Source organism: Impatiens glandulifera, chromosome 1 (genome assembly GCF_907164915.1).
Source record: "Impatiens glandulifera chromosome 1, dImpGla2.1, whole genome shotgun sequence".
In the NCBI taxonomy this organism is placed as follows: domain Eukaryota; kingdom Viridiplantae; phylum Streptophyta; class Magnoliopsida; order Ericales; family Balsaminaceae; genus Impatiens; species Impatiens glandulifera.
Window position 1 is genome coordinate 152,389,827 of NC_061862.1, and position 72,089 is coordinate 152,461,915.

The window sequence follows — 72,089 nt, forward strand, 5'->3', positions numbered from 1 at the left end:
AAAAATTATATTTCTATAATTAAATTAATTTCAAATCTATTTAATTATTTCCTTATAAGTATTATATATATATAATATATATATATATATATTAACTTATAAATACTATTTCGATAATTCGGTATATCTCCATATACCAAAATTTTAAAAATCTCAGACATTTATCGTACCAATAATTACGGTATCGGTATCATACCTTACCTTTTTTTCGGTATACCTTAAAAGTCGATATTTTCGATATATTACGGTACGGTATTTTCGATATACCTTTAATATCGGTAATTTTCCCCAGCCCTATTTACAATAGTTTCATTTGATTCGGCGTTTATAAGCCGCGTATAAGCGTTTGCGTAATAAGCTGCTATAATAACTTTGCGTAATAAGCTCACGCAACAAATTAAGATCAAACACATTTTGCGTTTAAACCAAATTTTCTCTTTATCTCCGTCCTCATCGTTTATGATTATAATCTCAGCATTTTTATATCTAATCATTTTTAAATATTTTTTTTTTATTTTCTTTCTCAATTATTTCATTTATTTCTAATTATTTTATTCATTTTCTCTTATCTATTTAATCTCTTTCTAATTACTTTATTAACTCTTTCATTTATTTCATCTATTTATAATATATTTATATACTTATATAAAATTATTATAATAAAAAAATACATTTAAATATATTTTTATTTATTGTTTATAATATGTGTATCTCAATATATAAAATAGTTAAGAAAAATATAAAATATAAATGTATTGTGATTTTTTTTTATTTTAATTATAGTTTCAGAAATGAAACTAGTCTTAATTAATTATTTAAAAGTACCTATTAGAATTGAGACGAAGAAATGAATGATAATACAAACAGGGAGAGAACCCAAAAATAAATTGACAGTTAAAAGATTACGTTAGAGGGAGAGAGTTGATAGGTGAAAAATATATATAATAATAATAAATTGTTTTCTTTATTCTATCATTTATTTTAAAATATATTATTTTTTAATCTAAGTCATTTATTAATATTTAAAATTATATATTAATAAAATTCATAAAAATTAATATATTAATATAATTTATTTTTAAATATATACTACTTTTTAATTTAAATCATTTATTAATATTTAAAATTAAATTAATAAATTTATATAAATAACATTATATATATTTAATATTAATTATTAGATAATATTATAAATATAAAAAGTAAATAAACTGGGCTTATAATCTAATAAAACGTACCCAAGTTTAACGATTAAATAAGTTGAGATCATATCAAACTTACTGAAAATAAGCGGCCGACATCAATAAACTAAGAATAAAATGAATCATTTTTTCTTTCTATAATATAATATAATATAATATAATATAATATAATATAATAATATATATATATTTTAATAATATAATACATATGATTTTTTTTTTTTCTTTTGTATCACACACACTAAATTAGGCTTGCCCAATTCCACCTATTAATTGTTGATTGATCTTGATTTAGGAAAGGAAAATTGCATTACAAACATTTATTTTTAATTATGAAAATCTCAAATTTAGAAGCTAGAACAATGCAGACAAGTCATCATCTCTTGCCGAAAAATCCAACCAACCGTTGATATCACCGAAGATACTGGTGCTGGCTGCGGTGTCTGCGGCGGTGGCTGCGTCGGTGGATTTATCTTCAAGAGGCTGCGGGAAAGGAATTGCTTCGGGGATGGAAACAAGCTGGTTAGTTTGGCTCCCGCCCAACCAGAACTGATCATTCAATGCAGAGAACCCAACAGAGTCACCGGGATATGTGTTTCCGGCGCCGACGTTTGACCTCGGTGGTGAAATGCCAGCAAACGGTAAACGTTGAGGCGACATCTGACCAAAAAAATTCGAAAGCATATTTGACCATACCTCGTCATCATCGATATTATTTAAGGTTAGGGTTGATGAACTTAAACAGTTGGATTGGACCACATCCTTAGCTACTGGCTCCTGATCATTATTAGTATTGTTTTCTGTCTGCATTACAACTTTTTTCTTGATGTGAGTGTTCCACATGTTTTTTATTTCGTTATCTGTCCTTCCGGGCAAATGTGATGCAATGGCCGACCATCTTAAAAAAAGTAAAACATGAATCTAGTGATGAATCGCGATTGTAACATATAAGAAATCGAGGTAAATTTTAATGACATGCGGACGAACCGATTTCCCAAGGTCTTTTGGAGTCTGATGATGGTTTCTATTTCTTCCTGGCTAAGATTTCCTCGTTTAACATCCGGTCGCAAATAGTTTCTCCATCTTAGTCTGCAACTCTTTCCACACCTTAGAAGACCTAGAATCATCGAAAAAATTCGAAAATTGTGAGAAATTTAGATGAATGAAAATTAATTCGACCAATCGTACCGGCTTGTTTGGGAACCGCAGGCCAATTGCTATAGCCATGTTTGTCGATATGATTAATGAGAAGTTCATCTTCATCAGGAGTCCAAGGGCCTTTTCTTAACCCTATTTTGGCACAACAAGGAGCTCTCACCATTGATAATTTCTCTCATGCAAACATAGGGATTGCAATACCAAGAAGGGGTATATATAATCCTAATTGGTTGAATCATGGAAAAATAGTAGTCAATTAGTCTTATTTCCAATACAGGTGTATTTATTCTATTGGTAGACTTTTATTTAATGCAAAATGCTTTCTTGTAAGTAGATAAATATAAATTATATGTTTTCACAGAATCTTAATATTGTAGAGAAAGTAATATTAAATAGATTGTGTATATTGACTTTTAGGGTAATATTAAATTTAAGGTGTATTTTGAATGAAAAAAAAAATGGAACATTTAATCCTAAGTGTTGATATAATTTTTAATGTCACTAAATTTAGTTTTTAAATGGGATTTTATTATAATTTTGTTTTTTTATATTGATTGTGATTTTTAAAATATATTATATATGTTAGTTAGAAATGACAAGATTTAGAAAATAATTTAATTAATGATCCAGAAAAGTTCTTTATATCAAATAAAATTATAAAATATTACAATATAATTTAAATAATCTTTTTAAAATAATCAATATACTAAAATGAATAAAAAAGTTCACACTGTAATCTAGATAAGATTTAGAAAATAATATTTGAATATTCAGAAAATTCTCACACCAATAAGAATAAAAGAAAAAATAAATTAATTTCAATTTTATTGTTACAACCGTGACACGTAACGATTAGATAGATATAAAGTCTTGTTACTTTTAATTATTTATAAAAATATAATTTTTATGGTGTACTTTTTTAATAATGCAAGTTATCAAGTGTAATAGTCATTTTATCATTTCCTTTAAAGATGTTTAAATATATAGTGTGTAATTTTAATAATTAGTATAAGAAATTGGAAAGTATTTTGAGGATGGTTCATTTATTGGTTATTGGAATTATTTCTATAAGACTATAACCCATTTTCCTACAATGTTATTATTTGGTAAAAAAAAAAGAGCAGTGTAAATATAATGAAAATATTTTATCTTTTTAATATATATATATATATATATATATATATATATATATATATATATATATATATATAATTTTATTATGTTTTAATTGACGATTTAAGGGATTTATTTGATAATAAAATATTAAATAATAGAATGTTTTTAGTACTTTAATTAATTATTTAAATAATATCATAAGAAGTAATAATTATTTGATTTTAAACAAATTATCATTTATTGATTTATAACATTATCAATTATATTATTTACATAATTAATAAAATTATCATTACTTTTTATAACATTTTAGAATATAAAATAATTCAACTATCTCAAATAATTTACTTTTATTGTTTTCTTAAAATCAAATTATTTAAGAAAAATTGCATCAAATTAACCAGCTTTAACTTCTTAATAAGTAAAAAATAATGTTAAAATAGATATATTTTAAAATCAATCTATATATAAATTACAAACTTAAAATTAAAATAACTAGGAAGATTTTCTTGCGATAACAAATTAAATAAAATAATAATAATAATATGTATTTAATGTTTAAAATTCTTAATAAATCATGAATACTATATTACAATAAAAATAGAGCACTCTCATTTATTCCCTTCGATAAAACAACTTATTTTCTCACATTTTTTTTTTCCGAATGAACCTCTCATCTCGTGACCTTACACTTTCACTTTGGTCAATCAAATATTTGATTCATATTTTTTTAACCACTTTCAATTAATATTGGCATATTATCTTTCGGCAAACCACATCACAATCACACTTGGTTAAAAGATTGTAATTGTATTGTTAGGTTGCAAGTTCGAAACATTCATATAACATTTTTAATTTTATTTTTAACCGTTTTAAGTTTATGGACGGGTCAACTCATAATCCGACTCAAGTATCTATTTAATCTCACATATATATATATATCCAAATTAACCACAATCGACAATCCGGACCCTTTAAAAATTAAGCATCATTATTTATATATATATATATTATAAAAGTAAGTCTAACATTTATTATCATGAATTAATTATGCAGATATGCATTTTCCACAAATTCTAAAAATCTAGAGGAAATTATATTTCATTTAATGCAGTACATGTGATTTCATGCCAATATTCCTTATAAGAAAAAAAATCTAATCCTATTTAATCAATGTATTAAATAAAAAAGCATCTTTGTAAAACTTTTAAAGATTTCCTAAAATTGCCAAAATTGTCAAAATTTAAATATTTTTTAAAATGGTAGTTATTTGAGACTTTATAAGTTATTTGGCATTTTAAACTATAAATTTAGATTTTCATAACTAGTTTTAATTTTATTTTAGGGTTTGGAAATTTATGTTATTGAATATTGAGAATTATGATTCAATTTATAAGTTAAATATATATATATATATCTATATATATATATATATATATATATATATATATATATATATATATATATTAGTTGTTATCACAAATTTTAGAGTAAATTAAAATTCAAGTTTTTTTTTTTGTGTGTAAAGAGTGTTATTTAGGAATATAAGTTATGATTGGGTTTGAAAAAAATTTAGATTAGACTTTATAAAAATGAAAATTTGACATGCCTTCATTTAAAATTAATATTATTAATTTATAATAATAATAAAATTATATTTTAAAATTTTAAATTCAAAATAACTCAAAAAAGAGATTTAAAATTAAATTAGAATTAATTATTGTGTTAATTAAACACTAATTAAAAAATTAAATAAAAATTCAAGGATAATTTGAAGTTAAAATATTATACTTATTTTATTCAAATTAAACCCTAAAAAGATTAAAATTATTTAATTATAATTTTAAACATAAATTATGTATAATTTATGGATTAAAACAATTAAATAAATATCTAAAAATGTCCACAAATAAAATAAATGATCATAATTTTTATTATGTTGTCAAAATTATTTTTGTGTATTAGTTTGATAAAGAAAAATAAAAGAACAAGGTTAAAATTAGCTTTCAAATAACTCTTTTAATAATAATAAAAACTGTTAATAGAGTAAAACCGAAAATAAAGAAATCATATGACGCCGAATTCATATCCATTGGATTAGTGTGAATTTTCATCCAGAGTTAGGAAAACATCATATAGCTAAGCGCGTGGGTGATTCAATATGGATATTCTCTAATTTTTAAAGGAAACTAAACTTAAAAGGATATTCAATTATATATATATATATATATATATATATATATATATATATATATATATATATATATATATATATATATATATATATATTAACTTACTAAAATATTTAAATATATCTTATAAATTAAAAATTATGTATTCAAGTTTTACTTTACATAAAACTTCAATATACCTGGTTTTCTTACTTAATTTTATCATAATTAAAGTATAGGACAATAATATATGTCGGAATTTGATAATTATTATTCATAATGTTATTATTATGAAGCTTTTTAAGGTTCATTTCCCCGAAAAATTAGTACAATTTGTTAGTTAGTGAGTTAACTGTTCTTCTAGATTACTTACTAGCTTAATAATTTATTTATTTATTTTTTATTTTTCATATTATATGTTTTGTCGTTACATACTTAAATGATTTTATCATTTTTAATGTATATACCAATCCAAAAATATAAACGGATCTATTAATAACGGATCGGCCAGCTGGATACCCGTGATTCGATTTTTTTATATTTTTTTTTTTTCAAATACTTGAAAATATAAACTGTTCTATTAAGAATCTCAGTTAATTCAACTCATATAAAAAATATAATTCAAATACTAGGTCTTGTTTGATAATTAATTAGTTTGAAAAAACAGATAATTATTTTAATGGATAATTATTTTAATGGACGTAAGTTATTTATTGAAAATTGTCAAAATACTATTTCGGACAAATAATAAAAATAGACTAACTATTGTTTAGGCCTAAAATTGTAATTTTTATAAATATGTTATTTTTAAAAAAAAGTTTAAAACTCACCAGATAGTCTTCGGGTATCTGAATTTTTTTTTGCCCGATTTGTATCCGATTTAGAAATTCGGTAAAAATATCGGATCGATATCTGAATTTGATTCATCGGATTCGAATTTTTTCGAATCAAATCGGTCGGATCAACGGATCGAGTCTTTTGGATCGGATTTTTTGTCACTCCTAAAGGTAACATTATACCTTAATTTTTTCAATTTATTTTATTTTTTATTTTCATAAAAATGGTAAAATACTTATTTATTCATTCGTTTTCTCCATTTTTTTTCTTTATTTTCTTAAATCAAGTGAATTTCTTTTAACTCAAACCAAATCTAATTATTGGATAGGTCCCTAAATATATTCCTACTTTTTATAATATTATTTTTTATTGTTTTAATCTAAAATAATCTTTATATTTTTATTAAATAGATAAATTCAATGCAAATTAACCTAATTTTAAGATATTTTTACTTGATTGGTGCGCCACCAAATCATCCACTGTACGTAACAAGATATTTTTTTAAATTTAAAGGTGAGACAATCAACTTAAAAACAAAAGCTCCAAGTAATTCACAACCTGATCCATATATATATATATCCATATATATATATATATCCATATATATATATATATATATATATCCATATATATATATATATATATATATATATATATATATATATATATATATATATATATATATATATAAATGATTAGGTGAGGGAATTTGGTGAGGAAATTTGGTGAGGGAATGACTTGGCATAATCTTATTCGTTGAAAAAATCAAATAATTTTTCTCTTTTCTCTCTTTCCTCTCACTTTTACATTTTCCAACCAATGAAAGTGATGCCAAATCCTTCCCTCACCAAATCCTTCCCTCACCAAATTCCCTTACTAAATTCTCTCTCTATCACTCTTTTTATATATATATATATATATATATATTTATGATAGGTGAATTATCTAATATCTTAATCCATTTTGTTATGCCTATTAATTGTTCAATAAAACTAATATTAATAATATATATTAAATCCAGTTTTATACAGAAAAATTAACATGTTTTGGTATATGTGAGTATCTTGAGATTTTTTTTATAATATCTGGATTATTTTAAATTATATCAATAAAATTATTTTAACTATCTTTTTAAAAGTTAATATTAATAAACTTAGATAAATTTTGAATGATAATACGTCTTTATTTAAATACATATATTCTATATAAGCATTAGTCTAGCTCAGTTGGTAGAGTGCGAGATTCTTAATTTTGTGGAGTTGTGGTCATGGATTCGAGCCCCATTGCGGGCGTTTGTTTAATTCTTTTTTAATATATTTTTTACAACTAAAAGTTCTGCATGAAGTTCATGGAAGTTTCGTTCGTTCGTTATTGGCAGCTGATGAAAATGAATTCTTCTAATAAGTCAGCTTAGTCCTCCTCTTCCTCTAAACACGTGCCCAACTTTACTATAATAATAAATATGCATTTTGCTTCTTATTCTTCAACAAATATTTCTCTATCTATCTTTTAAGTAAAAAAACACATGCCAAAAGGAGGCGGAGGAGGTGAGACCAAGTACCGGGGCATTAGGCGCCGTCCATGGGGTAAGTTTGCAGCCGAGATTCGCGATTCCTCGAGGGGTGGTGCCCGCATTTGGCTCGGGACTTTTGAGACAGCTGAAGAGGCGGCACGAGCATATGATCGTGCCGCCTTTCAATTGAGGGGAAGACAAGCTATGCTTAACTTCCCCAACGAGTTTCATTCGAGTACTAATGGTTTTGAGGCTTCCTCCGCCTCCCAGTCAGGGCATTCTGCGGCGACAGTTTCGGGTGGAGAAGAGGAAGTTATTGAGTTGGAGTGTTTGGATAATAAGCTCTTGGAGGATCTTCTTGCACCGCAGAAAGATGATGGCCAAGGGAGTAAAAGTGGACACAATTTACTTTAGAAAACCAACCAATGTAAGAACATGTCTCCATTTTCTTCCACCATTAATTTGTATTTTTTGAAAAAAAAGTATATGGGTTTAACATACTTTTGTGTATGTACAAGTAACCTGGTTTGTACACTGGAAGTCAATATAGAAAAAAAAAAACTTTGAATTTCGGTTATTTGATTGGTAAGAAAATCGTTTGAACAATTTTATTTGTTTGTAAAGTAGACTCCTTAAATAATCAATTGCTATTTGAGGTTCTTACTTAAGTCAGTTTTATTAAATGGATCCTTAAACTCAAACTATCACATGGACACAATGTTTGTCTTTTTAATATAACACATTATTTTTGTTTTCTCATTAAATTGTCATGTTTCGAAATGAGATGATATCTATAAATTTTTTGGAAGAATTTTTTTTTCTGAAATTTATGCTTTTTGAATGGTTAAAATTGATTTGGGACTATAAGGCTTAGTTTGGTTTGAGTTATTTTAATAACTCAAATTAAAATACATCATTTCACTCTATTGATATTTTAATTCATTCTATCAATACTTTAATTCATTTATCAAAATATTAAAATACATTTATTATAATTTATTATTTTCTATTTTATCATTATATATTTATAATTTTTAAGTTATTTTACCCAAAAATATCTCCTTTCTCAAAATTACCATCAATAATTATTTTTCAAATAACTCAAGTTAACTCTTATCCGAAGAGACCTAAAATCTAAAGAAAAAATTATAAAATAAAGTAAAAATTTATTTGATATTTAATTTTCACATAACCTACAATCAAGACAAAATAATGTTTTAAACTGAATATTTTTCAAAATATGTACTCTAAAATGCATAATGCGATTTAAATATATATCTAAAAAAATATGTATTCTATAAGGATAGTTGGAGAATTGATATATTTTTTAAAATATAGTAAATCAATTATGAAATATAAAATAATATGTAAAAAAAGATCGCTATAATTGTAATAATTAGTGCCCAATAATACAATTCAAAATTCATCGATGAAAATGACCAAAGTTCAAGTTCTAATCACAAATAACAATGGGACAAAAATACAAAATAACAAAAACAATAATAATAATAAATTGCATATAAATTGGTGTGAGAGAGTTCACATCCTTTAAATATCTATATCTAAGGTTATATCTAAGGATCACTTATGTATCAGATTCAATTTCCTCAATAGTTAGGTTTTGTACAATTTGAAAATTGGATTTTATGAATTAAAAGAGACATGTACCAGAATAATTGAAGGTTTTTTTTTTCTTCACTTTTCTATGGTGGAGTGGAATCAATAATTGATATAATATTATTATTATGAACCATAGTTCCAATATTAATATATAACCAAACTTTAGTCACCAAATGTTTTAAAGTGTATACTATAGCAACAAAATTGATGAAAAATGATTTTTTTTTTATAAGTGGTGGAAACAAATGACAACATAAACATTCTTAAATAAGCAACCAATAGTTGAAAGTTTAAAAAATATTTTGCCAAAAAACCACCTCGAAGAACAATGTCAAACCGACTCGAAACTGACTTGATTCTCAATTCATCCGATTCCTTAAAGTTTCACTACTTCACCCCTGAAACCGAGTTACAATATTTAAGCGACGAAAAAATCACACTATTGATTCAACGCCCCCTTCTTCAGCTGTTCAAGAAATAAATTAGCTTCTTTTAGTTCATCATCCTCTGTACTCAAGCCATGTGTTTTCCAATCTTCAATAACCTGCTCTTGCAATTCAATTGCAAGAGAATAGCTGCACACACATACAAAAAAGAACAATTCCAGTCACTAGGAATGCTTATTTTGAAAATTTGAAATTCAAAGATATCGACTTTTACACACCTTTTCATAGCTTCATATGCTTTCACGAGATTTCGACAAGTTCCAATTGTATCTTCATGAACACGGCCAAGAGAAACCTCCATAATCTTCTTGGCTTGGATAAAGCTGTCTGCAGCTAATTGAGGCTTATCTAGATCCATATAAGCAGAGCCCAGATTATTGTAAACATATCCCACCCCAAAATGATTCGACCCGAAGTTAATCTTTAGCCTTTCAGTCGCGTTCTCTAAGTATACAACCGCTTTCTCAGCTTGACCAATTGATAGATGCAACCACCCAATTCGCGCTGAAATGCTTCCTTCTAAGTGCTGCAATTCAGGAAGGTTCACAATTAATTCCAGAGTTTTCTTAAGCAATAAAACAGAGGAATCTAACTCGCCCATCGTCTCGTATTGCATCGATATTTCCATATACGCTTCCACAGCTTCTTCAGAAGGGATCGCGTTTTTCTCGTCGAGGATTAATCGGGCTATCTCTAAACATTTCTTCGAATCGTCTAGTTTATCAAGATGAAACAATGCTTTCGCCATGGAAACGTATACAATCGCTCGATCATCGCTTTCCTTATCTGTACATTTGGCGACACTTTTCAGAGTATCGACAGCCTCCTGAAACCTACCCAATGCGATTAGAGTGTTTGCAGAAGCTATTTCAGCTCTCAGCATGTCAGAATCGAGACCCAAACTCTTTAGCAACAGTTTTGCCGATACAATCTCCTCCAATGCCTTTTCGTGTTGCTCCAATCCTGTATAAATCTCGCCCAACACCCGCCTGGCGTCTGCGACTTCAATTGAATCGTGACCAAACTGTGCCTTGTGAATATCCAATGCTTTTAGACAAAATGGAAGTGCTTCATCAAAGTTCAACACAGCATTGTATGCCTGGGCTAACTCCATATTGTCATCACCCAGTTCTTTATTGTCTTTCCCTAAAGCTGTTTCTTTAATCTCCAAACACTTTCTGAGATTGATAATAGCTTCTTCTCTCCTTCCCATGGCTGTCTTTGTCTTAGCAAGATCAACAAGTAAATTACAAAGAATAGGTCTAATTTCATCAAGACTAGATGAGTTTTCCTTCTCTAATTTAACCAACACATTCTCAGCTCTATGAAGATACACTAAACTATCATCAAACTTGTTTAAGTTATAAGAAACAGAACCAAGTAATTGAAGAGTCATGGCAAGATACAAAGATGGATTAGAATCTTTATCAAATACATCTAAAGCTCGACAAGCGTAAGGAAAAATCTTTTCTGGGTTCTCACCGTCTTGGTCAAGTTTGATTCCGACGTTGAGGCAAGCCAATCCTAGTTCTGTTTCGCCAAAACCGGCTTCCATGTTCTTGACTGATCTGAGCATGTCTTCCGCCGTCTTAATTGACTCGGAGGATTTCTCAGCTGGTGTGGAATTAGATGTAGCGGTGCTGAAAAGGTGAAGGATGTTGATCTTGGAAGAGAATAAAGCATGGTTGTTGTTGGTTTTGAAAAGGGGGGCGATTGAACGGTTTGTATTTGGTTCGATTGATGCAGTCGAAGCAATGAAATGGCGCGAGATAGAGAGGGATTTGGATGAAACCCTTCTCATCATCGGCAATAGATCTAGTGAAGCTCGGCCGACAGTGGTTATGATATTCTTCTGGATTCGGCGACCTCAATCGTTCAACTTAAACCCTTGTAGAACCCCTTTTTCGCTAGTAGCTACTTCTGTGAAATTTTTTATTATTCCAAAGGAAATGGGGAAAGTAAGTTAGGGTGAAAATTTGAATATAGGGCTGCAAATGAGTCCTTGAATTTGAGCTCGACTATATATATATATATATATTATCTAAATAGTTATCAAACTCATATCATATTTGTTTTAATATATATTAAATCAAATATATAATATATGTAATTTTTTTAGATGATATAATTAAATAAAAACTGGTTAATGACAACCATAAAAACATGTAATGAAAATTATAGTTTAAAATAATAATTTAATTAAATGGCTCGAATTATTTACATTGAATGATTAATTAAATACGTTAAATTTATAAAACTAATTAATAATAAAATAAAAAGTAAGACAATTAAAAGTTGAGAAATGATTAGGTGAGAGAATTTGGTGAGGGAATGACTTGACATAATCTTATTCGCTGAAAAAATCAAATAATTTTTCTTTTTTCTCTATTTTCTCCCACTTTTACATTTTCCAACCAATGAAAGGTGATGCCAAGTCATTCCCTCATTAAATTCTCTCTCTGTCACTCCTCTTAAAAGTTAGTGTCACTATAATTGTAGTAATCAAATACAAACATAAATATTTTAAACACCAGTTATTTAAAATAAAAATAAAAATGGAACATCGGATTAAGTAGATAACCCGCAAACACACTTTACCATTTCAACAGACACAGAATTGTTGTATGACGGGTTCAAACCCATTATCTTAGGGTGAGTATACACCTTTTATTGTCCTTTTATTATCGTTAAGTTAGAAAATGGATAACATCAATCATTTCTGTTAAACTTAAAAAAAAAACATTTTAAAATTAATAATCAAACTCATATGTTTTCAAAATTATTTAATGAATTTCAAACAAACTACTAATTAAATTGATAATCTGATATGAACATATTTAAGAACACTTAATTGTGTTTACACAAAAAAAAATGTAATTGAATTTTTTAATATATATAATTAAAGTATATTATACACCATCTTTTTATTTAAATCAATATTAAAATGAAATATTTAAAAAAAACAACATTTTTAATATAAAAAAATGTTGAATATCCTACAATTGTAACCTTAAAATAGATCTAAATATGAATAAATAATAAAACTTTTAGAACACCAAGATTAACATTTTGTTACATCCGACTACCTTCTACCATAACTTTAGGAATTTTTCTCTAATCAATTCAATATTAATTATTTTTTTAACAAATTATTTAGAATTTTTAATTAGAGAATAAGTTAAAATATTTTAAAATTTTAATATATAATTATATAGTATAAATAATTAATACAATTTAAATTATATATATATATATAATTATTTATTAAAAAACAATTAAGTGAAAATAAAATATAAGATTTAAATAAATTAAATTAAGAAAAAAGTTAAAATAATGAATTATCTAATAAATATGAAGAAAAGTAAAAAAATATTTTAACGTAAATAAAAAATATAAAAATAAACTAATATAAAAAGGAGATAAATAATTAAACAAATTAATTTATTTTTTATTTAAATATATATAATATATAAATTATAAATAATTAATACAAATAAATAATTAATATAAAAGACTTTGATCACTCACCAATAAAACTGAATTAATATAGTCTAAATCTACCCTTCTACTATTTAATATATAATTATATAGTATAAAATAATTAATACAAAATAATATATATATATATATATAAATATAATTATTTATTATAAAAATAAAAGTGAAAAAGTATAAGATTTAAAAAAAATAAATTAAATAAATTAAAAAAATTTAAAATAAAGAATATTTATCTAATAAATATAAAGAAAAATAAAAAAAATATTAAATTAAATAAATAATATGAAGAAAAAAAGTTTAATATAAAAAGGAGACAAATTAATTTATTTTTTATTTATATATATATATATATAATTATTATTACAAAATAAAATAATTAATATAAGAATAGAGTAGACTGTGTTTAATAAAACTGAAAATTAATATTTAAATACTTAATACTGGATCTTAAATACTTAATCACTTAAATATGAAGAGATTAAAAATTAAATTAACAAACATAAATATTTAAAATTTAAGTATTTAATATTTTAGTTTGATAATATCTAAAATTAATATCTAAATAAATAGATCTAAACTATTATACCATTATAGTTAGGTAATAAAAACTTAATATATTAAAAATTATAATTTGTTAAAAAATATATATTTCATTATGAAGAAGGAGGAAGTTTATTATTTATAATGAGAAAAAATTAAAATAATAATACATAGAATAATATCTTATTTTTTATTTTATAATTAGTTTAGATATAATCATATTTTTATTTTTTATTTGATGATGTTTAAAAATAATCTAGTAAAAAATAATTAAATAAATTACGATCAAAGAAAAGAAAAAAAATAGTTGTACTTATAAAAAAAAAACAATATGAATTTATATATAGTATTAAATATGAGTTAATAATATATATACATATATTTATTTATCTTGTTTTTTCATTTAATAATTAGTTTATATATAATCATATTTTTATTTTATAATATTTGAAAATAATCTTGTAAAAATAATTAAACAAATTATCATTAAAAAAAATAAAAAGAGAGAAAATAGAGAAGTAATACGACTTTATAATATACAGTAGTAATTTTATTAAATTTAAAAGGATAAAGTGATTTTTATTATGATTATTTTTAGAGTAGTGCGTTTATTTTTTTTTAATTTAAAAATAAACTTCATATTTTAGCTTATTATTTTTAACATGTTTATACTTAAATTTATAGTAATAAGTGATTATAAATATGTGCTTATTTAAAATAAATCCTTAATACATTCAATTAAGTGATAAATTGATAAGTCAAGTTTTTTTTTTTTTTTTGTTTTGTTTTGGGAAAACAGCTTAGTGTCATTTAATTAAAAAAACCCAAAAGAGGGAAAAAAATACAAAAGTTTAAGATCAGATCTAAACATTTTCTAGATTTGATAATGAAACAATAATTGAATTACACACAATAACAATAATCAATTAGAACCTACAACGTTTTTAATTTTATTCTACTTGTGACCATCTCAAACAAAATATCCCATATATGGCAGAACTTTCTATTCTCTTCATTCCTTTCGATTCCTCTCCAGGATTGAATGAGTGCATTTCCATCTGAAATTATATCTCTCCAAATATCTTCAGCGGTTCTACTTCTTCCACTGTGAGTTCTTGAATTTCGTTCTTTCCAAATATTGTAGATTACTGCTCCAAAATAGCATTTCAACATACTTACATAGAAGGATATTCCTTTTGCTTTATTCTTCATCAACTCTTGGATTTCTTCCCATATTCATAGAAAGTTGATGATGTTCATGTTTGCAGCATACATCCTCCATATTTGTATTACAAAAGAGCATTCCCCAAATAAATGGTTTATGCTTTCCTCAACTCCCGAACATATAACACAGTTGATATCAAGAATGTTTATGTATTTTCGAATTCTGTCTTTTGTTGTCAACCTTTTCCTGTATACCAGCCAGAGAATAAATTGGTGACGAAGAATAATCTTTGAAGACCATACCACATTATGCCAATCTACCTCATGTCCTCTTGTTCTAACCATTTCCCATGTCTTTCCTGTAATAAACTTCTCATTGCTTTCTATTTTCCAGCATATTTCATCATTACTTTCATTGAGTTGCTTCTGCCTCATTAGGTTTAGGATTCTATCACCTTCTGGAATACGTCTCAAAAGTGAATCACATTTACCTTCATAGACGTCTCTAAATGAGTACTTGATGTATTCTCTTCTAACTCTGTTTCCTTGCATTTCTTCTTTGAATATAATGAGAATATTATCCAGCCAAGGATCATGCCAGAATAGTATCCCTCTTCCATTTCTAATTGTGGTTTTCACCATTTGAAAGGCATCTTTTCTTGTTTTTAGGATTTTTTTCAATGACCATGCCAGTCAAGTTATTAGAGCATTTAACCACTTACTAATAAACTTAATAATATCATCTAAATATACATTTACTTACCACAATTACCTTTACTTTGAACATTTTGCACTAACCATAATTCTCTTCATTCCCTTAATCCTTTATTCGCTCATTTGGCCTAACCTACAATGTCATAGCTCCCTGTTCGTCAAGTTATCAACAACATTAACTATTGTGTCTTTACATTTTGACATATTTATAACGTTTCAGTTTTGTAACCTTGACAACAATTATTGCTCCTTTAGTCACCTTTCACGCACCATTTTTACAACTGAAACTGTGATTTTCGTCATCAAGTTGTGTAACAGAAATCAGATTACATATTAAACCTGGAATGTGTCTCACCTTATTAATCTTTAAAACATAACCGTTTGTCATCTTTAATTTGATGTCCTCCATGCCAAAAATATCTAGTGACTCACTATCTGTGAGATAAACTTTCTCATAGTTTTCAGCCACATAATTCTCCATTAATTTTTTTTGGATAGTGGTGAAGAAAAACGCTCACGAGTCCAAAACCATTAATCTATCGGACTATCAACTAACAAAAGCAACACATAAGTGATTGTTTTCGATAATTACGTTGGCGATATCATTTTTATCATCGGCGTTCTTTTTCGGTGTTTTATAGTCCCTCTTCAAGGGACTTTACTTACCACAATTCCAACAATCAAATGTTCGCTCATATTTGGACTAAATCCTCATATTCCTTGACATAGACCTACTCTTACATCGGTTGAAAAAATTTCTATTATTACCACTACCCTTATTTTCAACAATTAGGATAGAATCTTTGAACGTTTCACAATTATGAGCGGATTTTTTCAATTTGATCGTTGACCGGGGATAGGACAAGAATGATATTTGTGTCACATGTACCGATCTTACCCCGATTCTACCATACCTAAACACTAATAAACAACATTAATGTACTATCTAAATTTCTATACGTTGCACGGTCTAAAAATAAACATCTCAATATTACACAACTAATATAAATGCAATTATAATCATCAAATAAAATAAAATTTGACAGTGATCGATAACAAATTTTTAATAAGTCAATAAATAAAATTTTATAATCTAGGATATCAATTTTCTTAATAAATAAAAATGGAATAGATTTATAACTAATGAGAGAATAAATTATTTAGTCTTACTAGCAAATATCACAAAATCTATCCATTTTCTTTTTTTCACGATCCATCTAAAAATCACACAATTTTATTATATATATTAATATATATATCTCATTATCTATTATTACCTACCTATTTTAGTCCATGTTTAAATTTTTTAATTATTCTTGAATCTAAACTATATTCAATTTAAGTTGTATATCTCTCATTAGCCTAATAAACATCCTAATCCTAATTAATATGTCATTGTTATCCATATAACAGTAATTTATTTGTTATACTTACAACTCAAAATATTTTCACGTCAATATATTATTACAAATATCTTTTATGTATGCCATCTAGCATACCTAACCAAAATCCAAAATATTAATTTGGAAGTTAATTTGGGTTTAGTTAAATTCATGTTGGGTTTATATCAAGTTGGGTTAGAGTTACCCAAATTATTCAAATAAAATTAATTTAATTTAATTCTCTCTTATCAATGCAATACAAATTAATTATCTTTCAACTCCAATATATTCTCTTAATTTTTACCACGTTGATCTCCATAGTAATAAAAATATTTTTCGAAGACTTTAATTAAATTGCATTAACTAAAAATAATACAGTTAATGCCTTACTCATCGCATAATATACATAGGTAGCGTGTAGGGTGGTTTTTTCCTAAATTAGAAACATTCCTGCTTAATTAAATTATTTGTCATATCTCTACTACTTAAATAAGTTTATAATTAATTATATATATAAATTCGTATTGTGTCTGTGTCGACTCGTGACCGTGTTACGATTATATAAACTCATAATCTTGTTGTGATTGTGTCGTCTTGTGCTTGTGTCGTATCCAACCCACGACCGAATGAGATAATATTGTATCGTGTCGTTCCGTACTAATATTGTGTTGTATCGTGTCAGTTCGTATTGATCCAACCCATTGCCCAACACTCTCTAGAGCTGTGAACACGAATCATTTCCTGCTTTTAGAGAAAGAGAGAGAACTTACCTTCGGCGGTCGATCGATCGAAAGAGTAAGCCTCCATTGAGGTGGTTGATCGGTTGAAAGAGGAAGCTCAAAGAAAGAGAGAGAAAATAAGAACCCGCCGGAGTTAGGTTGGTCGATCGATTGAATGAGAGCACAGAGAGACAAAATTTTCTTCAATACCACTCTAGCGTGTATGGTGGTTTTTTCCTCTAAATTAGAAACATTCCTACTTAATTAAATTATTTGTCATATCTGTACTACTTAAATAAGTTTATAATTAATTATGTATATAAATAAACTCGTGTTGTGTCTGTGTCGACTCGTGACCGTGTTACGATCTTATAAACTCATAATCTGATCGTGTCGTCTCGTGCTTGTGTCGTGTCTAAACCACGACCCGAATGAGATAATATCGTATCGTTTCCTTGACAAAATATCCATAAAAAACCACAAAACAACATTCACAATAAGTGATAGAATTAAAGTGAAAGACATGAACTCGTTACGGTGATTTTGAATCACCTGTTTCTAATAATACAATAATAAAGGTTATTAACAAATATGTAAATTTAAACTATATTATGCACTTACAAATATTACCAATATAAGTAGGGGCGACAAAAAAAAATATGGAAGTGCTGGACCCTATCCACCCCACCATATAGATCTGATGGTAAAATTCTTGGACAAGAAGTTGTGTAAGCAAAACCATAAGTCCGTATGCTCCAAAACATCATAAAATAAATGTTACAGGCCTGACCTACAAAGATGGTAACAACATTGTTAGTAATAAAAACATGTTACAGGCCCGAATGAGATAATATCGTATCGTTTCCTTGGCAAAATATCCATAAAAAACTACAAAACAACATTCACAATAAGTGATAGAATTAAAGTGAAAGACATGAACTCGTTACGGTGATGTTGAATCACCTGTTTCTAATAATACAATAATAAAGGTTATTAAAAAATATGTAAATTTAAACTATATTATGCACTTATAAATATTACCAATATAAGTAGGGGCGACACAAAAAAAATATGGAAGTGCTGGACCCTATCCACCCCACCATATAGATCTGATGGTAAAATTCTTGGACAAGAAGTTGTGTAAGCAAAACCATAAGTCCGTATGCTCCAAAACATCATAAAATAAATGTTACAGGCCTGACCTACAAAGATGGTAACAACATTGTTAGTAATAAAAACATTTTACGAAGACTTTAATTAAATTCCATTAACTTAAATAATACAGTTAATACCTTCTCGTCGCATAATATACAGCGGTAACGTGTAAGGTGGTTTTTTCCCCTAAATTATAAACATTCCTACTTAATTAAATTATTTGAAATATCTCTACTACTTAAATAAGTTTACAATTATATATATATATATATAAACTTTTGTTGTGTCTGTGTCGACTCGTGACCGTGTTACGATCGTATAAACTCATAATCTTGTCGTAATCGTGTCGTCTCGTACTTGTGTCGTGTCCAATCCACGACCCGAATGAAATAATATTGTATCGTGTCCTTGACAAAGTATCCATAAAAAGCCACAAAACATCATTCATAGTAAGTGATATAATTAAAGTGATGGACATGAACTCGTTACTTTGGGTTTGAATCACCTACTTCTAAAAATACAATAATAAAGGTTATTAACAAATATTTAAATTTAAAAATATATTATGCACTTATAAATATTTACCAATATAAGTAGGGGCGACACAAAAAGAAATATGGAAGTGCTGAATTCTATCCACCCCACCATATAGATATGATAGTAAAGTTCTTGGACAAGATGTTGTGTAAGCAAAATCATAAGTCCGTATGCTCCAAAACATCCTAAAACAAATTATACAGGCCTGACCTACAAAGATGGTAACAACATTGTCAGTAATAAAAATATTTTATGAACAATTTAATTAAATTACATTAAATTAAATAATATAGTTAATACTATACTCGTCGCATAATATACACCGGTAGCGTGTAGGGTGGTTTTTCCCCCTAAATTAGAAATATTCCTACTTAATTAAATTATTGTCATATCTCTACTATTTAAATAAGTTTATAATTAATTATATATATAAACTCTTGTTGTGCCTGTGTCGACTCGTGACTGTGTTACGATCGTATAAACTCATAATCGCGATCGTGTCGACTCGTGCTTGTGTCGTATCCAACCAACGCCACGAATGAGATATTATTGTATCGTGTCATTAACAAAGTATCCATAAAATGACACGGAACAACATTAAAACTAAGTGATATAATTAAAGTTATAGACATGAACTCGTTAATGTGGGTTTGAATCACATGCGGAAATGTTGAACCCTATCCACTCCACCATATAGATCTTATAGTAAAGTTCTTGAACAAGAAGTTGTGTAAGCAAAATCATAAGTTCGTATGCTTAAAACATCCTAAAACAAATGTTACAGGCATGACCTACAAATATGGTAACAACATTGTAAGTAATAAAAACATTTTACGGAGACTTTAATTAAATTCCATTAACTTAAATAATATAGTTAATAACTTACTCGTCGCATAATATACACCGGTAGCATGTATGGTGTTTTTTCCCCTAAATTAGAAACATTTATAATTAATTAAATTATTTGTCATATCTACTACTTAAATAAGTTTATAATTTATCATATATATATTAAAGTTTATAATTTATCATATATATATATATATATATATATAAACTCGTGTTGTGTCTGTGTCGACTCGTGACCGTTTTACGATTATATAAACTCATAATCGTGTCGTGATCGTGTCATCTCGTGCTTTTGTCATGTCTAAATCACGACCCGAATGAGATAATATTGTATTGTGTCCTTGATAAAGTATCCATAAAAAGCCACAGAACATCATTCAAAGTAAGTGATAGAATTAAAGTGATCGACATGAACTCGTTACTGTGGGTTTGAATCACCTGCTTCTAGAAATACAATAATAAAAGTTATTAAAAATATGTAAATTAAAAACTATATTATGCACTTACAAATATTTACCAATATAAGTAGGGGCGACACGAAAAGAAATACGAAAGTGCTGAACCCTATCCACCCCACCATATAAATATGATAGTAAAGTTCTTGGACAATAAGTTGTGTAAGTAAAGCCATAAGTCTATATGCTCCCAAACATCATAAAACAAATGTTACAAGTCTGACCTACAAAGATGGTAACAACATTGTTAGTAATAAAAACATTTTACGAAGAATTTAGTTAAATTTCATTAACTTAAATAATATAGTTAATACCTTACTCGTCCCATAATATGCACTAGTAGCGTGTAGAGTATTTCCCCCCTAAATTAGAAACATTCCTACCTAATTAAATTATTTGTCATATCACTACTACTTAAATAAGTTTATAATTAATTATATATATATATATAAACTCTTGTTGTGCCTGAGTTGACTCGTGACCGTGTTACGATCGTATAAACTAATAATCGTGTCATGTCGACTCTACTTGTATCGTGTCTAACCCACAACCCGAATGAGATAATATTTTATCATGTCCTTGACAAAATATTCATAAAAAGCCACATAATAGCATTCAAAGTAAGTGATAGAATTAAAGTGATAGACATGAACTCATTAATGTGGGTTTGAATCACCTGCTTTTAAAAATACAATAATAAAGGTTATTAACAAATATGTAAATTTAAAATTATATTATGCACTTACAAATATTTACCAATATAAGTAGGGGCGACACGAAAAAAATACGGAATTGTTGAACCCTATCCACCCCACCATATAGATCTAATAGTAAAGTTGGACAAGAAGTTGTGTAAGAAAAACTATAATTCCGTATGCTCCAAAACATCCTAAAACAAATGTTACACGCCTTACCTACTAACAACATTGTTAGTAATAAAACATTTTACGAAGACTTTTAATTAAATTTCATTAACTTAAATAATACAGTTAATACCTTATTCGTCGCATAATATACACCGATAGCGTGTAGGGTGTTTTTTTTCTAGATTAGAAACATTCCTACTTAATTAAATTATTTGTCATATTTCTACTACTTAAATAAGTTTATAATTAATTATATATATATAAACTCGTGTTGTGTCTGTGTCGACTCGTGACTGTGTTACGATGTATAAACTTATAATCGTTTCGTGTCGTCTTGTGTTTGTGTTGTGTCCAACCCACGACTCGAATGAGATAATATCGCATCGTATCCTTGACAAATATCCATAAAAAACTATAGAACAACGATCACAGTAAGTGATAGAATTAAGATGATAGACATGAACTCGTTACTATGGGTTTGAATGACCTGCTTCTAGAAATACAATAATAAAGGTTATTAACAAATATATAAATTTAAAACAATAATATGCACTTACAAATATTTACCAATATAAGTAGGGGCGACACGAAAAGAATTACGGAAGTGTTGAACCCTATCTACCCCACCATATAGATCTGATAGTAATGTTCTTGGACAAGAAGTTGTGTAAGTAAAACCATAAATCTGTATGCTCCAAAACATTCTAAAACAGATTTTACAAGTCTGACCTACAACGATAGTAACAACATTGTTAGTAATAAAAATTTTTACGAAGACTTTTAATTAAATTCCATTAACTTAAATAATATAGTTAATACCTTACTAGTCGCATATAATACACTAGTTGCATGTAGGGTAGTTTTTTTCCCTAAATTAGAAATATTCATACTTAATTAAATTATTTTTCATATTATAAACTCATAAACGTGGCGTGATAGTGTCATCTCATTCTTGTGTCATGTCCAACCCACGACCCGTATAAGATTATATCATATCGTGTCCTTGACAAAGTATTCATAAAAATCCACAGAACATCATTCACAATAAGTGATAGAATTAAAGTGATAGACATGAACTCGTTAATGTGAGTTTGAATCACCTACTTCTAGAAATACAATAATAAAGGTTATTAACAAATATGTAAATTTAAAACTATATAATGCACTTACAAATATTTACCAATATAAGTAAGGGTGACACAAAAAGAAATACGGAAGTGCTGGACCTTATCCACCCCACCATATAGATGTGATAGTAAAATTTTTGGACAAGAAGTTGTGTAAGCAAAACTATAAGTCCGTATGTTTCAAAACATGCTATAACAAATGTTACAGGCCTGACCTACAAAGATGGTAAAACATTGTTAGCAATAAAAACATTTTACGAAGACTTTAATTAAATTCCATTAACTTAAATAATATAGTTAATATCTTACTCGTCGCATAATATACACCGATAGCGTGTATGGTGGTTTTTCCCTTAAATTATAGACTTTTCTACTTAATTAAATTATTTGTCATATCTCTACTACTTAAATAAGTTTATAATTATATATATATATATATATATAAACTCGTGTTGTGTCTGTGTCGACTCGTGACCGTGTTACGATCGTATAAACTCATAATTGTGTCATCTCGTGCTTGTGTCGTGTCCAACCCACGACACGAATGAGATAATATTGTTTCATGTCCTTGACAAAATATTCATAAAAATCCACAGAACATAATTCATTGAAAGTTATAGAATTAAAGTGATGAACATGAACTCGTTACTTTGGGTTTGAATCACTTGCTTCTAAAAATACAATAATAAAGGTTATTAAAAAATATTTAAATTTAAAACTATATTATGCACTTACAAATATTTACCAATATAAGTAGGGGCGACAAGAAAAGAAATATGGAAGTGCTGAATCTTATCCACCCCACTATATAGATCTGATAGTAAAGTTCTTGGACAAGAAGTTGTGTAAACAAAACCATAAGTCTGTATGCTCCAAAACATCCTAAAACAAATGATACAAGCCTGACCTACAAAGATGGTAACAACATTTTTAGTAATAAAAACATTTTATGAAGACTTTAATTAAATTACATTAACTTAAATAATACAGTTAATACCATACTCGTTGCATAATATACACCGATAACGTGTATGGTGGTTTTTCCCTAAATTAGAAACATTCCTACTTAATTAAATTATTTATCATATCTCTATTATTTAAATAAGTTTATAATTAATTATATATATAAACTCGTATTGTGCCTGTGTTGACTCGTGACCGTGTTACGATCGTATAAACTCATAATCGTGATCGCATCGACTCTTGCTTGTGTCGTGTTCAACCCACGACCCGAATGAGATATTATTTTATCGTGACATTGACAAAGTGTTCATAAAAAGCCACAAAACAACATTCAAAGTAAGTGATATAATTAAATTTATAGACATGGACTCATTAACGTGGGTTTGAATCACATGCGGAAGTGATGAACCCTATCCACCCCACCATATAGATCTGATAGTAAAGTTCTTGGACAAAAAGTTGTGTAAGAAAAAATATAAGTTCGTATGCTCCAAAACATCCTAAAACAAATGTTACGGGCTTGACCTACAAAGATGGTAAAACATTGTTAGTAATAAATTTTTTTACGAAGACTTTAATTCAAATCCATTAACTTAAATAATATAGTTATAACCTTATTCGTCGCTTAATATACACCGGTAGCGTGTAGTGTGTTTTTTCCCATAAATTAGAAACATTCCTGCTTAATTAAATTATTTGTCACATTTCTACTACTTAAATAAGTTTATAATTAATTATATATATATATATAAACTCATGTTGTGTCTGTGTCAACTCGTGATTGTGTTACGATGTATAAACTTATAATCGTGTCGTGATTGTGTCGTTTCCAATCCACGACCCAAATGAGATAATATCGTATCGTGTTCTTGACAAAGTTTCCATAAAAAGTCACAGAACAACATTCACAGTGAGTGATAGAATTAAAGTGATAGACATGAACACGTTGCTGTGGGTTTGAATCACTTGCTTCTAGAAATACAATAATAAAGGTTATTAAAAAATATATAAATTTAAAAGTATATTAATCACTTACAAATATTTATCAATATAGTAAAGTTCTTGGACAAGAAGTTGTGTAACTAAAACCATAATCCGTATGCTCCAAAACATTCTAAAACAAATGTTACAGGTTTGACCTACAAAGATGGTAACAACATTCTCAGTAATAATTTTTTTTACGAATACTTTAATTAAATTTCATTAACTTAAATAATACAATTAATACCTTACTAGTCACATAACATACACTAGTTGCGTGTAGGGTGGTTTTTTCCCCCTAAATTAGAAACATTCTTACTTAATTAAATTATTTTTCATATCTCTACTACTTAAATAAGTTTATTATTAATTATATATATATAAACTTGTGTTGTGTCTGTGTCTACTCGTGACCGTGTTACGATCGTATATACTCATAATCGTGATCGTGTCGTTTCGTGCTTGTGTCGTTGTTTAACCAACGACACGAATTAGATAATATTGTATCGTGTCCTTGACAAAGTATCCATAAAAAGGCACAGAAAAACATTCACAGTAAGTGATAGAATTAAAGTGATAGACATGAACTCGTTATTGTGGGTTTGAATCACCTACTTTTGGAAATACAATAATAAAGGTTATTAACAAATATGTAAATTTAAAACTATAATATGCACTTACAAATATTTATCAATATAAGTAGGGGCGACACAAATAGAAATATGGAAGTGCTGAACTCTATCCACCCCACCATATAGATCTGATAGTAAAATTCTTGGACAAGAAGTTGTGTAAGTAAAACCATAAGTCTGTATACTCCAAAACATCCCAAACAAATGTTACAGGCCTGACCTACAAAGATGGTAACAGCATTGTTAGTAATAAAAATGTTTTACGAAGACTTTAATTAAATTTTATTAAGTTAAATAATACAGTTAATACCTTACTCGTCGCATAATATACACGGGTAACGTGTAGGGTGGGTTTTTTTTCCTAAATTAGAAATATTACTATTTAATTAAATTATTTGTCATATCTCTAATACTTAAATAAGTTTATTATTAATTTATATATATATATATATATATATAAACTCATGTTGTGTCCGTGTCAACTCGTGGCCGTGTTACCATCGTATAAACTCATAATCGTGTCGTGATCGTGGTGTCTTGTAATTGTGTCGTGTTCAACCCACGACTCGAATGAGATAAGATTGTATCGTGTCGTTACGTACTAATATCGTGTTGTAATATATCGGTTCGTATTGATCCAACCCATTGTCCAACTCTCTCTAGGGTCGTGAACACATATCATTTCATGCTCATCGACTGTCTGAAGTAGGCGCGGGTCCTTCCGAATGCGCTGCTAGTGGTCAACGTGGTAGTTGATCGATCTCATCGACGTCTTCATCTTTAATGATTCCATTTCATATATATAAATTAATCTATTATTATTTTAAATAAACTTTTAATTTTTCAAACTTATATTTAAATGTTGTTTTTTCTGAAATTTAATACGTTTGGTTTCAATATTTCAATATTTTTGACATCTAGTTATTCACAATTATCTCACGTTTTTCTTATTCATATGTCAATATAATTTGTATATATTTGTATATTCATATCAGTTTTTTTGGATTAGAATATGGTATTTAATTTTTTTGTTATATATATATATACCATATTTTCTTATAAGGTTATATAAACACAACTTTATATAAAAATAAAGAACTACAGGTGAAATTTATAGTAGCTCTTAAACAAGTACAACAAAGTACATATTGTTACAACAACAATAATAAAGATACAATAATATTGCAGGATTAAACAAACTAGCTAGTTAGGACACATTAAGATGAATATAGACTTTATTGTTACAAAGTTATTTGATGCAAAAATAACATTAAAACAAACAAGTAGATCCAACCGGTAGGTTCCGAAAGCTTGAAATCGTGAAAAGTGACTTGAAGTTATGGTTTAGGCTTGAACAGGAACTTCCATGTTAGGCCTCATGTTTCCATCTATAGGGGTTGTCGTCTTCCATGGGGACGGATCAACTTTGATCTTCGCGATATCGATAACTTGGTGAGACAATTCCGGCGACTTGTAACCGTTTTTCTCTCCATAGCGATGATCATTTGGGCCTCAACCTTAGTACTGTCTTTGGGAAGCTTGTCCTTGTTTGAATCTTTGCATCACAAGTAGAGAAGCATTTGAAGAATACCAAATCCGAAGCCAAGAATATTGGGAAGCTGAAATTAGAAAAGCCAACAAAAAGAAAACACAAAAATGGTTAGTCCCTTTATTATAAATTTTGTCTCTTTAGATTTTTGGGAAACTAAACGCAATGTTAGGATCTCTTATATATGAGAAACCTGTTAAAGAACCACATAACGACATTAAAAGTAAGAGTAAGTGACAATGCAAATGGCATGTATTCCACATATTTTTTGTTCGAATCACTTGTTTTTGCAAATATAATTACAAGAGTTATAAACTTATAATTAAGAATTATTATATAATAATATTGTATATCAAAGAGAGACGAGTGAGCTGTATATACCAAGATTAAGAGAAGCTCTGCGAACACACAAATCGAGAATATCAAACATATCCATCCCACAATTTTCAGGCGAACCAAATGTCATGGACAAAAGAAGATTCATTCCATAAGTGCCTAGCATCCCCCATCAACAACTTTATTGTTGGAGCCTACATTGATAATATTCAAAACCATTTTGTTAATAAATATCACGTCAAAAGATTATTGAGACTTTTCGACGAATTAATTTATACCTTCTTGGGTGCGTATAAAATGTAAAGGCCAATATAATTAGATTCAATGAAACACCCAAAGGAGTTGATAATACAAGAGGAGCATGGCAGTAAATAGGGCAGCCACATAAGGGATGGACTGAAACCCTTCCGTGGACTTCCTCTTATATATGTTTTAGTTTATGTTTTGAAGTTATAAATAAGCACTAAGAATAATATGAAACAATTAAATTAACTCACACACAGGGGAGAGGAAAACAAAGAATGATATAATGTTACATACACAAAAACATGTCGTGTGTAGAAAAGACAACTAGAATTAGTGTCGATTAATTTGTTTGAATTCACAAAAATATTTAAGATAGCTAGGAGGCCGAATGTAAATGGCAGATGTTGTGTTGTGAAGAAATTCATTCATGTTTTTTTATCTTTCTTTTGTATGGTAAACTTGAAGTCTTCAAATGAAGAGAAGCTTATTGCTTTACTTCTGTCTTCTAAACACTCAAGCACATATTGTAATGATTGAGATCAATCCATATATAGAGAGAGGTAATGGGGGGCCAAGAAGGCACTAGTGGGTAAATAAGAAAAGATAGAGAAGGGCTTATGGGCATATAGTGATTTTGCCTTTATTTATTTTTTCCTAATACTCATATTTTTGCCATTTTTAAGAGATATATTGAAATTTGAAATATATATCTTTCATTCTCATATCTTACAACTAAGTCTGTTACATTCAATTGAAGAAAAAGTTCTCTGGATATTTTGAAACTTAAATGACGCGAAATCACAAAATTGTGATAAAATAAAATAAAGTGGACAATAATGAAAACAAAAGCGATAGATACTCCAAGTATAGAATATTTGTGAAACTACAATACTTTTTGATAATTATCAATAACTAAAAAGAAAAAGAAAAAATAGACACAAATGTTGTTATGATAATGAAAAAAAAAAGTAAGAAAATAGATTGAAAGTTAATTATCTATATGTGCATTAATAGTGTAACCTATTAAATATAATGATGGTTTTGAGGATATCGTATTGATTTAACCATTGAATGCTTTATATATATTTATTGAGAATCACCAATTAACATAATCATGCTCTTCCATGGATTGGATTGATGATCGATATGATAAAAGTGATTCCCATAAATGATGGATATGCTTTTATATATCCCTTTATTAATTTAAATGAATGATTTAATGGGATAATTTTAGAGCTTATCTTTAATACGGTGATATATATATATATGAGAAATGATACAGACAGCTACTGGGAGAGCGATTCTCCCAGCGACTGTCTACGTGGCCTGCCACGTAGGCCAGATAAAAAAAAAAAAAAAAAAAAAAATCTAAAAACCCAGAAGCCCGCCTTTCATCTTCCATTTGCCATTTTCATCTTCTCAAACATTAGGGTTTCTCTCTCTCTCAAGTTCATCTGCAATTCTAGCGATTTTCGTCCGTTCTCCGTCGAATACGATTTTCGACCTCTCTCCATTCTCATCTTCGGTTGTCCGCTCTCTAGCGCCTTCATTGTCTGCAATTTTCGTCCGATTTTTGACCTCCGTCCGTTCTCCATCGACTACGATTTCTGACCTCCCTCCATTCGGTTGTCCGCTCCCTATCTCCCGCTTCCAGTTTGTAACCCCTGAATGTAGAGAGGTTTGTCTAAGTATCATTATTAATTGTTCAAGAAAATATTGTAATGTCGTTATTTTCTCTGTTTTTAATAAGAGAACTGAACTGTATTTAGTTTTGTTCATAAACTATATATAACTGAAATGTCATGTTTTTTTAACTACAATGTCATGTTCTTTCAACTATAATGTTATGTTTTTAACACTACAATGTCATGTCATGTTTTGCACTAAAATAAAATGTCTATTAAACTGCAGTTCATTTAAAAAAAATTGAATGTCATGTTTATTATTTCAAAACACGACATTCAAGCTTAATACAACATTAAAATTGACAATTTTCATTTTTAATATTTTTCATTGAAAAATGATACAGACAGTTACATTACATTACACTTTCAACTGTAATGTCATGTTCTTTCAAATGCAATGTCATGTTCTTTCAATCGCAATGTTATGTTTTTAACACTGCAATGTCATGTCATGTTTTTAATACTGAAATTTCTCTCTTATTCTTCAGCTTCATGGGTGAACCATCATCATCCCCTCCCAATGTTCAAATCCCTATTGTTGGCATGACTTTTAATTCTGAAAATGAACTTCGTGAGTATTATAATGCTTACGCACAATCAAAGGGTTTTGGCATTTGTAAGTTAGGAGCAAGAAATGGGCAAGATGGAAAGCAAAAGTGGTTCTCCATTGCTTGTGCTAAAAATGGTGTATTTACTTCAAAAGGGAAAAATATTTTACAACTTAGACCTTCCATCAAGACGAATTGTAAGGCTAAGATTAACGTTGCTGTTAGGAATGAGTGTGAATTTGAGATTACTAGTGTCTACCTTGAGCACAACCATATATTGAGCCCGGGAAAGTCTAGACATATTAGATCTCACAAAGTTCTAGATTCAATTGCGAAGAGAAGATTGGAAGTAAACGACGTAGCTGGAATACCTTTGTCAAAAACATTTCAATCTATTGTGGTTGAAGCTGGAGGATATGAGAATTTGAACTTTGATGAGAGAAGTTGTAGAAATTTTATTTCGAAAGCTAGAAGGTTGAGGTTAGGAAATGGTGATGCCGAAGCTCTTTGTCAATATTTCAACCGAATGCAAAGTAGATGTTTAAATTTTTATTATCTTTATGATCTAGACGAGGAATCCCGAATAAAGAATGTATTTTGGGCTGATGGTAGATGTAGGGCTGCTTATGAGTATTTTTCGGATGTCATAACTTTTGACACAACATATTTGACAAACCGCTATGACATGCCTTTTGCTCCCTTTGTCGGGGTTAATCATCATGGACAATCTATTTTGCTCGGATGTGGCTTACTATCTAGTGAGGATTCTGAGTCATTTATTTGGCTTTTCAAAGCCTGGTTGTCATGTATGCACGGACGTGCTCCAAAGGCAATAATCACTGACCAATGTCGATCAATGGCCATTGCTATTGAAAAAGTATTTCCAAACACCAATCATCGTTTTTGTCTTTGGCATATCATGAAGAAACTCCCTACAAAGTTGGCTGCTCACGCTCAGTATAAAAGTATAAAAAAAGCATTGAAGAACATTGTCTATAACTCAATCACAATTGAGCAGTGTGAAAGGAATTGGATGAAAATGATAGAGGAGTTTGAATTGGAGGATAATGATTGGTTGAACTCTTTGCACGTACAACGATCTAAATGGATTCCTGTATATGTTAAATGTCACTTCTGGGCAGGCATGTCAACATCGCAAAGAAGTGAAAGTATGAATGCATTTTTTGATGACTTTGTTCATTCGAAAACATCCTTAAAACAGTTTGTTGAACAATATGATAGGGCACTGAAGAAAAATATAGAGAAGGAAAAGAAACTGGATTTTCAGTCTTTTAATTCCACCATTCCAATTGTTAGTGGTTATTCTTTGGAAAGACAATTTCAAAGTGTATATACTAACGACATTTTTAAGTTGTTTCAGAATGAAGTGACAGGATTGATGTTTTGTGACACATCCATAATTGAAGACGATGGGAGAACTACTATATTTGGAGTAGTGGAGTCAATTTTGGGTACTAATGGAGAACATTTGAGGGATGTTTCATTCAAGGTACACTACACCCCTGTGGAGAGTTTTGTAAACTGTCAATGTCTAATGTTTGAGTATAGAGGGATTTTGTGTAGGCATATTTTGGCAGTTTTGAGAAGAATGAAAGTGAATCAGATGCCGGTGAATTATATATTGGATCGTTGGCGCAAAGATTTGAAACGAGGTTATCAAAGCATCACTAACATTTATGATTCAGATGTGTGTGATAGTCAAAGAAATCGTTATAACTATCTAGCTCCAATGATTCAAGAGGTTCAACAACTTGCATCAATGTCTGAAGATAATACTTCTGTTTTGGCTGAAGTGTTGAAAGAAATGAAAGAAAAATTTATGTTAGATTCAACATCATCAACAATTACCACACCGCCAACAACTACTACGCAAACAGAAAAATTGATTCATTCTCCCGTGAGAGTAAGAGCTCGGGGTAGACCAACAACAAAACGAAAACAATCTGTCATTGAAAAGATTACGAAATCGGCTACAAGGGCTCGAAAAAAGGTTAGTTTCTGCATTTTCTGCATTTTTATTGCATTTTCTGCATTTTCATTATTCATTTAACATGACATTTCAGTTGAAACAACGTGACATTGCATTAGAATAGTTTCTGCATTTTCTGGATTTTTATTGTTCTTAGGATTTTCTGCATTTTCATTGTTCATTTAACATGACATTTCAGTTGAAACAACGTGACATTGCATTAGAATAGTTTCTGCATTTTCTGGATTTTTATTGTTCTTAGGATTTTCTGCATTTTCTGCATTTTTATTGCATTTTCTGCATTTTCATTATTCATTTAACATGACATTTCAGTTGAAACAACGTGACATTGCATTAGAATAGTTTCTGCATTTTCTGGATTTTTATTGTTCTTAGGATTTTTTGCATTTTCATTATTCATTTAACATGACATTTCAGTTGAAACAACGTGACATTGCATTAGAATAGTTTCTGCATTTTCTGGATTTTTATTGTTCTTAGAATTTTCTGCATTTTTATTGCATTTTCTGCATTTTCATTATTCATTTAACATGACATTTCAGTTGAAACAACGTGACATTGCATTAGAATAGTTTCTGCATTTTCTGGATTTTTATTGTTCTTAGGATTTTCTGCATTTTCTGCATTTCTATTGCATTTTCTGCATTTTTATTGCATTTTCTGGATTTTTTTCATTTTTATTGTTCATTTCATTGTTTCTGCATTTTCAATGTAGGATCATGTCTCTACTCAAGAACAATTGAATGATCAAGTATCGACTCAAGAACAATGGAATGATCCAGTCTCGACTCAACTTTCGTTCACATCACTTTTGTCATGTCAACTTTCCCATGTTGCCGATTAAACACTGTTCAACGTAAATAGTAATTGTATAAATATTTTGATTAAGCACTGTTCGAATTTGTAACATGACATTGCAGTTCAAGTAACATGATATTGCAGTTCAAGTAACATGATATTGTAGTTCAAGTAACATGATATTGTAGTTCAAGTAACATTACATTGCAATTCGTGAAACATGACATTGCAGATCATGTAGCATGACATTGCAGTTCATTACAGTTCATTACATAATGCATTTAACAGAGTTCATAAACATGAAATTGCATAAATAAAACATAATGTTGTTAACAAAATTAACTAGACAATGCAGTTAAGAAAAATAACAGGACAGTTCAGTTAAATGATATTGTTATTCACCTAACAAGACATTGCAATTCATAAAACATGACAATACAATTAAGAAAATAACAGGACAGTGCATTTAAGATAACATGGCATTGTTGTTCACCTAACATGACAAAATAGTTCAAGTAACATTACATTGCAATTCGTGAAACATGACATTGCAGATCATGTAGCATGACATTGCAGTTCATTACAGTTCATTACATAATGCATTTAACAGAGTTCATAAACATGAAATTGCATAAATAAAACATAATGTTGTTAACAAAATTAACTAGACAATGCAGTTAACTGTTGTTCGTTTGTTACCTTCGTTCTTCTTCCTCATTCTGTTTATTCTTCTTCTTCACTTCGTTCTTCTTCTTCACTGTTTTCATCTTTTTTGCTTCGTTCTTCTTAGAAGCATCATATATAACCACTTGTTTATTTGATTCCTAAACATTACAAAAATGTCGCAAGTTAGATTATATAACCGAATGTACTAAAGTAAAAAATGATGAAGAAGTTACCATTTTGTGTGGAACGAAGAACGCGAGCAGACGATGGATTTTCTCTGATGAACTTGAGAGAAACCCTAATGTTTGAGAAGATGAAAATCTCTGATGAACTTGAGAGAAACCCTAATGTTTGAGAAGATGAAAATCTCTGATGAACTTGAGAGAAACCCTAATGTTTGAGAAGATGAAAATCTGTAGCCGATGAACTTGAGAGAGAGAAACCCTAATGTTTGAGAAGATGAAAATGGCAAATGGAAGATGAAAGGCGGGCTTCTGGGTTTTTAGATTTTTTTTTTTTTTTTTTTTTTTTTTTTTTATCTGGCCTACGTGGCAGGCCACGTAGACAGTCGCTGGGAGAATCGCTCTCCCAGTAGCTGTCTGTATCATTTCTCTCTCTCTCTATATATATATATATATATATGACCAATTAGGTTGATCTAGCCCAATAATCCACTTGCTAATTTTGGGTTGTTCGGACAACAATTATAAAGAAATGAAACTTTAGAAAATATAATAATATGTTAAAGAAATATTTTTAAGAGTATTAAGTGTTGTATATTAACCTTTACAAACAACTTTTATAAATGAGTAATTAACCTAGAAACTCTAAATTACTTATACATACAGACTCAAACACACTAATAATTAAATAAACCCTAATTGCATAAGCCTTAATTGCATAAAAGACAATTAAGACCAACAACTCTTAATTTACTGACAATCAATGTTTAAACTCACAATCTCCCCCCATAAGCTTGATTTGGTTCGAGATTTTTCACGTCAAGCTACTCTCGCATCTCTACGAATTTGACTCTTGCTAGTGCCTTGGTGAGAATGTTTGCACATTGTTCTCTCGTTCTTACGAACTCTGCAACGATCTGTTGGTTCTCGACACATTCACGGATGAAGTAGAACTGAGTGTCGATGTGTTTATTGCGTCCATGAAATATTTGATTCTTCATTAATGCTACTGAGGACTTGTTGTCGATATAAAGGGTTACCAACCTCGACTTGCATCTAAGCACGTCGCTCAACAAGTTTCTCAGCCAAAGTCATTGACACGACGTTGTAGTAGATGTCATAAACTCCGCCTCACATAAAGATAAAACAACAGTTGGTTGCTTTTGAGATTGCCAGGTAATCAAATTCCCGTTGAGATAAAACATTATCACTCTGGTGCTTTTTCTATCGTATGTGTCACCGGTTAGGTCGCTGTCAGTAAACCAACGAGTTCTTCAACTTTTCGTCCTCTTCTTAATTGAATCGCATAGCTCATCATTCCCTTCACGTAACGAATAATGTGTTTTACTACTTGTCGGTATAGAGTGGTAGGATGCTCCATGTATTGACTCATTATGCCAACTGCATAAGAGATATTAGGTCGAGTGTGCGTCAAGTACTTGTGAGATTTGATGATACGCCTATACTGTTTCAGATCCACTAAGTTTCCTTCCACATCATTTCCGAGCTGCAACTTTGTTTCTATCGGATACTTGTTCGAGTTTTAATCTTCCATTACAAACTATTTCAACACCTTCTTTGCATAAAATGTCTGCTTCACCTCGATGCTATCTTTTTTCTATTCCACCTCGATACCAAGATAGTACGAGAGTAGCCCAAAATCACTCATCTCGAACTCCTTCATCATTTGTATTTTGAACCCCTCATCATCAACCCTTAATGTTTGATCCTGTCACGATCAAGTCATCGACGTATACACCAACAATGAGTACTTCTTCTCCATGGTTTCTCGTGTACACAGTCTGCTCTTGAGAACATTTCACGAAGTCGAGACTCCTCATTCTCTTGTTGAGACAAGTGTTCCACGCCCTTGATGATTGACGTAGTCCGTAGAGAGCCTTGTATAACTTGTACACCTTGTGCTCTTTATTTTTTTATGATGAAGCTTTTATGTTGAGCGATGTAAACTTCTTCTTCAATGTTATCATTGAGAAATGCTGATTTGACATCCAAATGGTGAATCTATCATCCATGATAAACTACGATAACAAGAATTAGCCTGATTGTATCAAGTTTCGCTACCAGTACAAATGTCTCCTCAAAGTCAACAACTTACTTCTGCACCTAACCCTTCACTACCAATCTCACTTTTTGCACTATATTCTAATTAAAAGAAAAAGTGAAATTATAACTAACTTTAAAATTTAATATAACATTAGTAATCAATTAATATTTATAATAATTAAGAATAAAGTAGTTTCCTGTTAAGTTATTTGGAGTATTTTAATTTTATGGTAGAATTTTTTTTTTATCAAGCATAATAATATCATTACATAATTAAATCACTTAATTTAATTATAAAAATCTTAAATAATTTTAAGCAAGTTTGAATTAAACCATAATCAAACATCATGCAATGCAATGAATTTACATACAGATTTTACTTTTTGGAAGCCCAACTTAAAAAAAAAATTATTACCAACCAAATTATTATATATCCAAACTTTTATTTATATTAGTTGTTGGGACAATTTTTTCCTTAATTTTTTGATACTGGACCTAACTTATAATTTTTGTATTGATTCCTCATTTTATTATATTTATTTAATTATTAATTAATTAATTAATTAAAATATTAAAATATTTTAATTATTTAATTATTAAATATAAAAATAAACTTAAGTTCCTTAAAATGAATAATAATCCATTTTTTTCTAAATAATTCAAAATTTATTTTAATTCAGAATAAATTCCTATTTATTTTAATTAAATTTTAATTTTAAATAATTAATATATTTTAATAATATATCTTAAATAAAATTTAATTTTAAAAAAACAAGATCAAATTAACTCTACTAGGTAGTTTAATTAGCATTTAAAATTTTGTACATATTTTGGTCTTTAAGACGGTTGTATTTTGGTCTATATCTAGTGAACGAATTTCGTCATTATTACTCATTATTAAGTCTCAACAAATCACAAATTTATTATTATTAGTACAATGGATTGTAACTATAATAACTAATATTTGTTCACTTATTTTTGTGAGTCGTACTCTTACCACAAAATATTTTTTTTATTAATTGCACAAATAAAATTTTGTTTAAAAATGATGTCTTCAAATATGTTTATCTTTAAAGGTAGCATATGGTCTTTATTAACAATTTTGTCATGTGACCTCCAATTAAATTTGCAATATAATTAGTATTGTGATTTATGGAGTTACGTACAATTTAAATGCTAATTAATTAAATAAATAAATAAATGGATGAAATTAGTATAACAATTTAATATTTATTGATTGTATCCAATTTGAATTGTTTTATTTAGAGTATTTTATGGATTTGTGAATGAGATGTTATTTGCGTTCTAGTTAGAAAAACGAAATATCAAAAATATATTTTTTTAAATATAATATACTGATATTTTATTATTTTAAATATTGAAATAAAGATATTATGAATAAATTAAATATATAATTTAATAGAAAATTTGTATTATAAATTAGGTTAGAGTTAAAAACATTTTTTTAAATAGTTAAAAGTATTGTTTTGTTATTTATATAAGAAATAGTGTTACTAGTAAATTACTAAAACCATATATATTGTGAAAATTGTTTCATTGTAATCGCTTGATTGGATGAAAATGGATTAGCCAAACATTTAATTAAGTTTTTTCTTATTCATGAATATATAAAATCGAATAATAAGTGTTAACTTGAGAGTAGAAGACTTTTTTTTTTTTGATGAAATTTAAATTGAAAAAATGGATTTTTTTTTTCTTTTTTTCAAGAGCGTAGATGGTGGAACTATGTATTCTCAACAAATACTATTTTTTTGTTTTTAAATAATTTTAAGAAATTTGGGTTAATTTTAATTAATCCTACAAAGATGGTTTGAATGAATATGAATTGACTAATTTTGAAAAATGTTTTTTTAGATTTAATTAGTTAAGAATTAAATAATCCATAAATTTTGGTTTTTGAATTAATTAGATGAAAATTGATTTTTAAATTAATTAATTAAAATTAATAAACTCGTTGAAAAATAGATTTTGTATTATCATGAAATAATCCAATGACCATGTTGGAATACTTAAAGTAAAAGGGACCATGTTGTTTTATTAAAAACGAGAAATCATAGGAATCTTGTGGGTTACCTGCCTTTATAGGATCTCAATATAATATTTTTGTTCGTAATTGCTTATAGATTTTGTAAAGCGTAATCATTTATTTTATAAATAATTTACTGTCATTACCAACATAGAAATTATCTTCACATATTATAATTATCAATCATTTATTTTATAAATAATTTATTGTCATTACCACATAAAAATTACCTTAACATATTTCAGTTTCCCTTTTGACTTGAAAATATGGTTTGATATGATCGATATATACGTTAAATCTTTTTTTTTTACATTCTAATAAAAATGACAAAAATATATCTTTTGAATAACAGTGGAATATATATATATGATGCTTAATTTTCAAAGTGTCTGGATTGTCAGGTCGAGAGTTGTGCTTAATTTGAATATACATGTAAGAGTAAATAGATACTTAGATCGGATTGTGGGTTAATCCGTCCATAAACTTAAAACAGTTAAAAATAAAATTAAAAATGCTATATGTATGTTTCGAAGTTGCAATATAACAAAAACAAGTACAACTTTTTAACCAACTAGGCTAATAAGATTTTATATTTAAAATTTAACGCCAAATTTGATGAACGCGGGACATTCTTTTCAACTTTTTAACTAATTAATATATATATATAATTATGTAATTTTCAAAGTGTCAGGATTGTCGGGTCGAGAGCTGTGGTTAATTTAAATATATATGTGAGAGTAAATGGATATTTAGTTTGACCCGTCCATAAACTTAAAACGGTTAAAAATGAAATTAAAAATGCTATATGTAGTTTCGAACTTGCAACCTAACAAAAGAAGTATAACCCTTAACCAAATGTGATTGTGATGTGGTTTGTCGAAGGATAATAGGCCGGTAACAATTAAAAGTAGTTAAAAAATATGAATCAAATATTTGATTAACCAAAGTGTGAGGCCACTATGATAAATATTAAAAAATATGAATCAGATGTTTGATAGACCAAAGTGAAAGTGTAGATCATGAGATGAGAGGTTCGTTGAAAAAAATATCTGATGAGATATGTGAGAAGATGAGTTGTTTTACCGAAATAAATAAAATGTGAAATGAGAGTATTCTATTTTTTTTAATATATTATTCATGATTTATTAAGTATTTTTTATTTTAATATATTATTCATGATTTATTAAAGATTTTAAACATTGAATATATATTATTATAATTTATTTTGTTCATATTTTTATCTGTGTGTATCGCACAAAATTTTTCCTAGTTTTTATAAGAAATATTGTTCATTATTATCGTCGACTCAATAACCCATCACATTCAATGAATTGAACATTTAAAAGGTTACATAAACATATATATTTCCTTCTCATGTAAAATAAATACCACCATAAATCTCATAATTGTTTTTGGCCTCCCAAGAGGAAGATGCAAATTAGAAATAGAGAATAACGAAGAATAAGATAAAAAGAAATTATATATTTAATTAACTTATTTATTCTGAATGATTTATTCTCTCTATTTAATTCATTAAATATTTAATTTATTAAAACATTCTATATATAAATATATCTTATGAAATATTTTTTCACTAAGATCATAACACTATATATTTAAAATCTCCTTCAATAGTAGTTAATTAACTAAACTGTTAATTTTCAATAGAATAATTATAAATTTCAATAGGAAATAATTCTTTCAGATAAAAATTATTTAAAGTCAAGACTCATATACACCCCCCACAAAAAAGGAATAAATAAACAAATCTTACGTTGTACATAAATATCATAATTGCTCAAATTTAACTTAATATAAAATATAATTACAACACATTGAGCCAAACATGCTCAATAAAAAAAATACATCCAATAGTAACATGAACATGAATTAATTAGCTACTTATCAAATAAAGATTTTAAATTAGATTTAAGAGTATTTTGTTTTAAATAGAGATAATAATTGTGTAAGATTGTATTAGCCTTTCTAGAGGAATTCAACATGTCCTTTAAAAGAAATGATAGTAAACTCTTTAGAAAAAATTAATAATCTAATGCTTATATCAAATTAAGTTATGCGTTCTAATATAATCTCATTTAATTTAATATTGTATAAATATGAGAGTTGAAAAAAAAATTCAAAAATTATATTTAATAATTGATATAGGTTCAAGTCACTCAAAACCAAGATCTTAAGTGGTTGGGTAATCCTCTAAAATCTAGAATTATTTCATATAGTTTAATTTGAAAAATATTAGTTATATATTATTATTATTATTTTTATATATAATTAATTATTTTATAACTAGTGAATTTTAAAATTTTATATAAACCCAACCAACCGCCTCTATATTTATGCCATAACCTATTAAGTGCTTTATCTCGGATATTTAAATATAAAATTAATTAAAAATAATAATAGGTAAATAACACAATAAAAAAAATTAAATTTATAAAATTATTATATTAATTTATTATTTGAATAAATATTAATTTTTTTATTTATAAATATAAATTTGTTTTTTAATGTAAAATAGTATAAAATTGAAATGGTTTATAAATTCGTAAAATCGTAAACTTTTATTATCGTACATTTAAAATCTTAAGAGTGTATCTATTTAAGAATAAATCGTAAAATTTTAATAGTTCAACTCGAGATTTTAATTAAAAAGTATTCACTATATTGTCATCCAGTGGCGGACCTAGAAATATTTTCTCGGGGGGGGGGGCAAATACATAATAAAGTAGCATTTTTTGGCTATCAAATAAATGCATTTTTTAATTAAAATTTTACTCGATAATTACATAAAAATACTAATAAGCACAATTACTAAATTATTCTTGTCCATGAGTCGGTACAAAAGAAGACAAATATCTTCATTACGTTGACTATACCAATCAATCAATTCAAGAAAATTTCCTTTATTTGATGAACTACTTGACTCATCCTGTCCTCGAAAAGGTAATCCTTGCCTCAATAGAAAGCGTGTTACATCAAATATTGTCGTTAAACATGTGTGATAATTTATTTATATATCACGACCATGTGTACGTAAAACGTTTCTCACGTTATGTCTTTGGTCTTAAAATGATTCAAATTGAATTCTAGCTTCATTATGATAACTATTTGAAGTTCTCATATGACGATTGAATCTTTCTAATGCTTTTTTCCAATTTTTGTACTCATCTCCTATAAATGTATCATCTACGTTTTCTCTATTTAAAGGTTTGAAAAGATAACACCAAAAACAAAATGATGCATCTTTTGATATGCTATATTCTAACCATGTATATTTGATCAGTAACATTAGTAGGCTCATTAATTGATTGAGAAGACTCATGTTGGTCATGTGATGTAGAAGTACAAATTCGTTTATAGAACATCTTCATTATTCTATATCCTACATAAAATAAATGATTAAAAATAAATATGTGTCACAACCCCTAAATAAAATCTAACAAATACATTTATTTGTTGAAATAATTTAAAATTAATTTAAAATTAAGAAATATAAAATAATATTTTACCCTTATATTTATATAAATTATTATTTTACCCTTATATTTATAAGTAATTTGTATTATTAATTATATTAAAATTAATAAAATATATATATATAAATAAATTATAATATAAATGTAGTTTTAAAATAAATAATAATATTATATGATTTTCATTATTTTATATATAATTCTTTATATTTTAACTTATATAAATAAATGTTATTTATATATTAACTAAAATTTATGTATTATTATAAATATTGTATTTTAGAAAATATATTTTTTTTTTTGTATAAAATAAAATATTAATAATAATTACTTTAATAAAATTATATTTGAAATTAGAATACTATAATTATGAATTAATTTTTTTTTATAGAAATGGTTAATTTATTATAAATATTAGAAAAAAAGAAGTGTGAGGTTATAATTATAGTAGAGACAGGGTTTGATTACCTGACTTCTACTATACATTTTAACTCTAAAATCACTCAGACAAAGCTTTATTTGATAAACATATATATATAATATCTTAAAAGTTTTACCCTCGTTGTGGGAGACCCGCCACTATTGTCATCCATCTGCTCTACCAAGCTTAATATGTAGGCTATTTAGCCATTAAACTTGATAATATGCTAAATAAAATCGCACCTTAACTGAAAAAATTAACACTTTCCTATCTTATACACATGATTTTAAAAGTGTAAGTATTTTTACTATTTTTTAACACAAGTGTGAAGTTTCAAAGTCATAGAAATGTCAATCTTTTAAGTTATGGATTTATTTAGCCTTATTTGACAAGTTAAATAAAAATTCTAAGCCTCTTCTTTTCTTTTTTTAATTTATAAAACTCTTAGCACACTCAAGTCAAAGATCAATTTTAATTTGAAATGTTTTTAGTATGATATTTTAATTTATCATTTAAATGTTATAACTAAATTAAAGATAATAAAAATAATAAAACATTCAAAACAAAATATATTTCAATAAAAGTCGTTAACTAATTAACCAGCTTCATAAATATCAAAGTTATGGAAATGGAACTTAAACAAACATGTTTTTTGTGCCTTGTTAATTTCTTATTTTTTTGGGACGAGATATTCTAAAGAAATAACTTTGGGAGAATATATAACCGAAAAATGACTCGAATAATATCTATCTAGATAATCTCACTAAATAGTGCAAACTATTTTGTCTTAACTTAAACAAAAGAAAATGAGACTAAAGATCAATGAAGAGGTTGATAAGTCTACATAGACAAATTTTGAAGTAAAATAAGCTAGCAAATTATAAGTTTTTGAACCCATACTCTAATATATCCAAGTAGAAGGTTGAACGTGCATCGCTCATCTCCTGAACGCTATTGCCCGTTCACATCGTTGTGTGGGAGTCGATGTCGACGAAAGCACGGGTCCTTCGAAAAGGACCCAAAATCTCAACTTAAATCAGATCATTCAAAATCGAAATGTTATTTTTCTATTTTTAGATAAGCATTTTTGTGGGTCACATAAAATAGAAAGAGTAATTATCAACTGTTATATATACTCAATTACTAACATACAGATATATGAAATTAAATACATATAAATATTTCATTAGAATTTTTATGGTAGAAAGCAAAAGACAATCAAGAACACACATGCATTTTTTATTATGTAAACAATAAAACATAATGACTGAATGAAATATAATAGCATGGTATATATGCATTAAAATTACCAATAATTTATTTTAGTGTGTGACTTATTGTCATTGCCAACATAGAAATCATCTATATTCGTCACCCAATAACATACATATAATTCAATTTCGCTTTGGACTTTACAATAATGCTTCATATATATGATTATCATCAACGTTAAAATGTGCATCTTTTCCATTCCAATAAAAATGTCAAAAGAAAAGTGTGTTTTCAATAATATTTTCGTGAAATCTTCTGAAGAAATATTGTCATTTACTCAATGTGTTTAGACAAAAGTCATCATCGATTGACATCTCACATTCAATGGGGCTGAAACATCTAAAACGTTACTAATGACATATATATTTCCTACAGTAAAGAGAAATGATAGGGGAATGAAATTTGGGAGAGAGAATGATGTGGCACAATTTGATTGGCCGAAAAAATAATAAAAATTATTTTTCTTCTCTCTCCTTACTCTTTTTTCAACTAGTGATATAGTGACACATCATTCCCCCTCTTAAATTTTCTCTCTCTATCACTCCTCGAGAGTAAAATGGTACTCCATAACCACAAATGTTTTGAAAATAATATTAACGGGAAATAAAAAAATTCATTCCTCAACTTCACATTTCATTCTTATAAATAACCAAAAAAATGGAGGTTAAATTATATTGCCAACATTTGAACACAAAACCTCAACTATATTTTAATTTAGGTCTATAACCACTAAGCTATTGAAGAGATTAACAAATTTATTATTATTTAAACTATATAATAACCATATATATATTTTTATAATATAAATTTTAAAATGATTCATGATTTTTGTTTAAATTATTAAAAATAATTTAAAAAATAATATTTATAATATAATCTAACAAAGTTATATATATTATTTTTTTTTAAATATGAACTTTTTCAATCGTAACACGATTTGTAACTCAATAAATTTTAATTTAGAATTTTAACATAGTTATTAGTTAATGCCCTTATAACTTCGTCCTCAATCTGAACATATATCTATTCATTCACAATTATATTAATTTCGTATAAATGAATATGGACAGAATTAACATAAATCATTCTTAAATTGAAAATTCTTTTCATTAAATGTACATTGTTGTTAAGATATAATTTTTATACATATCAGAGAGATTTCATCAGACCCATGGTGATTTTCTCATTTACTACGTTGTGAGCAATAATATTGGCTAACGTCAATTAGAGAACTCCCAAAATCTTGTATATCAAAGAGTTTTCATTCAACTTCATTGATCTTCTCTGCTTTCTTACTCAAAGAAACATGGAGCTTTTTTTCGTAGAGGTAATCCTCAATCTGCATATTCCAAAACGTATAATATGTTTCATCGAATTTTTCAATGCCATGTCCTATACTACTCTCGTCTGCCATCGTTTCAAATGCTCCAATCTAGCGTTGAAGCTTTGATACCACTTATCAGGATTTGAATACCCAAATCCGATCTGTTTGAAACGATCTACACAAATCGCAATAAAATAAGAAAATAAAAACACAAAAAGATATAGATTTATAGTGGTTCACTCAAATGAGTTCTGTCCATTTCAACCGCCATAAGATTTCACTATTAAAAAAAATACATCATTTTTTTTCTCACACTTTATCTCTCTAAACCTTTAACCATAACATATTTATAGGTAAATATTCGGTGTAATCAAACTAAATAATTATTGGTTCGGCCCAAACTCAATCACAAAACCAATAAATTATAATTAACTTTTTTATAATTTATTATAAGTATATGCTTCATAACTCAACACATTGAATATTGTCATTCTAATTAGGGGAGACAAAAAATCCGATCTGAAAGATCCGATCCATTTATCCGGCCAATCCGAAAAAATCTGAATCCGATGGATCGGATTCAAATATCAATCCGATACGATATTTTTACCGGATTTCCGGATCGGATACATATCGTGCAAAAATAATTCAGATACCCGAAGCCGATCCGGTGAATTTTAAAATTTTAAAATAAAATAAGATATTTATAGAAATTAGAAACTCTAAGGGCCTAAACAATAGTTAGTATATTTTTATTATTTATCTGAAATAATATTTTGGTAATTTTCAACCAACCAACAACATTTGTCAATTGAAATAATTCTATATTTACCCAATCAAATATATTATTAAATAATTAATTATCAAACAAAAAAAATAGATATATGAAAAAAATTCGGATCGACGGATATCCGGTTGGCCGATCCGATCTGGTGTTTTTAGATCGGATAGTTGTCGGATACTAGGTCGGATATGGATCGCAAATTTTTGTAAAAATAGAGGCAGATATCCGATCTGAAATACCGTATCGAATCGGATCGGTAGATTTCTCCACCCTTAATTATAATGATATTATAAATGATTCTTGACGGTGTATTCTAGTCGTTAAATGTTCTCTAATTTTTTTTAGTTTTATAGTTCATCAAAAGAAATAATAGAGATGTACTGTTTCAAAAGATTAAATTAGATATTAGTGTAAGCATTTTAGACTTACATTTTTTTTCAACAATATTCAAAAGAATATATAATATTATACTATTAAAAATTTAATAGTTCAAGTTTTTAACCACATTATCATTAAATTCAATAATAATTTATGTGTTATCCTCCACTGCCCCAATATAGATATTCCTCCAAAAAAACAGTTTTCTCAAAGAGATAAATTAAGATGATATCAAATTGGAGCAAAGTAGAGAGTGTTCCAAAATCCTATAATTTTCCATTCGGAGAAAGACCAGACGATAATCTAATAGCCCCCTTTTGTAATTCAATCCCAATCATCGATCTTCAATCCCTCTCCTCTCAAAGAACTGAAATCATCAACCAAATCTTGAAGGCTTCTCAAGATTATGGATTCTTCCAGGTACTTATCATCATCAATATCATCTTCTTCTTCTTCATGAAACTCATGTATAACTAAAATGACAGCTGATTAATCATGGGATATCCGGGGAATTAACAAGGGATATGATGCTAGTAGCTGAAGAATTATTTGATCTACCAACAGAAGATAAAGCAAGATTATATTCTGATGATCCAAATAAACTTTGTAAAATGAAAATGAGCATAGATTACTCTAGAGAAAAGGTTCATTATTGGAGAGAAAATTTTCAGCAACCATGTCATCCTCTTCAAGATTATATCAATGATTGGCCAACAAATCCACCAAGATACAGGTAATCGATCTTATGAAACAATATTAGTTATACTTTGGAGGTTAGGTTAAAACATCATTTCATTATGATTTCATATTTGTGTTAACCCATGAGGTTTAATTCATTATCATGATGATGATGCAGATAATAAGTAATGGGAAGTTGAAGAGTGGGGTTCATAGAGTGGTGACCAATTATTTTTCTATACGTTTCAAAATTTAATTAGAGTTTTATCTGTATTTTTGGCTAAGATAAGTGATTTATTATTGTCTTTTTTTTTTTTATGAAAGGAATGAGATTTGAATTATTGATTAAGAAAGAAAATTAATAATTTTATTATTATGACTTTAACCCCTTATTTTTACTTAATTAACAAGTTAAATGAATTATATACTTCACATTAGAGCGGCAAATAAGTTGAGTCAAACTTAAATCAACTTTAGCTTGAATTCGACTCAATTAAGTATTTATTAGCTCGCTCGAATTTAACCCAAAATTTATTTTTAAAACAAAAATATCAAAGTTATATACCTATTAAACGAAAGAAATTAATAATTGATAGTTGAGTAATTTAAGTATTAATTTTTTAATGAAATAATATGAAAAAAATGAAGTGGCGATAGATAAAAAAAAAAAAAAGTGTTTATGATTAAATGAGGGAAATGGTGAGGAGAGAAAAGTGTTCGTGAATAAGTGACAGAAATTATTAAAATAAAAAAATATTTATTAATAAGTAAAAAAAATTATAAAAAGAAAAATTACTATAAAAATATATGATAAGATTGTAAGAATATATTATTATTATTATTATTATTATTATTAATAATATAATATAGTATATTACATAAATTTATTTATGGAATATATTTACTTAGTATATTATATTACAACAATAATATAATATATTTTAACTATAACGAATTATGAACTCTATTTTTTTAGGGCGATAATTATAATTAATACAAGATATAATTTTTTAGATTTTAGGTTTTAATATTAAAATAAAATTATATATTATGTAGTACCAGACACGAAAAAGTTCGACAAATCATCAAGCAATTATTAAATGAGCTCGAGTTCGGCTCTAATATTAAATAAGTCGGCTCGAACTTGGTCAAATTTAAGCTCAAGTCGAGCATTGACCGAGCGGCTCACGAGTAACTTGACTCATTTGCATCTCTACTTCACATGAATACCAAGAAAATTCAAAATGACAATTTAATTTTAAAATCAAATAAATAGGAAAAACTTTTTTTTATTTAAAATTTAATGTTTTATTTTATTTCACATAGATTGTTATTATAATAGAAGTTGTACAATTGTATAGTTAAAGATTCCCATGAACCTTTTTCAGTTTGAGTTATTTAAATAACTCAAATCACTCAAACATAATTTCACTCACTTCTCATTAATCATATCACTCAATTGATTATTTAAAATATTAAAATACTTTTTATTTTAAATTATTATCTATTATTTTATTATTATATATCAATACTCTTTAAATAATTTTATTAAAAATATTTCCACCTCCTCGACATAATCGTCCATCCTTATTTATTTTCTCACCTTACATTAATTATTATAATAAACCCCATCCGAACAAGTAGGCGTTGGACAACATGGCCTCTGACAAAAACAAAATCCTCCCCGCAAACATCTTCCATTTGGAGCACCTTCGGAAATGCATTGTGCTTTGCAAGCTGTGTCAAAGAAACATCTGCCTTTGAAATTGGGGGTTCGAACTGCACAATCCACAGAAAATACTAAATCGTTCTCTGCAAAACAAAAAGTCGATCAATCTTCTTTCATTATTAATTTTAATTGAATATTCTTAAAATATTTTGAATAAACTTACTTGCAATAAGAAGAAATAATACAAAGGTAAAATTGAAAAGTAGTTTATTCATGCTAACTAATATTAAAGACAAATATTAACGATATTTGTGAGTATATGAAATATATTGTAGGATTAGAGTGAGTTGATTAAGAATGAGATAGAATTCAAAATGATTGTTTCAATATTAATCAATTTATCTCTAGTCAATGTTAATCAAAATATAGATTTCTATAATATAAAAAAAAAGTTATTGTAATCTTTTAATTAAAGTTTGAAAAATATATATATTAAAAAAGTTTATATATTAAAGTTCAGATTTTCAACTTAATTAATAAGTTATTTTTTACCTGTTATGCTATTGCTATTATTCTTTCATTAAATTATTTAAATAATAAATTAAAATATTTTGCTACTTTATATATATATATATATATATATATATATATATATATATATATATATATATATATATATATATATATATATATATATATATATATATATATAATGCAATTTAATTGAAACAAATAGATAGAAAAGCATTTTAATCAATTTTATAGAAACCTATATAATGTCAAATTTCATTTATGAGAACTTTACTTATGTATTTTATTTTGGTTAATTTGTTTGTTTTCTTTAAAAGGATAACATTTTGTATTAACTTATAATGTTTTTACAAATACGGATAGAAAGCAGGGACAATAAATTAGAAATATTAATAAAGATAATCTCAAAGAAATTGTTTAATATTTTAGTTAAATACTAAGTTGTTAATATTTGATATATTATAAATAAATTTATAAATATTATATAAGATATATTATATATTTAATGCAATATAAACCATTGTACCAATTGTAATTTGTAGATAATTACATTATCATATGTTACAATTTAACTCATTAAAATCATTCATATCTTAAATTTAAAACTTATTAAATTGAGTTTGATCTATATGAGTCGGTCTCATTCACTTTCATTTATTAATCTCTATGTTGAAATTAATTAAATATTTGAGTACAACTATTTTGTTGTTGGGCCGAATAATAAATAAATATATTAGGGATAGGTCTACAAACCATATAAATAACGTACCTATTAGGTTAAACTCATTAGATTAAATGTAGATAGTAGAGATCGACATATTCATTCTTAAGAACACTAAAAGACTATCGATAAAGGGTTGGAAGGTCTAAACCCCACCCACATTAGACATACTGATTTAGGTCTAGATTCAAATATAGAATTGAGAGATCCAAGATTGAGAGAAGATCCGAAAAACGACTTAGACTTAATGAATTGTTTTTTATTACAGATTTGTACTTCCTTTTTTAGCTCTCCCTTCGTTTTCGATCTCTAAAACATTTTAAACCTCATCCTTAATGGCGGTTCGTACCTCACAATTGGTCTAAGTCCATGCCTTACATTTCGTTTGAATGCTCCCGCGATAGGAGACGAGAGATTTTAATGGTAGGTTCGACCTGAATATTTTTTTAAATAAATGTTTTAGTCGATACTTTGCTAAGTTTCGTGGATTACCTTTCTCTCAAATCTCGTAAAACAAAGTGAGAAAACAACCCTCTCGGGAGTCGTCTCATCTTAAATTGAGACGAGAAACCGAATTAGAACTTATCATTAGTTAGACATAATTTAGGACTCGCTAAATAATATACTTCTCGAAAAACTAAGAAAAAACAATTTAAGAAATTCTTTTTGAGCTCGGTGATGGGTTACGTGTAATGCTTACAAAAATATTGTAGAAGAGAATGAACATTGACCTTGTAAATACACTATTTTACACCCAAATAATTAAAATAAATATATTCAATCTAATATATTGTTTATACACAAATACTATACTATAATATTTAAGGTAAATAATTAATTTGCAAAAAGATTTTTTTTCCTACCAAAGGTTGATTCAAACTTCATATTTAAGGAAAAAGAATGAAGTGGTGTAATGTGAAATTTAATACAAGACCAAATAATTTAATATAATATGAAATTAAATTTATTCCTTAAAAGTGTATTGTCATAAATATAAAGTAAAAAGACTTAAGTGACATTTTTAATTTTTGAAGATCTAAATTAGAAATATTTAAACGAGAATAACTGACCTATAGGCTGTGCAAAAAAACCGGAAAACCGGTAACCCAACCGAACCGATAGTTAATCGGTTTCATTTTAACGGTTTATTGGTTAACCGATTCTAGCGGTTCCAGTTAATCGGTTTTTTACCGGTTAAACGGTTCGATTTTCGGTTTCCCTATTTTTCTAACGATTTAACCGGTAAACCGGTAATAATTTAATTATATATTTTTATATTTTATAATTTGTATTAGTTATTTTATAAATAATTTTTATAGAATAATTTTTAAAAAACATTATAATCTATATAAAATTTTACAAAAATAAATTAATAACAAATTGAAATAGTTTCATTAAAATATGTAAAATTGTTTTTATAACGATACGATAACGTGGAATTATAAATTAACAAAATCAAAATAGCTGAGCAAATTAAAACTTGATGTCTTCAAAGTTCAACCTCCACTTCATGTTTTAACTTTCTCTCCAACACGTCACACCTAAAATCAAAGTTATAAATTATAATTTACCGATTTCACTTCCCGTTCTATCGATTGAGAAGGGGATTCAATCATATTCGCTTATACTTGGTTGGTTAAAAACTAATCGACATAATGAATTTGAATTTTCTCAAAAAAACATATAAAAACCTAACAAAATAGCTATAAAATATATTATATTGTTACAATAAAATTATATATTATAACATATTCTTAAATATATAAATAAAATATATTATTATAATATAATATAATATATTTATATTATATTATATAATAATAATATAATATATTATAATAGAGACAAGAAAAGATAGAGAATAGTATAATAGGAAGGTGCGAACAATAATTTTTAAAAAAATATTTTATAAGTTTATTACTTAATTCAAAAAAATTGAATTATCGGTTTCTAGTTAAACCCGGTTAACCGTCTAGAACCGACCAAAACCGGTAAAACTAGAACCGGTAAAACCGATATCATTTACGGCCGGTTAACCGGTTTGTAAAATAAAAGCCAAAACCAATATTAACCGGAACCGTTTAACCGGTTAACCAATTAACCGACCGGTTGAACACCCCTACTGACATATTAGTTATTTTGTAATAGTAATAGTCCCTAAATTGAGAGAAAGATCATTACATTCTAAGGAAATAAAATATTAAAGAATATGTACATTATAAAGAAAGAGAAGATTATAAAAATTATGAACTAAGGTACACATTCAGATTTAATTTTCACAATTTAAATTAGGATTTAATTTGGATAATTCTAACCTCGTTACATCACTGCATAGTTCGAGAGCGAGGCTAGGCTTAGGCCCATTTACCTCCATGAGAGTCATTAGGTTTGACCGGTTCAATTAATTTTTTATTCAGTTGGTAGGAAAAATTGGATGATTTTATTGATTTTTGATATTCCCACATTTAGAAAATTATGATTTGGTGTGATTTTGAGAAAATAATTGTTTTTAGTAAAAAATATCTTAATATATAATGATACTTATTTTAGCATTTTAAATAATTATTTGATAAGATAAATGAACAATAAATAATTTTCACCGAATATGAATTTAGTTATTGTTGATTCGTGGCGCTCTAAATTATTGAGTCTATTAGTGTTCTAAAGGCTTGAATGAATATGGTTTGATGATCCCAAATATTTGAATAGAGTGAGAGAAAAGTTAGGGAGATTTTAGGTGATATTTTACGTCGAAAATATCGGGAAAGGAAAAATAATTTCTTTCATCACGAAACACGATCGACATGAAATGCACAATTGACACCAACGATACGCGCGATCGACACGATATGAAGGCTGCAATTCGCTTGTTGTGGTCGCATTTTCTAGTCGCTCAGGATCGCTTGTCAATTCAAGAACGTGCGCACCCTCATACCCAACAACAATAATAACTTAGAAGATCAATCATCCCTGCAATTGCAAGAATCACACATCGTTTGTCGGTTTGAAACACGATCGGCATGATCGACACGGTAGGCACGATCAACATGAACGACGCGTTATCGACTCTAATAGCTAGGTCGGTCATTCATATACAAAGTTTGGTTGGAATGTTATGTTTTCTAGCTTACCATGTTCTGTAATAGCTAGGGTTTCTGGTGTACCCTATTTTGTGATTGTTTTGATTTGCTACTGTGTTCTTTTTTTCATTAAAATAGGAAGAAATAAAAACAATAAGGATAAGAAAGTCAAAAAAAATTATGATGAAAGGTTTAAGGGAGGCAGCTGAAAATGAAATTAATAGGATTGCTGAAGAAATGATTCAGAAAAAACAGGAATGCAAAAAATGTAAGGAACTAATTGTTATTAAAAATTCTACAAAAAATGCTGCAAAAAAACAGGAGAAGAAAGAAGGAATTTGGAAGATTGGTTAAAATAAAAGAGCAAATATCTTTACACTAAAAAATCAAATCACAAAGCTCTTGATGCACACAAAGAAATGAGAGTTTTTTCTCAACAAAGAGAAAATGCAACAAACAACCGTCTTATTGAATGTACACTATATTAAGGACTAGAATTTACTATAGAAGGAAGAGTATGAAAATATAATAAACTAGTCAGTTGAAATAATGAGGGAGTTGATGAAGTCCCCTAAATCAAAGACCTATACTATTAGGGGTAATTCCATCCAGAGAGTAAACAAAGTCTGAAAAAATAACGCATGAAAGAAAATAGAGGATCATGCTTATAAAAGAAAATTTTACTTGGGAGATGTTAAAACAAAATGGAGGTTAAGGAATGGAAAATGTAGTGGTTAGAAACTACATAGGGAAGAACAAAGTACCATTCACAGTCACCAAGGAAGTTTTAATGAAACCATGAGAGCAAAAGGGACTGTAGAAGATTTCTACAAACATACATGATCTCTATTTTCTACAGTTCAATAAATAATCAAACTTGGATGATATTCTGAAACATGGGCATACTTATATTGAATTCAACTATATGAAGCTGGAAAGATGGTTTGAAGAATTTGAACCTGCTAAGAAAACAATTTGGATATGGTTTAAGCTTTGAGAATATTCCATCACACATTTACAATATAGAAGCTCTAAGTCACTTTGCAAGTTTATTGGGAAACCATTATACATGGACTCAATTACAGAAGGCTTACCTTTGCTAGAAAATTTTGATCTAATTAGGGACCAGTTAGAAGTTGACATGATGGATCACACTGGATGTCATTTTATGCTACACATCCGTACTATGATCTATGTCATTTAATTATATTGATATTCGTGATCATTGATGGGTTGAATTACGAACTAATGTAATTAAACCGCTTTGGTTCAATGTTGATATGATTAATGGACGAGATTGATTTGGAGTGACTTTAAATTATGATAGCCACATTATTTGCGCATAAAGATGAACACATGTAATTATATATATTGTCCAAGTGGGAGATTGTTAGATTTATTGGACTAATAAATAAAAATAATGTGTTTGGGCTATTTTTATTCGGAATTCAATAAAAATAAAGTGATCATTAAGTATTTATTATTTTTTATTGAATAAGTCACATAATTAATATAATTAATAGTACGGAACGGTTATGTGTAGAAACCGTCAATTTATTTATTATTTATGATGATTAAATAATAAATAAATAAATATAATATAAAAGGGTTGTGGTTCCCCGATTCACAAGTCGCCAGTTTTCATTTTCCCATTAAACTCCATCGTAAGAGAGAAGGAAGAAAACCGCTTGTAGAATCGGAAGAGCAAACTCAAACTCAGGATTTCCATCATGAATTCAGGTACGCTTCCGCTTGTTTAATCAACTTATGGACATGGAGAAATTTATGTATTAGGATTGTGATTGATGCATGTTAGATATTATCGATCTATAGGATTATAGATTAAAGCCTAAAAGGAAATCTAATATGTATTTGTTTAGAATCATGAATTTAGGACTAAAGAAAAAAATACTACAGGAAAATCTTAAGAAGAAAACTGTCGCGAACTCCTCAGCAAATGCCGACTTAGCCTCGGCTCAAGGGAGTTCTAACAAAGACTTGTCGAAGACTACGCTAGAAGCGGCGATGCTCCGAACCTAGATGACCAGGATGCAATCTTATCTGATCCAGTAGAACTCTGAGCTTCATGACAAAATCAAGTATCTTAATCTTGATCTTCACAATGAGACAAGGTCTTCAATTGAAATCCTCACTCTCCATATGGTCGAAATATCCAAATCCCTCAAGTCTGCAAAAGCTGAGCGAATCGAGGATGTTGACGTGGTCGCTCGACGCTTCCAAAATGAATAAGATGCGGCTGCTGAAGTTTCTAAAACCACCACCCTTGTTGTTGCTGAACCTGATAACATTAAAAAGGGGGAATGTAGCAATCGAGGGGGGAACAAGTGCTCGTGGCACTTGTTCCAAAAAGTCAGTCCAAAAGCAGATCGATGAGGTAGCCGTGGAAGTGGCCGCGGTGGTGGTCAAGGTGAAAGTAGTCGAGGAGGAGGTCGACTGCAACATTTTATGTTCGGCGAAAGAGGTCTCCAAGGCTGAACATACAAGAATTAAAAGGGAGGGAATCTTAAACTTTGCATATCTTATGTATTTTATATTTATAAATATATTGGTTAATCTTTAAGTTCGTGTTTTTAACTCGATTTTTAACTTAGTTTTACAAACCAGTTTTGGAAAGGGGCTAATCATATTCACAAGATATTTGACGAGGATAAAGGAATGAAAAACATATAGCACAACTCCCAAGGAAGACAAAGAATCATGATTTCCAAGAAGAGTAAATGAGTCTAAACAAACAATGAAGATAAGGATTCAAATCAAAAATTAGAAGTATATTTCCTTTTAAGAAAATAATAAAAGAGATGATTTAATTCAAAGCTTTGAGTGTTTCCCTTTTTTTGAAATTCTCGGAGTTAAAAAAATACAACACATTAAATCGAGTCATTTTTCAAAAAGGATTTTCAAAACTTCACATGATGGTAAAAAATATTTTTAGAATCTTAAAGGAATTAAGTTTTGAATTTTTAGAATTATAGAACTCCTAATATGATATTACAAAGATAGAAATTTTTTCAAACGGATCTAAAAAATTTTGAAAATTTTTATGAGAATTAAAAATATTTTTAAGAAGCTACATTTTAATTTTATGATTTTTGGACTAATGAAATTAAGTTATAAATTTTCAAAATTTATGATTTTTTTAAACGGGTCCAAAAATTCTAAAAAATATTATTTTTGAAGAAAATAATATTTTAAAAATTGTAAACCATTTACAAATAAGAAAATATAATTTTATTGATAGAAATCTTAAGTAAGTACAGCTCACTTAATTTTGATATGGAAAAAATAACGAGAGATTTTCAATTTAAATGATAAGATATAAGGATTTAGAACTTTAGTAATACAATTATTGTCACATTTCCAAGATTATTAATTATTTATTATTTTTAAGGGTTTTTATTATTATTATTTCCACTGCTGCAACTATCTCTTAGAGTGATTAGGTTAAATGGAAACCTTGCGACTCACGCGAACTGTCCTCGAGAAAGCCTTTTCAGGCAGTCAAGGACGAATCTCTGGATAGCTTTGTCCTCTTGCTGCAGGTACGTAGCTTTTTGACTGTCGAAGCTCTTGCTGCAGGTCTTAATTTTCAGCAACCATGTTATCCTCTTCAAGATCATATCAATGATTGGCTTACAAATCCAATCAAGGTCTTTGAATTTGTTGATCATATTTGTTTGTGAAGAGAGGTGGCGGGGAAATATATGGTTGAAGTTAGAGAAACACTATTGTTGTTGATTGTTGATCTAATTTGCGAAGGATTGGGGCTTGAAAATGGGTATATGAAGGAATTAGTGAATCTTGAACAGTTGATGATTTTGAATCATTATCCAACGTTGGTCCTAGGATTGCCTAAACACTGTGATCCACACATGCTCACACTTCTCATCCAAGGCCAAATTCCTGGTCTCCAGGTTTATAAGGATCAACACTGGTTTTCTATTCAACCAATTCCTAATGCTTTTGTGGTCAACATTTGTTACATATTTAAGGTATTTTTTTATATGCATTTAACTTAAGTTTACTAATCAAGGCAGCAATGTAGATCACATGAACTCATGTCTTTATCCCAAATTATTTTAAAAAAATAAGAAATTACTTTAGAGTGTAATTAGGGTCTCAATTTAAGTTGGGTTCGGGTTGACATGTTAGCAGGTTGAGCGATATTAACATGAACCTAACATTTTAGTATTTTGGGTCAAAATCTTTAACTTTAACTTGACTTGTTTATTTGTAATTGATCCGACCCGATTGACCTGACTCAACTCGAACTCAACCTGATTTAATTAATATTACATCTTCATTTCAAATTAAAATGACATCAACACAAAATAATAATAAAGTTAAATCACAAAATCTTGTCCAGAATACCTTACAAACTAAAATGAGTGAGTGAACACAAAATCTAAAGAGAAAATTATAAATGGATTGACGGATCAATTTTGGGTTTTAACCTGTTAAATTAGTCAACTTGATTACAACCAAATAAAAAAATACATGACAATATCCTAATTGTTTTTTGTTCGGTTTGAATCATATTTTCTTGTCGGGTAAAAAATTGTCGGCCTCAAGTGTGATGCTAAAAAAAATCGAGATTTTTATTTTATTTATTTATTTTGCAGATCATTAGTAATGGGAAGTTGAAGAGTGGGGTTCATAGAGGAGTGGTGACCAATTCGGAGAAAGCAAATGACTACTATTACCAATTTCATATTTCCTTCACTTGAAGATCACATTGAGTCATCAAAAAAGCTGGTTGACACAACCAAGACTGCACCTTTGTTTAAAAATTTTGTCTTTAAGGAATTTTATATCTCGTATTTAACTGATGTCCGAGAAGGGAAAGACCCGTTACAGCACTATATGGTTCGGGACTAACTAAAATTGGTTGCAGGCCTGATTGTCTGTCTTTTGTTATGAAAACCTAATTCATGTAATGTCAGTTTGTATTAACTGATTTACAATAATTAAGAGTATTAGTATGTATGTTGATAATATATGTACAATTAAAGAACATTTCTTTGATCATCTCCAACAATAATACAGTGAATAAATATATTTTGTTTTAATAGAGGAGCTTATGATAATATTTTAGTATAGGTTAATTGTCATATGAATATTTGTTTGTAATTAATAACTCAATAGTATAATACAAGAATTCATATCATTAAGATTATCAGTTTGAAAAAAAAAAAATATTTTGTTTTTTTAAATATATGATTACTACTGTAATTATTAAAAATCTACACTTCAATTTAAAATATTAAAATAATTATTTTAATTTATTTTTAAATAAATAAAATTAAAATAATTAACCCATGACAAAAAATAATTAAACAATTAATTAGGTTAATTATTGTGATAATTAAAACCTATTTAATTAAGAAAATTGGTCAAAATAATATAAATAAAATTATCTAAGATAAATGTTATCTTAAAATAATTTAAGGGAAAAATAAATTATTTATTTAAGCCTAAATAAATAAATAAATAAATTGGTAAAATATTTGTCATATTTAATTTAATATTTTGTTTATTTAAAAAAATCAAAAATAAATTCAAAAGGATGAAAGGAAAATCAATTTCAAACAAACCCTTAAGGTTTTAAAATAAAAATAAATCAGGAATCTAGTGTTGCCAAAAATGGGAAAATTGGTTGCAGCAGAGACCACGTCCATTGGATGGACGCTAGAACCGCATACAAAGCATCAGAGCGCTCCGCGTAGCCTATTGTAGCCGAGGAGAAAAACGTGTGCATCACACTTGATTGGGTAACGCCCCGTTCTCCAAGACGCTAACGAACCGCCCAAACGCAATGACGCTTGACGGAACGCCAACGGAATGCGCTAAAGCGCATGAAACAACTCCGTTTTATGCGCCACCTCTAACGCGTCGCCGGAAGGATAAACATCATAGATTTGTCTTTGATTTTTTCTTTTTGGAACTTCCTCCATAGTCAACCATTTCGGCTAATTTAAAGCTTGAAATGATCACCTTACCACGGTGATCATTTTTCCTATCAAAATAGGGACGATTCATCCTTATTTCCCCAAGTTGACTGAAGAACAGTCAAAACGCCATTAATGGCTTTTGGTTGATTCAGTCCACTTGACTCCTCCACCGATTTAGGGCAGCTATAAATAGACCCCCTGAATCATTCCTAAAAAAAGAGATAACATCTGAAGCCTTATATCAAAAGTTTTCGAAAACCCGCCAATGAAGCTCAAAGTTTCTATTTTTTCGAAAATTCCATATAAGGCCTTAAATCTTGGATATGAGCATCCCAAAAGCTTTCCTATTGGTGAAAATTCTGTATTTACCGTTTGAATTTAAATTTTTTATATTTCAAATTGCATAAGTTTGTATGCTTGCTGTTCATGTTGTTTTATCGTTGAATAATGATCTTAGGATCATTTAGAAACTATCTGGATAATATAGAACCGATCAATCGATCTTATAACAAAATCCCAAATTTGAAATTTTAAAATCCAAAAATTGGGTTTGTTGTTCTTGGGCTAATTTGTTGAATCACAACCTAGAAAGCTTGCCAACATGATTGTAATGATGTTGGGCAACTGTTTGGATCATATGATCCATCCCGATCATGTTTGATCAAAATCAAAATTTTCAAAATAATTGAAAATTTTGAGTTCTTGAATTGGTTCAAACAAGCGGACATTGTTCTTGTTTTGGTATCAATCAAGTATATGTAGCATAAGGAAACTATTGGATAGGTCCTTACACTTCAAAACAACTTTAAAATAAAAAACCTGATTTTTTATCACTAACTGTTTTGAACAAGTTGATCATCATCTAGGTTGATCATTCCTTGAGATGATGATCAACATGTTCCTGCGAACTTTTTGAAGCTACTCAAACCCTTAAAAAATGAATTTATAAAACTGAACCTTTGTGTTCTATAGGAACGAGGCTTGTTAGCCTAGGACCGAGAATTTCAATAGGACCAAGGGATCCGACCGATGTTATTGAGTTAGGAACGAGAGGTCCGATCGACGATTTTAATCCATGACTGAGATGTCCAACCTAGGACTGAGAGGTCAAACCTAGGAGCGAGTATCCCCGAACCTATGACCGATGAACTTAGCTTATAGTAAACTTAGGACCGATATGTTTATACACCTAGACCGATGAACCTAGCCCAAGTCTAACCTAAGATCTATGGGTTTATACACCCAGACCGGTAAGATGAGTCAAGTACCGATAGTCCTTAACACCTAAACCGAGGAACTTCGACATCCAGACCGAAGATCCCGAGCCTCGACCGATAAAAACGAACCTAATGACTTAGAACTCTAGTCTTAAAGCCTATTTGGTTCCACTTTTTAAAATCCAAAATTATTTTGTATTTAGTTTGGTACCATTCATTTCGATTTGAATGATTTGATTGATTTTTTTTATGCCCACGAACCATAGGTTTATATAAAATGATTAAAATGTTTTTCTATCTATTTTTCTATTAAATTGTATTAAAACAATATATATATATATATATATATATATATATATATATATATATTTTGTTAGAATATAAGATAATATATATGTAAGATATTATCACAATATTATAAATTGTGATAATATCATTAATATATTATATTATATCAATATTATATTATATTATTAATTTCCTTATAAGCTCAATGTAATGTTTATATAATAGACATAACTTATGTAATTCAATATATATCATTCAATACAATCTCATTCTCTTTATTTTAACATGGTATCAGAGCATTCTTATCGTTCTTGAGTCAATCAAGTGATAGTCTTCCGCTATCTCCATTATTGGTTACTTTAGTCATTGATGGAGGGCTCTAATAATTCTTTATTAAATATTATTATTATTATCTCTTAATAATATTTTATTCTTTCAAATAATTATGTTGATGTTCTTACTTTTTTTCGACAATCATATTCTGAGTTTGTTTTTAGTTGTTTCTTTATCCCAGTAGTTAATGCCATATTTTTATTGGTGTTAATCCAATAATATGTGTTATTACTGGTTATTTAGTCAACAAATTGTCATCCTCTCGCTAGAATGGGTTTTACAGGTGTTGTTTCACCCCAACATTCCATTCCCATGAGATTCTACATACATTTTTACTAGTTTTCTTTAATGCAACACACTGCCATCCCGTCGTTGGATGAATTTCGAGACTCGTGAATAACTTCGGAGTTCATTCGGTTGTTGTTTCACCCCAACATTCTATTCCCATGAGATTCTACCTCTTTGTTGGTTTATCCGTCAACACACTGCCATCCTTTAACTGGATGGAGCTCACGAGTTTTTGAAGCTTGAAGAATACAACATCAACATTTCATTATTTTGTCTTCAACCTCAAATCGATCAAGCGTTTTCCATCTTGAGTTTGAGGAGGGATATTAGAATATAAGATAATATATATGTAAGATATTATCACAATATTATAAATTGTGATAATATCATTAGTATATTATATTATATCAATATTATATTATATTATTAGTTTCCTTATAAGCTTAATGTAATGTCTACATAACTTATATAATTCAATATATATCATTCAATACAATCTCTTTCTCTTTATTCTAACATATATAAAATAAAAAAATATTTTAATTTATTATTTAAATAATTTAACGAAAGAATAATAGCAATAGCATGACATGTTAAAAATATATTTTAATTAAATTGAAAGTCAAAACTTTAATTTATAATTAAAAAATATATATATATTGTCCATGGCTCATTCCTCCATTTGATGTCCTTCTCTTCTACATTGTCGGTTCAGGCTCATTTAGAGTTTGGGTGTTATTTTCAATAATGCAGAGGTATTTAGATAATACATCCACTCCGTCAAGGACTTACAAGACTCGGATATTTTACGAGCAAATACTTATTCAAAGTGGGTCATGTGAAATATCACATTTCTCTGGGACAAACAAAGAAATTTATAATTTCAGCAAAATAATAATAAAAAAGACAATTTCGTTGGAAGATTGGGGAATATCCCCAATGAAAGAAAGAAAATTATCGTTTAATAAAACGACAACAATCAAATTTAATTATTGGGATTATTGTGATGCCTTTACTAAGGCACTATATTATGAGAATAATAAATATAAACATTTCTGGTTCATCAAGGTATGTGCAAATGTCTATAGAGGTGATATTCCCCATTGGTTCATAGACTGGTTTTACTGTTTTGGTCCCTGCCCAAAGATTTTACCAGAAGAAATCAAGGTCCTATTTGATAAATGGAGCAATGTATCTCCCCAGCTTCTGCAAAAACAAGAAGCTAATTTATATATTGACGGAATAGCTTCAAGTTTCTTTTTTACTGAATTTTCCATTCCATGGATCTGGAGATGGATTCCTGAATTTGGTTATACCAAAACAGGCATTCCCTGTCTATTTAGGTCATCATTTTATAAATTTTGGGATAAGATGATGAGAATAGATCAGGAAACAAAGGAGCGATTCGGGAAGGAGACAATGGACCTCCTACACCAGCAAATAAGTATGTATGAAGAAAAACGACAAGTAGCGGAAGCACCGTCCCCGTTTGATTATATCTCCAAAAAATTTCGAATGAGGTCAGAGAACTTATCAAAAAGTCAGATGATATCTGCATATATTGAAGAAATGAAGAAAGACTTTATGTCTAAATTTGAAGATGATAATAAATCAAACAAATCAGATTCAACTATGGCATCCGATTATCTTCAAGACGCTCAAAGTGACGTCGCCATTGAAGACATTTTCGAAGCAATCAAAGACACCTTGGTTGAAAAATTTTCAAAAAAAAGACGTTGGATCATCATCATCCAGCCAGTTCAAAATTTAAAGAGAAACAAGATCCGAAAGATGCGGAAAAAACTTATCTCGGGAATCCCGGGAGGTACTGTTTGCAGAAGAAGAAGACAAAATCCGTAATTTGCGGAAAAAACTTATCCCGGGAATCCTGGAAATCACTGTTCAAGTTTTTAACTTTTATTTAAATGTTTTACTATAAATAGTTGTTTATGTTGGGTTGAAAGGGGAGGCGAAAACGACCCCTAAAATCTGTATTGTACTCTCTCTCTATTGTACTCTCTAGCACAATCATCCAGTTGTAATAAATTTGAAGCATCATCAATAAAAGTTTGGAGGACAGTGTGTTTATCCTTCATTCCTAGGTACGTTCCAAATCTTACTACGTATTTAATTATTTGCTTTAAATGTCAAGCCTAATAGGCTAATCAAATTAGGTGTTGATCATGACCGCTAACTACCCTTCATAAAATAAAAAAAAATAAAAAAGAGTAATTAATAAAAAATTAAAGCTTATCTTAGAAGCTTGAATGGACATCTGGCATGGATTTGAAATGTCGATCCCTTTTATAAAATTGTACTTTAATTTTGTGTTCCTGTTTGGTCCTATTTAGCCACCGTTTTTGGCATGCATGTTGGACATTTTGGAACTTTAAATTGAAGTTAAGTATTATAATTGGTTGATAGGCATTTCTATTATCCTTAACACAGAGGTTGTCCCTCTTCAGACTTTCTTTGTAATTCGATCCTAAAAATTTCTAATGGTATATATATATATATATATATATATATATATATATATATATATATATATATATATATATATAATTTTTAAACTTTAATTAATAGATTACAATCACTTTTTCTTATATTATAGAAATCTATATTTAGATTAACATTGACTAGAGATAAATTGATTGATATTGAAATAATTTTTATCCTTTCAATAGTTCATCTCATTCTTAGATCAACTCACACTCTTACAATATATTTCATATATCCACAGATATCGTTAATACTTGTCATTAATATTAGTTAGCATGAATAAACTATTTTTCAATTTTAGTTTCTTATTATTTCTTCTTATTACTAGTAAGTTTATTCAATATATACAATTAAAATTAATACTAAAACAAGATTGATTGACTATTTATTTTACAGAGAACGATTTATTACTGTCTAAGATTTGTGCCTTTATAAGCACCAATTTCAAAGATATGTGTACATTTGACAAAGTTTGCAAAGTACAAAAGGTGCTCCAAGTGGGAGATGTAGAGCTGGATTGTGCTTTTGCATGATCACTTCGGTTATAATAACCATCTATGTGAAATAAAAAATATATTAAATTTTGAATAGATAAGTCTTTCTTATTTACTTAATTTTAAAATTAAATTGTTATTTTGAATTTTCTGTAATATATAATTAATTTGAGTTGTTAATTAAGTAAAAATAAGGGTTTTATAATCACAATAATAAATTATTAATTTTCATTCTTAATCAATAATTCAAATCTTATTTCCTTTCATACAAAAAATAAGAAAAAACAAAAATAAATTATTTTAATTTAGGGTCGATAGTTTAAGATGTATGGTTTAATCAATACTTATTAAAATACCCACTAAGGAAACATAACAAAAATCATTGAATCGTCCAAATCAAAATGAATTGAACCGGCCAAACCTAATGACTCTCGTGGAGGTAAATGGGTCTAGCTTCGAATTATGTATTGATGTAACGGGTCATTCCCATTTCGAATATCAGTTAAATAGGAGACGAAGAAATCCTTAAAGATGAAATCTTTAAACAAAGGTGATCCATTCTTGCTGCCATGGACCAGCTTCTTTGCCGGTTCAATGTGGGTTTCAAGTGAAGGAAATATGAAGTTCACAACAGTCGTCCTAGCTTTATCCGAATTGGTCACCACTCTATGAACCCCACTCTTCAACTTCCCATTACTTATTATCTACATCATCATCATGATCATCAATTAAACCTCATGGGTTAACACAAATATGAAATCATAATGAAATGATGTTTTAACCTAACCTCCAAAGTATAACCAATATTGACCACAAAAGCATTCGGAATTGGCTCAACATAAAACCATTGTTGATCCTTGTAAACTTGAAGACCAGGAATTTGACCCTGGTTCAGAAATGTGATCATGTGTGGATCACAATGGCTTGGCAATCCAAGAACCAAACTTGGATCAGGGCATTTTGGGTAATGATTTACAGTCAACAATTGTTGATGACTGAAATTCTCCTTCAAATACCCATTATCAAGTCCCAATCCCTCACAAATTAAATCAAGAATCAATAAGCTTGCTTTTCTCACTTCAACTGCATATCTCCCTGCCACCTCTCTACAAGATACAGAGATTACTGAAATACCCTGTTTCAATTACATATTTATAAGATCGATTACCTGTATCTTGGTGGATTTGTTGGCCAATCATTGATATAATCTTGAAGAGGATGACAGGGTTGCTGAAAATTTTCTCTCCAATAATGAACCTTCTCTTTAGCATAATCAATACTCATCTTCATTCTACAAAGTTTATTTGGATCATCAGAATATAATCTTGCTTTATCTTCTGTTGGTAGATCAAATAATTCTTCAGCTACTAGCATCATATCCCTTATTAATTCCCCAGATATCCCATGATTAATCAGCTGTCATTTTAGTTATACATGAGTTTCATGAAGAAGAAGAAGATGATGATGATGATAATAAGTACCTGGAAGAATCCATAATCTTGAGAAGCCTTCAAGATTTGGTTGATGATTTCAGTTCTTTGAGAGGAGAGGGATTGAAGATCGATGATTGGGATTGAATTACAAAAGGGGGCTATTATATTATCGTCTGGTCTTTCTCCGACTGGGAAAATGTAGGATTTTGGAACACTCTTTACTTTGCTCCAATTTGATATCATCTTAACTTATCTCTTTGAGAAAACTGTTTTTTTGGATGAATTTCTATAATGGGACAGTGGAGGATAATAAATAAAATATTGTTGAATTTAATGATAATGTGGCTCAAAGAAGGGACAAAGCTTGTTCCGTCCCTCACTTTTCTTCTTTGTCATTGAATTTTAATGCCCACTAGAATATATATATATATATATATATATATATATTTTATATTTCAATTTGTCTATATCTAGCAGCTTGAACTATTAAATTTTTAATAGTATAATATTATATATTTTTGGGATATTGTTGAAAAAAAATGTAAGTCTAAAATGCTTACACCAATATTTAATTTTGTCTTTGAAACACTATATCTCTGTTATTTTTTTGATAAACTATATGGCTTAAAAAAATCAGAGAACATTTAACGACTAGAATACACCGTCAAGAATCATTTATAATATCATTATAATAACGATATCAAATGTGTTAGTTATGAAGTCTACACTTATAATAAATTTTGTAAAGTTAATTAGATATTCCTAAAAAAAAACATTTCTGATCGCGGATGAATTCTACACCAACAGAATGAAAAGGAAAAATTGATGTTCAAAACCTTTCAAGATTGATTGTACATATTTATTTCCTTTCATGACAATGTAAAGTAGATTAGAAGTTGTCTCAACCTCTTTATAACACATACGACAACGACTCACAATAATCATATATTTTATCATACATCTATCGTCAGTGATAATTCTACCGTGAATAACACTCCAACCTAAAAAGGAGATCTTAGTATGCATCTTAGACTCCAATATATATTTTCCAACAAAGATCAATCGGGCTAACCTTATTGAACAAAGTGTAACAATGTCCCACATGAAAGTTATTCAGATCACGCCACCGCATAGAATCTCGAGAAGACGGGTTTAATCTCTTATTTTTAACCATTAATAAAAGTCAATCATTGGACATGCTTTCCTCACTGTTTAATTTTCTTCTATATCTGATACGATTAGCAAAACCACTAGATCGAATGTCAAACATATCTTTGACCGATGAATCTCTATAAATAGAGATAGAAGCAAGCTCGGGGAAAACCTTCGCCAAACATATACCATCACACTAAGTGTCGTCCCAAAAACTAATCGAACTTCCATCACAATAAAAATCGAATGTTCCCGATAAACCTTCCACATGGCATAAATACCACCCGAAATGTTGCAACCCACATGTCTATAAAAAATTTTGGTGAACCAATCAGACTTAGCCTGACCATATTTATATTTAATCAATTTAGCCAAAATACTATCTTGCTCAGGTGTAAATCAACTACACCATTTGGATAATAAGGCTTTATTAAGGAACAAGATTGCGGATTCTCATTCCCTTGCTCTTTTTTTAATTTAACCTTATCCAACTCACTAAATGAGAAAATGAGGAATAAGACGATCACATAAGAATTTACTCATAATTCTCTCCATCGTCACGGCCACAGACTTAGAGATGACAAATAGAGACATCATATAATTTACACAATCACATAAAAATTTACACATAATTCTCTCATAGAGGGAGCCCGAGATTCATATATGAAAAAGTTCAAATTTAAAATCCCATAATACACGCCAATCTAATTTTTCTCCTGAAACTGAATTAAAAAAGAAAATATAAGACTTACTCAAATTAAAACGTAATCCCGAACATGATCCAAATAACCAAAAAATATCACGAAGGTGCTTCACATTTCTCTAAATAGTCTGGATAATGCAAAGAGTGGCAAATATTAAATGAGACGCATATATCTATCTATATATATAATTTAACATGTGAGTGATTAGGATTACACATGTTATATAATTATAGATGAAATAGGAATAGGTGGCATCACCATGGACATGGAGTAGTATGAAAATGATGGTTCAATGAAGTAATAAATATCTTATGACATATCATCTAACCCAGTATAGATACACCACAAAAAAACAGAGTGTTTGAGAGAGAGAAATCAAGATGATATCAAACTGGAGCAAAGTAGAGAGTGTTCCAAAATCTTACATTTTTCCACCCGGAGAAAGACCAGATGATAATCTAATAGCCCCCTCATGTGATCATTCAATTCCAATCATCGATCTTCAATTCCTCTCCTCTCAAAGAACTGAACTCATCAACCAAATCTTGAAGGCTTCTCAAGATTACGGATTCTTCCAGTTAATTAATCATGGAGTTTCAGAGGACTTAACTACAGATATGATGTTAGTAGCTGAAGAATTCTTTGCCCTACCAATGGAAGATAAAGCAGAGTTATATTCTGATGATCAATCTAAACTTTGTAGAATGAAGATGAGTATTGATTATGCTAAAGAGAAGGTTCATTATTGGAGAGAAAATTTTCAGCAACCATGTTATCCTCTTCAAGATCATATCAATGATTGGCCAACAAATCCACCCAGATACAGGTATTGTTTATTTTGATTTATCAAAATGTTTGAATTTGTTGATCATATTTGTTTGTGTAGAGAGGTGGCAGGGAAATATGTGGTTGAAGTTAGAGAAACGCTATTGTTGATTCTTGATCTAATTTGCGAAGGATTGGGACTTGAAATTGGATATATGAAGGAATTAGTGAGTCTTGAACAGTTGTTGATTCTGAATCATTATCCAAAATGTCCTGATCCAACGTTGGTCCTAGGATTGCCTAAGCACTGTGATCCACACATACTCACACTTCTCAACCAAGGTCAAGTTCCTGGTCTCCAGGTTTATAAGGATCAACAATGGTTTTCTATTCCACCAATTTCTAATGCCTTTGTGGTCAACATCGGTTACATCTTCGAGGTATTTATATATAATTAACATAAGTTTATTGATAGAGGCAAATGTTAAATGGTATAGGTTCGATTCTTTTAGAACCAATTAAATTGAAGTGGAGGTAACGAATTTGGAGTGTGGAGATTCATATTTCAATAGCTGAGCACATAAACTCATTTCCTTAAAAGTCATGGGTTTGAATAAAATAAAATTACTTTGGAGTGTGATTAGGGTTGTCAATTTAAGTCAGGTTTGAGTTGATGGATTCGAGTTTAGATGTTAGCTGGTGGAGCGATAATAACCTGATCATGACATGTTTAGTATTTCGGGTCAAAATTCCTTGCCTAAACTTGACCTATTTATTTGTAATTGATCCGAACTCAGCCCAACCCGATTGACCTCACTCAACTAAAACCCAACCCGATTTAATTAATATCACGTCTATTTTAGATTAAAATGACGACATACAGAAAAGAAGAATAATGAAATAAAATCACAAACTCATTTGCAGAATATCTACGAAATAAAATGAGTGAGTGGGAAAATTGTTATTGGGGTGGCAGATCGACTTGACCAAAATATACATTACCCTAACTTATTTTGTTTAATCGGGTCGTGTTTTCTTGTCGGGTCAAAAATGGTCAGTCTTGATCCTGAGTGTGGTTCTATTTCTGCATTAAAAAAAAAATACAGAAATTCAATATTTTCCTATTTTTAATTTTGTTTTTGTATTAATGATTGATAATGTAGATTATTAGTAATGGGAAGTTGAAGAGTGGGGTTCATAGAGTGGTGACCAATTCGGAAAAAGCAAGGACTACTATTGCCAATTTCATATTTCCTTCACTTGAAGATCACATTGAGCCATCAAAAAAACTGGTTGACACAACCAAGACTGCACCTTTGTTTAAAAATTTTGTCTTTAAGGAATTTTATATCTCGTATTTAACCGATGTCCGAGAAGGGAAAGACCCGTTACAGCACTATATGGTTCGGGACTAACTAAAATTGGTTGCAGGCCTGTTTGTCTATCTTTTGTAATGAAAACCTAATTCATGTAATGCCAGTTTGTATTAACGGATTTACAATAATTAAAAGTATTAGTATGTATGTTGATAATATATGTAAAATGAAAGGACATTTCTTTGATCATCTCCAACAATAAAATAGTGAATAAATATATTTTGTTTTAATAGAGGAGCTTACGATAATATTTTAGTTTAGGTTCATTGTCATATGAATATTTGTTGTGTAATTAATAACTCAATAGTAGAATACATGAATTCATATCATTAAGATGATGAGTTTGAAATTTTTATTTTTTATTTTGTTTTTTTTAATCACTACGGTAAATACTAAAAATACACACTCCAATTTATAATATTAAGATGATTATTTTGACTTATTTTTAAATAAATAAAATTTAAATAATTAACCCCATAACAACCAAATCAATTAAAACAATTAATTAGACTAATTATTGTGATAATTAAAGCCTAATTAATAAAGAAAAGTGGTCGAAATAATAGAAATAAAATTATTTGGGATAATGTTGTACCCATTTATCTTAAGATACTTTAAAAAAAAATAAGAGAAAAATAAATAATTTAGAATGAGTTTTTGTAGGCATTTCATCTAAAATAATTATTTATTTAAGCCTAAAAATATATATATAAAAGATTGATTAAAAAATGATAAAATATTTTCTATATTTATTTTAATATTTTGTTTATTTAAAAAAGATAAAAAATAAGCCAAAGGTGAAAAAAAATAATTTCAAACAAACCCTTAAAGTTTTTAAAACAAAAATAAATTAGGAATCTAGTGTGGTCCAGAATGGGAAAATTGGCTGCAGCAGAAACCGCGTCCATCTGGAATCGCATCCAACACATCAGAGCGCTCCGCGTAGCATGTTGTAGCCGAGGAGAAGCGCGCGTGCATCGCACCGGATTTAGTAACGCCCCGTTAGCTAGGACGCTAACAGACCGCCCAAACACAATGACGCAAATGTGATTAAATCGCAACAAAAATAGTCAGATCTGTCTGACTTAGATCAATAAATTGATATGATTTGAAGGAAGAAAATAAAGCCAAACTAATGACATCTTAATATGATTAAATCGCGACAAAAATAGTCAAATTTGCTTAACTTAGATCAATGATTGAAAGAGTCCATAGACGTAAATTGATATGATTTGAAAAAAGGAAGCTTGAGTTGTAAAAGGAAATAAAGGTTTTGAACATCAAATTTTCCCTTATTTGGTTGATATCGAATTCATCTGCGCTCTGAATGCACAAATTGTTCTTTAAGCTTAGTTCAATATAATTCTTTATGCTAATTTAAAAAGATTTTGGAAATAAATCTCAATTTCAATACTCGAGTTTTCTAAGTTGTTTTCATTGATGAATCCATTTACAAACAGTGAGTATAAAAGAACGATGAACTTTGATTCCAGAAATTCATTTTGGAATTTAAAACTCATCCTGATCTCAATTATTGGCAGATATTTTATGTGAATATTTATTTTCCTTGTCTTATTCTACATGTTGCACACAATGATGAAGTTTTCATCCAGATAATGATAGATAAAGAAGATATTTTTTCTGTATAAGTTTATGTCATTCATAAAAAAAAATATAGAATGCAAAAATAATGACTTAAGGTTCTATATATTTAGAAGTTTATCATAATATTATATATATATAAAGTTAAATTCAACATTAATATAATTAAATGATAGTGGTTAAATAATAACAACAAAAACAATATAAAAATACAAGTATTTATTTGTCACTAAATATACTTGAAAGAAAACGAAATTAATCATTTGATAGCAACAATAAAATATAAGAAAAAAATATCATCAACCAACAAACGTAACCTAAAATATAGCGTTAATTAGCTCGGATATCCGTAAGAAGATCAATTAGTTCACTAACCACCTCCACTGGTTTTATAGAAGACACCTTTTTAATTGTCATAATAATAGCATTGTGTGGCCATAAGAGAGTAAATACATAGCCTGCAAACGCACTTAATTATTTAACCAGACGTAAAATTTGTCGTCTGACAGACTCGAACTCAAGACGTCTCAAAAATTGGAGATTTTCACATGCCGCTAGTCTTCTTGCTCATGAAACTCATGTATGACTAAAATGGCAGCTAATTAATCATGGGATCTCTGGGGAATTAATCAGGGATATGATGCTATCTAGTAGCTGAAAATTTATTTGACTTACATAAAGCAATATTATATTCTGATGATCCAAATAAACTTAGCATAGATTACTCTAGAGAAAAGTTTGGAAAACAGTTTCAGCTGGTCATGTCACCCTCTTTAAGATTAATATATAAATGATTGGCCAGAAAATCCACCAAGATACCGGTAATCGATTTTATAATTATCTAAACTGAAACAGTCATCTCTTTATCGTGTAGAAAGGTGGCGGTGAAATATGCAGTTGAAGTGAGAAAAACAAGTTCGTTGATTTTAGGATTTAGATCTCCGAATCGGACATACTTGAAACTATCTATGAAAAAAATAAGAACACGAAAAGACACAAAATAAAGAGATTTTTGTCACACACTCTGTTTATCTTTTTAAAATTTTGTCTTATTTTCATAAATCCTTAACAATAACATATTTACAGTGTAAACAATAAAGTAATAAAACATAAATAAATATTGGTCAAACTCAAATAAAACACAAACTTAATAAACTCGAGTTAACTTATGTAGAGTTTATTCCTCACTTTGGGCATTTTTGCTCAAATTGACTCGTCATTGTCGATTAGATTATACTCTTATTTTATGTATTTTGATTCAATTTGAACCCAACATTCTCTTAATCTCTCAAATTCACATTCATACTCTTCTAAAATTTTACAATTCCTTTAATTTCTCAAATTTTACCCACATATAGAAACATTATCATTTTAATATTTATAACTAAAATTGCACCGACTAATATACGAACTATAGTCTCAAGTTTGAAATATAAACACTTTAATCACGATATCACTTTTGATTGTTCAATTCAATTTATAATTTTGTTTTATAATTTTGTGTATGTATATATATTTGATATATATGTAAACTCTTTTAATTAATTATATAAATAATAAATATTTAGAAACAATATGTAAAAATTATTTAGAGAGTAATGTGAAAATATTTTTAAAATTTAATATATAATTATATAGTATAAAATAATTAATACAAATATAATTATTGATGTATATATAAAATTATTTATTAAAAAATCAAAAAAAATAAAAAATAAAAGATTTTAAAAAATTAAATTAAAAAAAAGTTTAAAATAATAAGCCTATCTAATAAATATGAAAAAAATAGTAAAAATAATTAATTATAAATAAAAGAATAGGAAGAAAAAGTATGTATACC

The 72,089-nt window shown here is 28.4% G+C and overlaps 7 protein-coding genes across 7 annotated transcripts; 4 read left to right on the forward strand and 3 right to left on the reverse strand.

Annotated features, from left to right (window-relative positions):
- Positions 1 to 1,556: 1,556 nt before the first annotated feature.
- LOC124911401 (transcription factor MYB14-like) lies at positions 1,557 to 2,523 on the reverse strand. Its single transcript, XM_047451879.1, has 3 exons — positions 2,391 to 2,523; positions 2,190 to 2,319; positions 1,557 to 2,100 (listed from the first exon to the last, which is right to left on the reverse strand). Exons 1-3 carry the CDS (start codon positions 2,521 to 2,523, stop codon positions 1,557 to 1,559), a joined length of 807 nt encoding a protein of 268 aa, XP_047307835.1.
- Positions 2,524 to 7,990: 5,467 nt separating this feature from the next.
- LOC124915722 (ethylene-responsive transcription factor ERF098-like) lies at positions 7,991 to 8,508 on the forward strand. The gene has a single exon (XM_047456490.1). It carries the CDS (start codon positions 8,010 to 8,012, stop codon positions 8,409 to 8,411), a length of 402 nt encoding a protein of 133 aa, XP_047312446.1. The 5' UTR covers positions 7,991 to 8,009; the 3' UTR covers positions 8,412 to 8,508.
- A 1,311-nt stretch (positions 8,509 to 9,819) lies between these two features.
- Positions 9,820 to 11,987, reverse strand: LOC124915732 (protein KINESIN LIGHT CHAIN-RELATED 1-like). The gene is made up of 2 exons (XM_047456499.1): positions 10,282 to 11,987; positions 9,820 to 10,192 (listed from the first exon to the last, which is right to left on the reverse strand). The coding sequence occupies exons 1-2, from the start codon at positions 11,865 to 11,867 to the stop codon at positions 10,057 to 10,059; spliced, it is 1,722 nt and encodes a 573-aa protein (XP_047312455.1). The 5' UTR covers positions 11,868 to 11,987; the 3' UTR covers positions 9,820 to 10,056.
- A 17,966-nt stretch (positions 11,988 to 29,953) lies between these two features.
- LOC124911409 (protein FAR1-RELATED SEQUENCE 6-like) lies at positions 29,954 to 32,864 on the forward strand. Its single transcript, XM_047451891.1, has 2 exons — positions 29,954 to 32,020; positions 32,736 to 32,864. Exons 1-2 carry the CDS (start codon positions 29,954 to 29,956, stop codon positions 32,862 to 32,864), a joined length of 2,196 nt encoding a protein of 731 aa, XP_047307847.1.
- A 12,790-nt stretch (positions 32,865 to 45,654) lies between these two features.
- On the forward strand, positions 45,655 to 46,201 carry LOC124915752 (protein DOWNY MILDEW RESISTANCE 6-like). Its single transcript, XM_047456519.1, has 2 exons — positions 45,655 to 45,867; positions 45,933 to 46,201. Exons 1-2 carry the CDS (start codon positions 45,673 to 45,675, stop codon positions 46,182 to 46,184), a joined length of 447 nt encoding a protein of 148 aa, XP_047312475.1. The 5' UTR covers positions 45,655 to 45,672; the 3' UTR covers positions 46,185 to 46,201.
- A 17,329-nt stretch (positions 46,202 to 63,530) lies between these two features.
- LOC124915761 (protein DOWNY MILDEW RESISTANCE 6-like) lies at positions 63,531 to 64,939 on the reverse strand. Its single transcript, XM_047456528.1, has 4 exons — positions 64,699 to 64,939; positions 64,386 to 64,633; positions 64,005 to 64,323; positions 63,531 to 63,921 (listed from the first exon to the last, which is right to left on the reverse strand). Exons 1-4 carry the CDS (start codon positions 64,891 to 64,893, stop codon positions 63,667 to 63,669), a joined length of 1,017 nt encoding a protein of 338 aa, XP_047312484.1. The 5' UTR covers positions 64,894 to 64,939; the 3' UTR covers positions 63,531 to 63,666.
- Positions 64,940 to 66,829: 1,890 nt separating this feature from the next.
- LOC124915766 (protein DOWNY MILDEW RESISTANCE 6-like) lies at positions 66,830 to 68,877 on the forward strand. Its single transcript, XM_047456533.1, has 3 exons — positions 66,830 to 67,332; positions 67,393 to 67,711; positions 68,435 to 68,877. The coding sequence occupies exons 1-3, from the start codon at positions 66,887 to 66,889 to the stop codon at positions 68,684 to 68,686; spliced, it is 1,017 nt and encodes a 338-aa protein (XP_047312489.1). The 5' UTR covers positions 66,830 to 66,886; the 3' UTR covers positions 68,687 to 68,877.
- The last annotated feature ends 3,212 nt before the right edge of the window (positions 68,878 to 72,089 follow it).

Coding starts and splice junctions, on each gene's coding strand:
- LOC124915766 (XM_047456533.1), top strand. CDS start 66,887: ATGATATCAAACTGGAGCAAAGTAGAGAGTGTTCCAAAATCTTACATT. Junction 67,333..67,392: donor ACAAATCCACCCAGATACAG/GTATTGTTTATT, acceptor TTGTTTGTGTAG/AGAGGTGGCAGGGAAATATG. Junction 67,712..68,434: donor ACATCGGTTACATCTTCGAG/GTATTTATATAT, acceptor TTGATAATGTAG/ATTATTAGTAATGGGAAGTT.
- LOC124915732 (XM_047456499.1), bottom strand. CDS start 11,867: ATGATGAGAAGGGTTTCATCCAAATCCCTCTCTATCTCGCGCCATTTC. Junction 10,193..10,281: donor GCATATGAAGCTATGAAAAG/GTGTGTAAAAGT, acceptor ATGTGTGTGCAG/CTATTCTCTTGCAATTGAAT.
- LOC124915752 (XM_047456519.1), top strand. CDS start 45,673: ATGATATCAAATTGGAGCAAAGTAGAGAGTGTTCCAAAATCCTATAAT. Junction 45,868..45,932: donor AAGATTATGGATTCTTCCAG/GTACTTATCATC, acceptor CTAAAATGACAG/CTGATTAATCATGGGATATC.
- LOC124911401 (XM_047451879.1), bottom strand. CDS start 2,523: ATGGTGAGAGCTCCTTGTTGTGCCAAAATAGGGTTAAGAAAAGGCCCT. Junction 2,320..2,390: donor TGCGGTTCCCAAACAAGCCG/GTACGATTGGTC, acceptor CGATGATTCTAG/GTCTTCTAAGGTGTGGAAAG. Junction 2,101..2,189: donor CAAAAGACCTTGGGAAATCG/GTTCGTCCGCAT, acceptor ACTTTTTTTAAG/ATGGTCGGCCATTGCATCAC.
- LOC124915722 (XM_047456490.1), top strand. CDS start 8,010: ATGCCAAAAGGAGGCGGAGGAGGTGAGACCAAGTACCGGGGCATTAGG.
- LOC124915761 (XM_047456528.1), bottom strand. CDS start 64,893: ATGATATCAAATTGGAGCAAAGTAAAGAGTGTTCCAAAATCCTACATT. Junction 64,634..64,698: donor AAGATTATGGATTCTTCCAG/GTACTTATTATC, acceptor CTAAAATGACAG/CTGATTAATCATGGGATATC. Junction 63,922..64,004: donor ATATTGGTTATACTTTGGAG/GTTAGGTTAAAA, acceptor ATGATGATGTAG/ATAATAAGTAATGGGAAGTT.
- LOC124911409 (XM_047451891.1), top strand. CDS start 29,954: ATGGGTGAACCATCATCATCCCCTCCCAATGTTCAAATCCCTATTGTT. Junction 32,021..32,735: donor CTACAAGGGCTCGAAAAAAG/GTTAGTTTCTGC, acceptor TTTTCAATGTAG/GATCATGTCTCTACTCAAGA.